This window comes from Amphibalanus amphitrite, unplaced genomic scaffold (assembly GCF_019059575.1).
Source record: "Amphibalanus amphitrite isolate SeventyFive unplaced genomic scaffold, NRLGWU_Aamphi_draft 001956F_arrow, whole genome shotgun sequence".
Classification (NCBI taxonomy): domain Eukaryota; kingdom Metazoa; phylum Arthropoda; class Thecostraca; order Balanomorpha; family Balanidae; genus Amphibalanus; species Amphibalanus amphitrite.
This window is the reverse complement of record NW_024883449.1, coordinates 12,251-84,339: the sequence shown is the minus strand read 5'-3', so window position 1 is coordinate 84,339 and position 72,089 is coordinate 12,251. Positions and strand designations below refer to the sequence as shown.

At 48.3% G+C, this 72,089-nt stretch overlaps 1 protein-coding gene across 2 annotated transcripts; it reads right to left on the bottom strand.

Moving 5' to 3' along the window:
• Positions 1-43,846: 43,846 nt before the first annotated feature.
• On the bottom strand, positions 43,847-70,930 carry LOC122375915 (short-chain dehydrogenase/reductase family 9C member 7-like). Of its 2 annotated transcripts, none has more exons than XM_043355495.1 (9): positions 70,749-70,930; positions 60,234-60,552; positions 59,473-59,685; positions 58,754-58,942; positions 57,324-57,456; positions 56,018-56,129; positions 46,524-46,622; positions 45,546-45,666; positions 43,847-45,146 (listed from the first exon to the last, which is right to left on the bottom strand). In XM_043355495.1, exons 2-9 carry the CDS (start codon positions 60,439-60,441, stop codon positions 44,872-44,874), a joined length of 1,350 nt encoding a protein of 449 aa, XP_043211430.1. In that variant the 5' UTR covers positions 60,442-60,552; positions 70,749-70,930; the 3' UTR covers positions 43,847-44,871. The 2 variants fall into 2 exon arrangements, with proteins under 2 accessions (XP_043211430.1, XP_043211429.1); XM_043355494.1 differs by lacking the exon at positions 70,749-70,930 and adding an exon at positions 63,691-63,875.
• Between the last annotated feature and the right edge of the window lie 1,159 nt (positions 70,931-72,089).

Here is a 72,089-nt window from a genome sequence, read left to right as displayed (position 1 = left end):
AAAAAGTGGAATTTTCCTGCAGGACTGTGTCTGGGTAAACTAGAGCTTCGATTGATACCCATTTTTTACCATAGCACCACTTTTTTGTCCGTAACAAAGGCGATTTTACGGATATATTTACGAGTCTAGGGGGCTTTACGGGCCTTAAAACGTCAGGCAACGGGGACCGTTTTGGGGAAAGTTTCTCGGCTGGTGGTGGGCACCTGGTGCCGATTTTGAACGAAATCGGGGGACCCCCCATGACCCAAAATTTTGATTTTCCCGTAAAAACTTTCCGATGGGGAAAAAAGTGGAATTTTCCTGCAGGACTGTGTCGGGGAAACGAGAGCTTTCGATTGATACCCTTTTACCATAGCACCACTTTTTTGTCCGTACAAAGGCGATTTTACGGATATTTTACGAGTCTAGGGGCTTTACGGGCTAAACGTCAAGCAACGGGGACCGTTTTTGGGGAAAGTTTCTCGGCTGGTGGTGGGGCACCTGTGTGCCGATTTTGAACGAAATCGGGGGGACCCCCCATTGACCCAAAATTTTGATTTTCCCCGTAAAAAGTTTCCTATGGGGAAAAAGTGGAATTTTCCTGCAGGACTGTCGGGTAAACGAGAGCTTTCGATTGATACCATTTTACCATAGCACCACTTTTTTGTCCGTACAAAGGCGATTTTACGATATTACGAGTCTAGGGGGCTTTACGGGCCTTAACGTCAATGCAACGGGGACCGTTTTTGGGGAAAGTTTCTCGGCTGGTGGTGGGGCACCTGGTGTGCCGATTTTGAACGAATCGGGGGGGACCCCCATTGACCCAAAATTTTGATTTTCCCGTACAACTTTCCTATGGGGAAAAAGTGGAATTTTCCTGCAGGACTGTGTCTGGGTAAACGAGAGCTTTCGATTGATACCCATTTTTACCATAGCACCACTTTTTTGTCCGTACAAAGGCGATTTTACGGATATTTTACGAGTCTAGGGGGCTTTACGGGCCTTAAACGTCAATGCAACGGGGACCGTTTGGGGAAAGTTTCTCGGCTGGTGGTGGGGCACCTGTGTGCCGATTTTGAACGAAATAGGGGGGACCCCCATTACCCAAAATTTTGATTTCCCGTAAAAACTTTCCTATGGGAAAAAGTGGAATTTTCCTGCAGGACTGTGTCTGGGTAAACGAGAGCTTTCGATTGATACCCATTTTACCATAGCACCACTTTTTTGTCCGTACAAAGCGATTTTACGGATATTTTACGAGTCTAGGGGCTTTACGGGCCTTAAACGTCAATGCAACGGGGACCGTTTGGGGAAAGTTTCTCGGCTGGTGGGGCACCTGTGTGCCGATTTTGAAACGAAAATCGGGGGGACCCCCCATTGACCCAAAATTTTGATTTTCCGTAAACTTTCCTATGGGAAAAAGTGGAATTTTCCTGCAGGACTGTGTCTGGTAAAGAGCTTTCGATTGATACCCATTTTTACCATAGCACCCACTTTTTTGTCCGTACCAAAGGGATTTTACGGATATTTTACGAGTCTAGGGGGCTTTACGGGCCTTAAACGTCAATGCAACGGGGACCGTTTTGGGGAAAGTTTCTCGGCTGGTGGGGCACTGGTGCCAATTTTGAACGAAATCGGGGGGGACCCCCCATTGACCCAAAATTTTGATTTTCCCGTAAAAACTTTCCTATGGGGAAAAAGTGGAATTTTCCTGCAGGATGTGTCTGGGTAAACGAGAGCTTTCGATTGATACCCATTTTTACCATAGCACCACTTTTTTGTCCGTACAAGGCGATTTTACGGATATTTTACGAGTCTAGGGGGCTTACGGGCCTTAAACGTCAATGCAACGGGGACCGTTTTGGGGAAAGTTTCTCGGCTGGTGGTGGGGCACCTGTGTGCGATTTTGAACGAAATCGGGGGGACCCCCATTGACCCAAAATTTGATTTTCCCGTAAAACTTTCCTATGGGGAAAAAGTGGAATTTTCTGCAGGACTGTGTCTGGGTAAACGAGAGCTTTCGATTGATACCCATTTTTACCATAGCACCACTTTTTTGTCCGTACAAAGGCGATTTTACGGATTTTACGAGTCTAGGGGGCTTTACGGCCTTAAACGTCAATGCAACGGGACCGTTTTGGGGAAAGTTCTCGGCTGGTGGTGGGGCACCTGTGTGCCGATTTTGAACGAAATCGGGGGGACCCCCCATGACCCAAAATTTGATTTTCCCGTAAAAAGTTTCCTATGGGAAAAAGTGAATTTTCCTGCAGGACTGTGTCTGGGTAACGAGAGCTTTCGATTGATACCCATTTTACCATAGCACCACTTTTTTGTCCGTACAAAGGCGATTTTACGGATTTTTACGAGTCTAGGGGGCTTTACGGGCCTTAAACGTCAATGCAACGGGGACCGTTTGGGGAAAGTTTCTCGGCTGGTGGTGGGGCACCTGTGTGCCGTTTGAACGAAATCGGGGGGGACCCCCCATTGACCCAAAATTTTGATTTCCCGTAAAACTTTCCTATGGGAAAAAGTGGAATTTCCTGCAGGACTGTGTCTGGGTAAACGAGCTTTCGATGATACCCATTTTTACCATAGCACCACTTTTTGTCCGTACAAAGCGATTTTACGGATATTTTTACGAGTCTAGGGGTTTACGGGCCTTAAACGTCAATGCAACGGGGACCGTTTTGGGGAAAGTTTCTCGGCGTGGTGGTGGGGCACCTGCTGTGTGCCGATTTGAACGAATCGGGGGGGACCCCCATTGACCCAAATTTTGATTTTCCCGTACAAACTTTCCTATGGGAAAAAGTGGAATTTTCCTGCAGGACTGTGTCTGGTAAAGAGCTTTCGATTGAACCCATTTTTACCATGCACCACTTTTTTGTCCGTACAAAGGCGATTTTACGGATATTTTACGAGTCTAGGGGGCTTTACGGGCCTTAAACGTCAATGCAACGGGGACCGTTTTGGGAAAGTTTCTCGGCTGGTGGTGGGGCACCTGTGTGCCGATTTTGAACGAAATCGGGGGGACCCCCATTGACCCAAAATTTTGATTTTCCCGTAAAACTTTCCTATGGGAAAAAGTGGAATTTTCCTGCAGACTGTGTCGGGTAAACGAGAGCTTCGATTGATACCCATTTTACCATAGCCCACTTTTTTGTCCGTACAAGGCGATTTACGGATATTTTACGAGTCTAGGGCTTTACGGGCCTTAACGTCAATGAACGGGGACCGTTTTGGGGAAAGTTTCTCGGCTGGTGGGGGGCACCTGTGTGCCGATTTTGAACGAAATCGGGGGGGACCCCCCATGACGCCACCCAAAATTTTGATTTTTCCCGTAAAAAGTTTCCTATGGGGAAAAAGTGGAATTTTCCTGCGGACTGTGTCTGGGTAAACGAGAGCTTTCGATTGATACCCATTTTTACCATAGCACCACTTTTTGTCCGTACAAAGGCGATTTACGGATATTTTACGAGTCTAGGGGGCTTTACGGGCCTTAAACGTCAATGCAACGGGGACCGTTTTGGGGAAAGTTTCTCGGTGGTGGTGGGGCACCTGTGTGCCGATTTTGAACGAAATCGGGGGGGACCCCCATTGACCCAAAATTTTGATTTTCCCGTAAAAAGTTTCCTATGGGAAAAAGTGGAATTTTCCTGCAGGACTGGTGTCTAGGGTAAACGAGGGCTTTCGATTGATACCCATTTTTACCATAGCACCACTTTTTTGTCCGTACAAAGGCGATTTTACGGATATTTTACGAGTCTAGGGGGCTTTACGGGCCTTAAACGTCAATGCAACGGGGACCGTTTTGGGGAAAGTTTCTCGGCTGGTGGTGGGGCACCTGTGTGCCGATTTTGAACGAAATCGGGGGGACCCCCATTGACCCAAAATTTTGATTTTCCCGTACAAACTTTCCTATGGGGAAAAGTGGAATTTTCCTGCAGGACTGTGTCTGGGTAAACGAGAGCTTTCGATTGATACCCATTTTTACCATAGCACCACTTTTTTGTCCGTACAAAGGCGATTTTTACGGATATTTTACGAGTCTAGGGGGCTTTACGGGCCTTAAACGTCAATGCAACGGGACCGTTTTGGGGAAAGTTTCTCGGCTGGTGGTGGGGCACCTGTGTGCCGATTTTGAACGAAATCGGGGGGACCCCCCATTGACCCAAAATTTGATTTTCCCGTAAAAACTTTCCTATGGGGAAAAAGTGGAATTTTCCTGCAGGAGTGTCTGGGTAAACGAGAGCTTTCGATTGATACCCATTTTACCATAGCACCATTTTTTGTCCGTACAAGGCGATTTTACGGATATTTTACGAGTCTAGGGGTTACGGGCCTAAACGTCAATGCAACGGGACCGTTTTGGGGAAAGTTTTCTCCGGCTGGTGTGGGGCACCTTGTGCCGATTTTGAACGAAATCGGGGGGGACCCCCCATTGACCCAAAATTTTGATTTTCCCCGTAAAAAGTTTCCTATGGGGAAAAAGTGGAATTTTCCTGCAGGACTGTGTCTGGGTAAACGAGAGCTTTCGATTGATACCCATTTTTACCATAGCACCACTTTTTGTCCGTACAAAGGCGATTTACGGATATTTTACGAGTCTAGGGGGCTTTAGCGGCCTTAAACGTCAATGCAACGGGACCGTTTTGGGGGAAAGTTTCTCGGCTGGTGGTGGGGCACCTGTGTGCCAATTTTGAACGAAATCGGGGGGACCCCCCATTTACCCAAATTTTGATTTTCCGTAAAAACTTTCCTATGGGGAAAAAGTGGACGTTTCCTGCAGGACTGTGTCTGGGGAACGAGAGCTTTCGATTGATACCCATTTTACCATAGCACCACTTTTTTGTCCGTACAAAGGCGATTTTACGGATATTTACGAGTCTAGAGGGCTTTACGGGCCTTAAACGTCATGCACGGGGACCGTTTTGGGGAAAGTTTCTCGGCTGGTGGTGGGGCACCTGTGTGGGCGATTTTGAACGAAATCGGGGGGGACCCCCCATTGACCCAAAATTGTGATTTTCCCGTACAAACTTTCCTATGGGGAAAAAGTGGAATTTTCCTGCAGGACTGTGTCTGGGTAAACAAGAGCTTTCGATTGATACCCATTTTTACCATAGCACCACTTTTTTGTCCGTACAAAGGCGATTTTACGGATATTTTACGAGTCTAGGGGGCTTTACGGGCCTTAAACGTCAATGCAACGGGGACCGTTTTGGGGAAAGTTTCTCGGCTGGTGATGGGGCACCTGTGTGCCGAATTTGAACGAAATCAGGGGGGACCCCCCATTGACCCAAAATTTTGATTTTCCCGTACAAACTTTCCAATGGTGAAAAAGTGAAATTTTCCTGCAGGACTGTTTCTGGGTAGACGAGAGCTTTCGATTGATACCCATTTTTACCATAGCACCACTTTTTTGTCCGTACAAAGGCGATTTTACGGATATTTTACGAGTCTAGGGGGCTTTACGGGCCTTAAACGTCAATGCAACGGGGACCGTTTTGGGGAAAGTTTCTCGGCTGGTGGTGGGGCACCTGTGTGCCGATTTTGAACGAAATCGGGGGGGACCCCCCATTGACCCAAAATTTTTGATTTTCCCGTAAAAAGTTTCCTATGGGAAAAAGTGGAATTTTCCTGCAGGACTGTGTCTGGGTAAACGAGAGCTTTCGATTGATACCCATTTTTACCATAGCACCACTTTTTTGTCCGTACAAAGGCGATTTTACGGATATTTTACGAGTCTAGGGGGCTTTACGGGCCTTAAACGTCAATGCAACGGGGACCGTTTTGGGGAAAGTTTCTCGGCTGGTGGTGGGGCACCTGTGTGCCGATTTTGAACGAAATCGGGGGGGACCCCCCATTGACCCAAAATTTTGATTTTCCCGTAAAAAGTTTCCTATGGGGAAAAAGTGGAATTTTCCTGCAGGACTGTGTCTGGGTAAACGAGAGCTTTCGATTGATACCCATTTTTACCATAGCACCACTTTTTTGTCCGTACAAAGGCGATTTTACGGATATTTTACGAGTCTAGGGGGCTTTACGGGCCTTAAACGTCAATGCAACGGGGACCGTTTTGGGGAAAGTTTCTCGGCTGGTGGTGGGGCACCTGTGTGCCGATTTTCAACGAAATCGGGGGGGACCCCCCATTGACCCAAAATTTTGATTTTCCCGTAAAAAGTTTCCTATGGGAAAAAGTGGAATTTTCCTGCAGGACTGTGTCTAGGTAAACGAGAGCTTTCGATTGATACCCATTTTTACCATAGCACCACTTTTTTGTCCGTACAAAGGCGATTTTACGGATATTTTACGAGTCTAGGGGGCTTTACGGGCCTTAAACGTCAATGCAACGGGGACCGTTTTGGGGAAAGTTTCTCGGCTGGTGGTGGGGCACCTGTGTGCCGATTTTGAACGAAATCGGGGGGGACCCCCCATTGACCCAAAATTTTGATTTTCCCGTAAAAAGTTTCCTATGGGAAAAAGTGGAATTTTCCTGCAGGACTGTGTCTAGGTAAACGAGGGCTTTCGATTGATACCCATTTTTTACCATAGCACCACTTTTTTGTCCGTACAAAGGCGATTTTACGGATATTTTACGAGTCTAGGGGGCTTTACGGGCCTTAAACGTCAATGCAACGGGGACCGTTTTGGGGAAAGTTTCTCGGCTGGTGGTGGGGCACCTGTGTGCCGATTTTGAACGAAATCGGGGGGGACCCCCATTGACCCAAAATTTTGATTTTCCCGTACAAACTTTCCTATGGGGAAAAAGTGGAATTTTCCTGCAGGACTGTGTCTGGGTAAACGAGAGCTTTCGATTGATACCCATTTTTACCATAGCACCACTTTTTTGTCCGTACAAAGGCGATTTTACGGATATTTTACGAGTCTAGGGGGCTTTACGGGCCTTAAACGTCAATGCAACGGGGACCGTTTTGGGGAAAGTTTCTCGGCTGGTGGTGGGGCACCTGTGTGCCGATTTTGAACGAAATCGGGGGGACCCCCCATTGACCCAAAATTTTGATTTTCCCGTAAAAACTTTCCTATGGGGAAAAAGTGGAATTTTCCTGCAGGACTGTGTCTGGGTAAACGAGAGCTTTCGATTGATACCCATTTTTACCATAGCACCACTTTTTTGTCCGTACAAAGGCGATTTTACGGATATTTTACGAGTCTAGGGGGCTTTACGGGCCTTAAACGTCAATGCAACGGGACCGTTTTGGGGAAAGTTTCTCGGCTGGTGGTGGGGCACCTGTGTGCCGATTTTGAACGAAATCGGGGGGGACCCCCCATTGACCCAAAATTTTGATTTTCCCGTAAAAAGTTTCCTATGGGGAAAAAGTGGAATTTTCCTGCAGGACTGTGTCTGGGTAAACGAGAGCTTTCGATTGATACCCATTTTTACCATAGCACCACTTTTTGTCCGTACAAAGGCGATTTTACGGATATTTTACGAGTCTAGGGGGCTTTACGGGCCTTAAACGTCAATGCAACGGGGACCGTTTTGGGGAAAGTTTCTCGGCTGGTGGTGGGGCACCTGTGTGCCAATTTTGAACGAAATCGGGGGGGACCCCCCATTTACCCAAAATTTTGATTTTCCCGTAAAAACTTTCCTATGGGGAAAAAGTGGAAGTTTCCTGCAGGACTGTGTCTGGGGAAACGAGAGCTTTCGATTGATACCCATTTTTACCATAGCACCACTTTTTTGTCCGTACAAAGGCGATTTTACGGATATTTTACGAGTCTAGAGGGCTTTACGGGCCTTAAACGTCAATGCAACGGGGACCGTTTTGGGGAAAGTTTCTCGGCTGGTGGTGGGGCACCTGTGTGGCGATTTTGAACGAAATCGGGGGGGACCCCCCATTGACCCAAAATTGTGATTTTCCCGTACAAACTTTCCTATGGGGAAAAAGTGGAATTTTCCTGCAGGACTGTGTCTGGGTAAACAAGAGCTTTCGATTGATACCCATTTTTACCATAGCACCACTTTTTTGTCCGTACAAAGGCGATTTTACGGATATTTTACGAGTCTAGGGGGCTTTACGGGCCTTAAACGTCAATGCAACGGGGACCGTTTTGGGGAAAGTTTCTCGGCTGGTGATGGGGCACCTGTGTGCCGAATTTGAACGAAATCAGGGGGGACCCCCCATTGACCCAAAATTTTGATTTTCCCGTACAAACTTTCCAATGGTGAAAAAGTGAAATTTTCCTGCAGGACTGTTTCTGGGTAGACGAGAGCTTTCGATTGATACCCATTTTTACCATAGCACCACTTTTTTGTCCGTACAAAGGCGATTTTACGGATATTTTACGAGTCTAGGGGGCTTTACGGGCCTTAAACGTCAATGCAACGGGGACCGTTTTGGGGAAAGTTTCTCGGCTGGTGGTGGGGCACCTGTGTGCCGATTTTGAACGAAATCGGGGGGGACCCCCCATTGACCCAAAATTTTGATTTTCCCGTAAAAAGTTTCCTATGGGAAAAAGTGGAATTTTCCTGCAGGACTGTGTCTGGGTAAACGAGAGCTTTCGATTGATACCCATTTTTACCATAGCACCACTTTTTTGTCCGTACAAAGGCGATTTTACGGATATTTTACGAGTCTAGGGGGCTTTACGGGCCTTAAACGTCAATGCAACGGGGACCGTTTTGGGGAAAGTTTCTCGGCTGGTGGTGGGGCACCTGTGTGCCGATTTTGAACGAAATCGGGGGGGACCCCCCATTGACCCAAAATTTTGATTTTCCCGTAAAAAGTTTCCTATGGGGAAAAAGTGGAATTTTCCTGCAGGACTGTGTCTGGGTAAACGAGAGCTTTCGATTGATACCCATTTTTACCATAGCACCACTTTTTTGTCCGTACAAAGGCGATTTTACGGATATTTTACGAGTCTAGGGGCTTTACGGGCCTTAAACGTCAATGCAACGGGGACCGTTTTGGGGAAAGTTTCTCGGCTGGTGGTGGGGCACCTGTGTGCCGATTTTCAACGAAATCGGGGGGGACCCCCCATTGACCCAAAATTTTGATTTTCCCGTAAAAAGTTTCCTATGGGAAAAAGTGGAATTTTCCTGCAGGACTGTGTCTAGGTAAACGAGAGCTTTCGATTGATACCCATTTTTACCATAGCACCACTTTTTTGTCCGTACAAAGGCGATTTTACGGATATTTTACGAGTCTAGGGGGCTTTACGGGCCTTAAACGTCAATGCAACGGGGACCGTTTTGGGGAAAGTTTCTCGGCTGGTGGTGGGGCACCTGTGTGCCGATTTTGAACGAAATCGGGGGGGACCCCCATTGACCCAAAATTTTGATTTTCCCGTACAAACTTTCCTATGGGGAAAAAGTGGAATTTTCCTGCAGCACTGTGTCTGGGTAAACGAGAGCTTTCGATTGATACCCATTTTTACCATAGCACCACTTTTTTGTCCGTACAAAGGCGATTTTACGGATATTTTACGAGTCTAGGGGGCTTTACGGGCCTTAAACGTCAATGCAACGGGGACCGTTTTGGGGAAAGTTTCTCGGCTGGTGGTGGGGCACCTGTGTGCCGATTTTGAACGAAATCGGGGGGACCCCCCATTGACCCAAAATTTTGATTTTCCCGTAAAAACTTTCCCATGGGGAAAAAGTGGAATTTTCCTGCAGGACTGTGTCTGGGTAAACGAGAGCTTTCGATTGATACCCATTTTTACCATAGCACCACTTTTTTGTCCGTACAAAGGCGATTTTACGGATATTTTACGAGTCTAGGGGGCTTTACGGGCCTTAAACGTCAATGCAACGGGACCGTTTTGGGGAAAGTTTCTCGGCTGGTGGTGGGGCACCTGTGTGCCGATTTTGAACGAAATCGGGGGGGACCCCCCATTGACCCAAAATTTTGATTTTCCCGTAAAAAGTTTCCTATGGGGAAAAAGTGGAATTTTCCTGCAGGACTGTGTCTGGGTAAACGAGAGCTTTCGATTGATACCCATTTTTACCATAGCACCACTTTTTGTCCGTACAAAGGCGATTTTACGGATATTTTACGAGTCTAGGGGGCTTTACGGGCCTTAAACGTCAATGCAACGGGGACCGTTTTGGGGAAAGTTTCTCGGCTGGTGGTGGGGCACCTGTGTGCCAATTTTGAACGAAATCGGGGGGGACCCCCCATTTACCCAAAATTTTGATTTTCCCGTAAAAACTTTCCTATGGGGAAAAAGTGGAAGTTTCCTGCAGGACTGTGTCTGGGGAAACGAGAGCTTTCGATTGATACCCATTTTTACCATAGCACCACTTTTTTGTCCGTACAAAGGCGATTTTACGGATATTTTACGAGTCTAGAGGGCTTTACGGGCCTTAAACGTCAATGCAACGGGGACCGTTTTGGGGAAAGTTTCTCGGCTGGTGGTGGGGCACCTGTGTGGCGATTTTGAACGAAATCGGGGGGGACCCCCCATTGACCCAAAATTGTGATTTTCCCGTACAAACTTTCCTATGGGGAAAAAGTGGAATTTTCCTGCAGGACTGTGTCTGGGTAAACAAGAGCTTTCGATTGATACCCATTTTTACCATAGCACCACTTTTTTGTCCGTACAAAGGCGATTTTACGGATATTTTACGAGTCTAGGGGGCTTTACGGGCCTTAAACGTCAATGCAACGGGGACCGTTTTGGGGAAAGTTTCTCGGCTGGTGATGGGGCACCTGTGTGCCGAATTTGAACGAAATCAGGGGGGACCCCCCATTGACCCAAAATTTTGATTTTCCCGTACAAACTTTCCAATGGTGAAAAAGTGAAATTTTCCTGCAGGACTGTTTCTGGGTAGACGAGAGCTTTCGATTGATACCCATTTTTACCATAGCACCACTTTTTTGTCCGTACAAAGGCGATTTTACGGATATTTTACGAGTCTAGGGGGCTTTACGGGCCTTAAACGTCAATGCAACGGGGACCGTTTTGGGGAAAGTTTCTCGGCTGGTGTGGGGCACCTGTGTGCCGATTTTGAACGAAATCGGGGGACCCCCCATTTACCCAAAATTTTGATTTTCCCGTAAAAACTTTCCTATGGGGAAAAAGTGGAATTTTCCTGCAGGACTGTGTCTGGGTAAACGAGAGTTTTCGATTGATACCCATTTTTACCATAGCACCACTTTTTTGTCCGTACAAAGGCGATTTTACGGATATTTTACGAGTCTAGAGGGCTTTACGGGCCTTAAACGTCAATGCAACGGGGACCGTTTTGGGGAAAGTTTCTCGGCTGGTGGTGGGGCACCTGTGTGCCGATTTTGAACGAAATCGGGGGGGGGACCCCCCATTGACCCAAAATTGTGATTTTCCCGTACAAACTTTCCTATGGGGAAAAAGTGGAATTTTCCTGCAGGACTGTGTCTGGGTAAACAAGAGCTTTCGATTGATACCCATTTTTACCATAGCACCACTTTTTTGTCCGTACAAAGGTGATTTTACGGATATTTTACGAGTCTAGGGGGCTTTACGGGCCTTAAACGTCAATGCAACGGGGACCGTTTTGGGGAAAGTTTCTCGGCTGGTGGTGGGGCACCTGTGTGCCGATTTTGAACGAAATCGGGGGGGACCCCCCATTGACCCAAAATTTTGATTTTCCCGTAAAAAGTTTCCTATGGGGAAAAAGTGGAATTTTCCTGCAGGACTGTGTCTGGGTAAACGAGAGCTTTCGATTGATACCCATTTTTACCATAGCACCACTTTTTTGTCCGTACAAAGGTGATTTTACGGATATTTTACGAGTCTAGGGGCTTTACGGGCCTTAAACGTCAATGCAACGGGGACCGTTTTGGGGAAAGTTTCTCGGCTGGTGGTGGGGCACCTGTGTGCCGATTTTGAACGAAATCGGGGGGACCCCCCCATTGACCCAAAATTTTGATTTTCCCGTAAAAAGTTTCCTATGGGGAAAAAGTGGAATTTTCTTGCAGGACTGTGTCTGGGTAAACGAGAGCTTTTGATTGATACCCATTTTTACCATAGCACCACTTTTTTGTCCGTACAAAGGCGATTTTACGGATATTTTACGAGTCTAGGGGGCTTTACGGGCCTTAAACGTCAATGCAACGGGGACCGTTTTGGGGAAAGTTTCTCGGCTGGTGGTGGGGCACCTGTGTGCCGATTTTGAACGAAATCGGGGGGGACCCCCATTGACCCAAAATTTTGATTTTCCCGTAAAAAGTTTCCTATGGGAAAAAGTGGAATTTTCCTGCAGGACTGTGTCTGGGTAAACGAGAGCTTTCGATTGATACCCATTTTTACCATAGCACCACTTTTTTGTCCGTACAAAGGCGATTTTACGGATATTTTACGAGTCTAGGGGGCTTTACGGGCCTTAAACGTCAATGCAACGGGGACCGTTTTGGGGAAAGTTTCTCGGCTGGTGGTGGGGCACCTGTGTGCCGATTTTGAACGAAATCGGGGGGGACCCCCCATTGACCCAAAATTCTGATTTTCCCGTACAAACTTTCCTATGGGGAAAAAGTGGAATTTTCCTGCAGGACTGTGTCTGGGTAAACGAGAGCTTTCGATTGATACCCATTTTTACCTCTTTGTGACGTCATTTCTAGGGGAAAACGGGTCATAAAGGTTTCCCTCTACCGGGGCCTTTTTTCCCCCTACCGAATCTGTGCTGTGCTGAATCTGTGCTGAATCTGTGCCAACTTCCGTTACATCAATATGACCGCCTGAACGGAGCAGGACGCGATCATTGCATTGCCAATGTGCTGCGTGCTGTATAACGATATTCTGTCGGCCCAGACAGCGCCATCTCGACTCGGGGTATTCCCCATGGGCCCGCGGGCGTCGCCGCTGTGAGGTCACGAAGGTCAGTGACCTGTAGGTAGGAGCAAAGGGGTCATATTTGGTTAGTATCTGGCATTTTGGCTGTTGCTGACTGCTGTTTACCTGGATGTGATCGAAGCGAGACAAATAGCTCTGAAAGGTGACTGAAACTGGTGAAACTGGTTAAAGGTCAGGAGAGATGACTGAAACTGCCACAGGGTTTGACCACGGACAAAACATGTCATTACTTTGCTTATTGTACTTCACAAAACACCTTCGTTGTGTATCTACCCTGCCGTAACTTGTCAACCATCTAATTTTATCCAGTTTTGTAAGCATTCATTTTTTTTTGCCACTACAAATGTAAATGTCATGTTTTACAGTGTCATGCTTGCCTGGTAACATACCTACAAACGCAGCCTCAATTTCGATATAAATGTATCACCTGGATCTCACTCAGTCTAACGCTGCTCCAGTCCTAGTCTTAGCACCAGTCCCAGTTATTTGCTGCACCCCCCTCATCTCCCTTCACCTCCCCCCTCGTCCCCGTCGCCCGGACGTCCTTGTGAAGGTCATCACCGCGGCGGCGCGCCGCCGCGCTGACCCAGTGCCATTTCACTGGAGCGCGCTCAGTGAAGGACAAGTGGGGGGGGGGGGGGGTCGGGGGGTCAGACCCGGAGACGACCAGATCAGAGGGGCCGCCGAGCCAGGGTCAGGGCGGGGTCATTGACCACCGCCGTCCGCCCGCGGCGACTCATGGCGTGCGAGCGGTGAGCTGCGGTTATGGGTGATATCGGGTGGGGGGGGGGGGGGGGGAGTGCTTTATGCAAGGTGCACGTAATTGAGTCACGGTTTATCTACATTTGAATGATCATAAATTTACCCAGAAGCATGCAATCTGCATAATGAAAACTTGCATCGATTGCTTTTTTTTTAGAAGATTTGGAGATCCTTCCGGCATTCAAAGTTCCTCACCGACATACCTACATTGCTTTTCACATATCAATGCTACCTTCCGGTGTGGAGGTTTTCATACACAGAACGCACTTTACATAGACCACAGTGCTGTCTATCAGTAGTCCGTCGCATCAGCTATGTGTCATGGCAATTGACTAGTTAATCGATCTTGCCATGATTGTCCGCATGTCCTTAAGCTTCATTATGTTCGTCGTTCGATAAGTGTCTCTTTAAGCACTAACCTTGCTTAAATAAATATTAGTTGGCGCATCCAAGTGCTTTGTCAATAAAAAGTCAGTGTTGTTTTTATAGAATATATATTACCGAAACGCCGTTTTTCTCCCAAACGAAACCACCAAAAAGTATCATATACCTAAACGAACACGTCTTCCTATCATAACACTTACACCAAACAAATAACAAATGAATATCGGTGCCCCGGCAGCTCCACCCTCGGCCGCCATTTTGTTTTGCATCTGGTTCTGCACTGGCAGCGTGTTGCAGGACGTTACCGACACGCTGAGGGCACTGACCGCCGCCTCTGGTTCGCGCGACCTCCGCAGGGAAGTCTCCTGTCGCCCGCTCTTTTCGCTGCTGACCGACGCGACGGTCGGTCGCTGGGTTGTCCGGTCCCCCCACTGGGATGTCCAGCCGGTCACGATGGCGATGTGATATGCAAATCGACTCGTGACCCGCGAAACAGGCGCCCGCGTTGTCGGCTCTAATTGAACGGGGCATTGCAGGCCAGTGGGTGGTGCCGGGTGATGTGAACGGGGTGGGAGTGGGCTGCGGTTGGTGTAGGTGTATTATGGGCCCATGAGAGTCCTGTCATAGAAGAAGCCTTTCGTTCGGTGAAGATGTTGGCCAGCGATTGAGTTGATCCACCGGATTAAGTTGCCAGGGTGCGACTCGGGGTACAAGTTATGTGCAATGTTTCATGGGTTGGCCATGGTCATGGTTACGGCTTGGGTTACGAGCGGGACGGGTGGTCCAAGAGTCACGCGACAAAATGACCATCGGTCAATGCAAGAATGGTGAGGTGCAATGTAGATTTTCTGACCATCACATGAATCTCACCAAGGTTTCTTTGTTGTTGTGAATGCGAAATGCGAATATTATCATTTATCGGCTGTCCCAAATTATGCTATCAACATGTAGTTCAACTCAACGTGACGATCATGGCGTTCATTTGCCTAGTTTTATTGACCCAACGGTGTTTCAGCTCATACCGTATTGTGTTTTAGGCTATCTTGTTTAGACTCACATGTGGATACTCCTTCGACATGCCATGAATAATTACATATCTGATCAGAATCCAAAGCTCTGTAGAATATTCGAGATATTCGTGTCGGAAGAAACATCTCACCAAGTAGCCCTTCCAATGTAGCACACCGATGACAGTTTTTATTAAGAATTCAAAAACAAACCGCTAGTAAAAAACGAAGTGATTGTAATTCGGTTTCCCACGGAGCGCCATATGGGTCAAAATATATTTGACGTTTTGTCTTACCGTATTTGTTCTAATAACACGGCTTCACATGCCATCACTGCTATCTTATTTTGCATAATATATTTTGCATGTAAACAAGATTTTAAGTTTTCTGTGATTGATAATTCAGAGTAACTTCACTTTCCCATGGTTCCCAAAACATAATTACATATATAAAAATCAAAACGTCTGTACGTATGTATGTATGTATGTATGTAACGCGTCAGTCACGCTTGGCGGGCTATTACTGTGGAACGGTGCGGGCTACGGGGGTGAAATTTTGGACAGAAGTCGGACGCGTGCATCTGTTTGTCGTATTAAATTTTGGTGGGGGTGCGTGCGGCGGTTTGCACGTGGCGGGCGCATCTTTGCGGAATTTTGGGCCGCGGCCGGCGCCGAGCAGACGGCACGCGCCTTAGGCTCAGATTGTTCGCTGCGAAAATGAGGGAAAACTGAGTCGGAGGTCGTTGACCTTTGGCAATGAATACCGGAACAGAGCACCGCCGGCCAGGAGGAGACGCTAAATTTATTCTGGCCATAACTCGGCCGCTACTGGGCCGATTGCAATGAAACTTGGTTTATTACGCTGCGCGTAATGCTGTCCATCTAGTCTATATTATGAATTATAAGTTGTCTGTACGATCTCCATCCGTGTGTCATGACTTATGTGTCTTATTGCGCCTGAAAGGCGCCGCGTATCGACGTGAAATTTGGCATGTCGAATCTGTGGGCGTGGGCGGCCTTTGTATTAAAATTTGGGCGTGATCGGACCAGGGGTGCGCCGTCGGCACGTGCAAAAGGGCGCTCTCATAGGGATAGCATGGTGTCGGCGAGAGCGGCGGTCGGCCGAAAATCGGGCCGACACGGCTCGCTTTCCGGCTTGATATCTCGGCAATGGGTGGACGCAGCGAAAAGCGGTTGCCACCAATAGATAGAGGAGAGATGGGCCTAGCGTATTGACATGGTTTCATAGTATAGCACGCGTCACGTGCAAGGCAATACCTCCGGTTGTGAAAAAATGACCGATTTCGTGCATTGTGACGGGAAAATCGATGCCGCTGGAAAACGGCTTGACGGAATGAAATCGGTGTGGTGCCATTTTGCAGGCAAATGTACGTGTAATCAGAGGATAGCAGATAAAAAGCGATGATCCGTACCATTTCCTTAATAATGAAACATTAATTGGAAAATTTATTTCGCGCGGAGCGCGATGTCCTTTACAACATCGAAACGTATTGAAAACGTTGATCAATCGCTATGAAACTTACATATTCGAAAAGAGCATTCTTTTCTGACCAATATCCACCCAAAATATTATCGAAAAGTCAATAAACTTTGGTGAAAATGACTCAAACATACGACCGTGTTTCGTTAACGTTACAGGTATTTTTCGACAAAATCCGATCGATGGATTATGGCCGGCAGGCCATTCAAATTTTGGTAATAGCTTTCAAAGCATGGGCTGCAATGCACCGCCCGCAAAGGGGAATTCCAAACACTGAAAATAAGCGCCTACCAGTAAACAGCACATTATTGTACTAGGAATAACTCAGCTACTACTGGGCCGATTGCGCTGAAACTTGGACTGTGGGTGGAGGGGACAATAACCTGGCGATGCATCGTCATTTCTGCCAGGTAGGGTGGATCGATTGCACGTGCGCACGTGAGGGGTCCGCTTCTACATCTCAAGAACGGCTGGGCCGATTTCGCTCAAATTTTGTTCACTGTTGGGGACAATTTAGAAAGGTGGCTGGCACAAGTCATCTGGAGTCTCAGCTAGCGCGTGCGCACGTGCAGTGGGCCAGTTTGATATCTCAAGAACGGCTGGGCCAATTGCGCTCAAACTTGGTACGTTACTTTAATCGAGTATGAGAAGGGTAACTATGTGTAAGTTATTAGTAAGGTAGGGTATGGGTAGGTTAGGGTAGGGTGTGTTTGAGTTCGATAAAGACAAACCATGAGAAAGGCTCTAACAACCCGCAACCAGCACCAGCATACCATGCCGTTCAAACAAATATCCAACTCCGACAAAATAAGACAAATAAAAATCACAAGTTCCCACACCCAAACTAATGCCCCCTCAAACGCATCTATCAAACCGCACAGTTATAGCGCAAAACATGCCATCTAGTCTATATTATGAATTATAACATGTCCGTGCGTGTGTCATGCCTTATGTGTCTTATTGCGCCTGAAAGGCGCCGCGTATCGACGTGAAATTTGACATGCCGAATCTGTGGGCGTGGGGGGCCTTTGTATTAAAATTTGGGCGTGATCGGTCTAGGGGTGCGCCGTCAGCACGCGCTCGCGTGCGCCATAGGGTTAACACGGGAAACGGTCAAAACGAACATCGGACGAAAACCGGCCTGCGGCGCCTGCTTCCCGGCTGTATAAGTCAGCAACGGGTGGGCGCAGCGAGAAGCGGTTTGCACCACTCGATAGAGGAGAGATGGAACTAGCGTATTGATATGGTTTCATAGTATAGCACGCGCCACGTGCAAGATAGCACCCCCGGAAGTGAAAAAATGACCGATTTCGTGCATTGTGACGGGAAAATCGATGCCGCTGGAAAACGGTTTGACGGAATGAAATCGGTGTGGTACCATTTTGCAGACAAATGTACGTGTAATGATAGGAAAGCAATTAAAAAGTGATGATCCGTACCATTTCCTTAACAACGAAAAATTAATTTAAAAATTTGATCCGCGCGGAGCGCAATGTCCTTTACAACATCAAAACGTATTGAAAACGCTGATCAATCGCTATGAAACCTACATATTCGGAAAGAGCATTCTTTTCTGACCAATATCCACCCAAAATATTATCGAAAAGTCAATAAACTTTTGTGAAAATGACTCAAGCATGCGACCGTGTTTTGATAACGTTACGCGTATTTTCCCACGAAATCGGATCGGTGGCTTCGGCAGGCAGGCCCAGGCAGGCCATTGAACCTTTGGCAACAAACGGTAGCGGAAGGCACCTCTCGCCAGGGGAATTCACCAGTAAATAAAATAAATTTATTCTTGCAATAACTCAGCCGCTACCGGGCCGATTGTGCTGAATTTTGGGACTGTCAACGGGCACATATCGAACGACACATTACCATATGTAGGGTGCTAAATGACAATTCAGACGACCACGTTGTCTGAAGTCCTTTATCGGTCGCCTCGGCCACGCACACACGCGGTCTTTGACCTACACCAGGCTTGGAGGAACAAAGGAGGGTAGGTGTGACGTCAGCGAACGAGATGACGTCAACAGCTCGGTATCGGGTGCCCCATGGGCCCAAGTACCGCAGTGTGCAGCCGTCGACCGAGGCGCACACATCTGTCAAATCTGTTCCCTCTGTTTACCTCGAGGTGCACCGAAGGTCCAGCCGGTTTCTACAGCTTCGCACCGTTTACCAGTAAGGGTTGCAGGGCACACGCGCATGGCGTGCAATAAGCCCCATCGGCTGTTGGATAGTTTCAGGGAATTTTCCCACGATAGAGACTGGGAGCAGGGAGGGGAAGCCGTTGTCCGCGGGACAGTCAATGCATGACAATTACGCAGGAGCAAGGCGGGTCAGCGTGCTCTCTTCGCCCTAGTGCAACCCAAGCTAATTGATTCAAGTGCACCGGGTCGACGTACGCTACGCCTCGAGCTGTCCCGAGATTGTGGAATGACAGGCCCCTGAACGACCATCGCCTTAATTCAGGCGTCGGTTTGCCGTCACACACTGGCGGATCCAGTTCCGTGGCTTGGGAGGGGCAAACAATATTCAATAACAATGAAATGGTTATTTCCATGCACTGGTTACATTTATGGTAGCATGCACTGTATACATGCAGGGTGCCAGGTTTTATACGCGTAATCTAATGATTTTGCTGGTTGGGCGGGGGAATGCCCTCCTTGCCCTCCCCTGGTTCCGCCACTGGTGTCGCCGCCGTTATCTCACCGTTGTTATCTCTCGCTCGTCGCCGTGGGTCGGCCCACGTGGCCGGTGCGGAGAGCCAGAGGTCCCGTGTTTGGTTTGTCCCGTGCTTTGATTGGCTTCGCCTCGCCGGTCGGCGTGACGTCACCTTGCGGCTGTCCCCATTCCTAGGGGGCGGTATTGGCGTTGCGCCGTTCATGCTCCGCCTCCAGTTGACGTCATAGGTGACGTCGTCTGACCGTGGTCTGACCATGGACCATAGCATGGGCGCTCGGCGTAGCTGTTTGCCAAGGCCCGTGGCGCCGATGATAGCGATGCCGCCGTAGCCGAGTGGTTAGAGTCTCGGTCTGGGTAACGAAATGTGGGTGGTTCGGCTCCCGCCGTTGCGGGTTGTTTCTTTTTTCTCCTGATTGTGTAATGACGTCCTCCTGCCATTCTAGTGCAACTCCGCCAGGGCGATTGCTGTAGCCCGCATACTGGGACCGGTGGTATATTAATGTGTCTTCCCGCCATTAGGCGCGACTCTGCCACGGAAAGCTATCGGCATGCAGAGTAGGACTAGTTTTTGCTCATTTATGTCCTCCCGCCAATCGGGCGCGACTCTGACAGCGTTTGTTTCAGTCAGCGGATTGTGACACTAAAATGATACGCAGGGTGAGACCAATGATATTCCTCTCGCCGCTCGGGCGCGACTCTGCCATGGACACTTGTCAGCCTGCAGAGTGAGACTAGTTTTGTGTCCTATCGCCATGCGGCGCGACTCTGACGTGAGCGTTTGTTTCAGACAGCAGAGTGGGACAAACGACATGACGCGCTGGGTAAAATCAGTGATATTATGATATGTCCTCTCGCCACTCGGGCGCGACTCTGCCATGGACAGTTGTCAGCATGCAGAGTGGGACCAATGATATTTATGGTATGTCCTCTCGCCGTTCGGGCGCGACTCTGCCATGGACAGTTGTCAGCTTGCAGAGTGGGACTCGTTTTGTGTCCTATCGCCCATCGGGCGCGACTCTGACGTGAGTGTTTGTTTCAGCCAGCAGGGTGAGACAAATATGATGCGCAGAGTGGGACCAATGATATTATGGTATGTCCTCTCGCCGCTCGGGCGCGACTCTGCCATGGACAGTTGTCGCATGCAGAGTGGGACTAGTTTTGTGTCCTATCGCCATTCGGGCGCGACTCTGACGCGAGCGTTTGTTTCAGCCAGCAGAGTGGGACAAACGACATGACGCGCAGGGTAAAATCAGTGATATTATGATATGTCCTCTCGCCACTCGGGCGCGACTCTGCCATGGACAGTTGTCAGCATGCAGAGTGGGACCAATGATATTTATGGTATGTCCTCTCGCCGTTCGGGCGCGACTCTGCCATGGACAGTTGTCAGCTTGCAGAGTGGGACTCGTTTTGTGTCCTATCGCCCATCGGGCGCGACTCTGACGTGAGTGTTTGTTTCAGCCAGCAGAGTGGGACAAACGACATGACGCGCAGGGTAAAATCAGTGATATTATGATATGTCCTCTCGCCACTCGGGCGCGACTCTGCCATGGACAGTTGTCAGCATGCAGAGTGGGACCAATGATATTTATGGTATGTCCTCTCGCCGTTCGGGCGCGACTCTGCCATGGACAGTTGTCAGCTTGCAGAGTGGGACTCGTTTTGTGTCCTATCGCCCATCGGGCGCGACTCTGACGTGAGTGTTTGTTTCAGCCAGCAGGGTGAGACAAATATGATGCGCAGAGTGGGACCAATGATATTATGGTATGTCCTCTCGCCGCTCGGGCGCGACTCTGCCATGGACAGTTGTCGTATGCAGAGTGGGACTAGTTTTGTGTCCTATCGCCATTCGGGCGCGACTCTGACGCGAGCGTTTGTTTCAGCCAGCAGAGAACCAATGATATTATGGTATGTCCTCTCGCCGCTCGGGCGCGACTCTGCCATGGACAGTTGTCAGCATGCAGAGTGGGCATAGTTTGTTGTCCTATCGCCAATCGGGCGCGACTCTGACAATGGCGATTGTTTCCGCCAGCAAAGGGAGCTGACTTATGCCTGCGAGAGAAATTGATTATATGTCCTCCCGCCATGTCGGCGCCACTCTGCAACGGGCCTTTATCAGCCCGGAGAGTGGGACTAGAACAACGTTATATGTTACCCCAGGGGCGATGATCCTTGTGTACTTGTAGCATTCCGACTGGTGTTCGCGGGCGCTTTGCTAATGCTACGGACCCGTTTGTTCCAGCACGATGCTCCTGGTGTTCGGTAATAGCTTCGCCTCTTGGGCCAGTCGCCGCTGCGAGCTGCAGGCAGCCGTACAATCGGTCGGCTGACGTGGCGGTCGGTTATCAGACGATCGGTTTCGCGCATGGGCCAGCGGAGCTATCGGGCTCCGGTCAGATCGCATCCTATTGATGATCGGTGGCAATGACCTTACTCAAGTCAGTTTCAGCAAGCAGCTTATAATGCAGCGGTTCATGGAGCTAGTCCTCGGCCTCTGCGCCACAGGGGCGGAGGTTCACGTGTTCCAGGTGCCGCCGCGTTCTTCCTCCCGGCGTGGCTCGGCGTCTGTGACTGCGCACCGGCGGCGGAGGCGTATCGCCAACCTCCTCTTCCGACGGCGCTTTGCGCGGTCAACCGCCGATGAGACGTCTGCGTTTGTCATTTTCAGCGACGGAGGAGTTTATTGGCTCGGATGGCGTCCATTCCTCTGCGGTAGGGTGGCGAGCCCTTACTCACGTTATCAACGCGCTGGCCGTTCTCCCCCCCCCCCCCCCCATAAGGTGCATCTATAGTGTGCTCCACAGTCGTGGCCCGTGGCGCCGCCTGTGCAGTCTGTGTAAGAACCCATACTCATTAAGTCCATGTTTCCCAAGCAATTGGATTAGCCTATCGCTTACCGCAATGTGCACCGCAGTCAGGTTGTGGATAAACTGAGGTTTGGCTGTGAGCTTTGATAAAGATTGTGGATACTCTGAGCTAAGCTGGTGGGAAATGTTTCCAGAGCTATGATATTAGCCTGTCACTGCCGCTATGTGCATTGCAGTCGGATGGTGGATAAACGCCAATGCTCTGACGGAGTGTTCTCTTTTCATTTTCATGCTGCCAACGAGAGATGCCGAAGGCGCGGGCCCCATCCCGCGGTCGAGCCGCCACCGCTGCATCAACGCCGTCGAACGTCGGTGGCTCGGGTCGGCGCAGCCGCGGTGTTCCCGCTGCCGCCGCACAGAGTCAGCCTCAGGTCTGTGTCGACCCGACACAGCTTCGGAACATCATCCAGGACGTGGTGCAGGAGGCGCTGGACGCCTCCGCCGCATCGAGACCCGCGGCCGCTCCGGCGCCGTCCTACAGCCACAGCGTCCCGGCACCCACCGGTTCAGCGCCGTACGACCCACTAGAGTCCCCGGAGAGCAGTCCGCTCGGTAACGCACAAGTGGTCTGCGATGGTACCGAAACGGTATCGGCCGCCCTCCGCCAAAAAATCGTGGAGGACCGCTTTTTGCGAGCACGAGAGCGACGGATAAATGACAATTCAGACGACCACGTTGTCTGAAGTCCTTTATCGGTCGCCTCGGCCACGCACACACGCGGTCTTTGACCTACACCAGGCTTGGAGGAACAAAGGAGGGTAGGTGTGACGTCAGCGAACGAGATGACGTCAACAGCTCGGTATCGGGTGCCCCATGGGCCCAAGTACCGCAGTGTGCAGCCGTCGACCGAGGCGCACACATCTGTCAAATCCCACCGCCAACCCCAGTCACCACCGCGTCACGTGATTGGTGTTGATATCTTTGCCCCTGTATGACCACTTAAAATTGTGTAGTCACAGATAAGTGTTGTGCTGTCCTTCCAGTGTCTATGTGCATACGTTCTTGTCGGACTGTAACGCATATGATGGCATGTGTCACCTCACCAAAAACCGGTCTAGCTGAATACAGTCCCAAAATCACAGTCCGGTTTTTGCGAGCACGAGAGCGACGGATAAATGCTAATGCACGTGCACGCCTGGAAAGGAGCAGTTTCCTATCTCAAGAACGGCTGGGCCAATTTCTCTCAAACTTGGTACACACTACAGAACCCGTAAAATCAATTAAATACCATACAGTTATCGCGCAAACATGGCCATCTAGTAAGGTCTTATTTAAGAACTAAAACCAGAACGGTTTGCGTCTATGTGCTGACGCCGAGGGCACACTGGAGCCGTTCGATCTTTGACGCTATCATTTATCATATATATCATTATCATTTATCATATTGATGTTGCACCAGCCACATCAGTTCAGCCTGACGTCAGCCAGACTGGGACGCTGCGGTTCTGCCCGCGGGTGACGCGGGGCCATGTTTGCATAATCAGACCATCCCCATTCCAGCCGTGTGGTGCTGAACTGTGGCCGGTAAGGGTGCGCCAATGTGCTCCACTGTTTTCTCTTCTTTCAAACAAACGGTTTTGAACTACAGAGTGAATTCTGAATATGTGATTAAGCGCAATAATGGAGAACTAGAAAAGTTGTCTACAGGTCCTGTCAGCGCCACAATAATTTCCGATAGAATTTCAATGAAAATTTTAAAACCTAGTTATGAAGCACTAAGATATAAATCATCCTATTTAAATGTTTTAAACTTTGTATTTTCCTTAAAGAAGTTGCTGAAATGCCTTCATACCCCAAAAGGACTTATATAAAAGGACTTACGTAAAGGACTTGTAGATAACCTGTCTATGACGACTGACACCAACACGTGCGATGTAAAGTTCTAGAAGAGCGCAGGGCGCGACGTCGGCGAGGCCCCGGGTCACCTGTCGGTGCGCTGTCCTCTGTCACCTTGTCGCATACCGTCTGGGTGTCTGAGGTCATCTGAAGTTTCCGCTGACCAGTGGCGGATACAGGATGTGCCGCAGGGGAGGTCAGAGTACGGACTCGCGAAACATCTCAGGAGCCTGCTGATCGAAATCTTTTTCAAACCAACTCTTTCATCTTACAATTTAATAAACCTTCCCGTTAGTCATCCCTGGTCTTGCCCCTGCAACTGTCCTGCTGTGCCCCCCCCCCCCCCTGGAATGCACAACAAACGCGCTGCATCGCTTCTGTCGTCTGGACATTTACAAATCGACTCGGCTGTCCAGTCGAGCGCACCCGCTGAACAGCGGACGCATGTCGTGGCCGCAAATCGATAGATCTACACCTTTTTTCCTTCAGTTTGAAAAAGTTGTAGCACAATTTGAAAAAGATGTAATTCAATTTGAAAAAGTTGTACTTTAATTTGAAATAAGGTAACTTCAATTTGAAAAAGATGAAATTATTTTTGAAATAGTTAAAATACAAATAGAAAAAGATATAATTCATTTTGAAACGTATCGGGCTTGGAAGAGAACACACTACACATAGTGTGCTGTGCCTGCGGATGTGCCTCAGGGCTGAGGGCATGCAATCATGTGCAGACGTACTTCACTGGGTGCCTCGAGGAACGCGACCTCCCGATGAGCGTTTAAGATGTCCCTGCCGCACCACTGCACTGTTTTCAGCTTTGAAATGTGTGCCCGTGGCCGGGTCGCAGCGGGTCCGACTTCTGTCCGCTGGCAGAGTCGATTACCTGCCCATTCATTCCGATCTCTGTGTCATGGCATCAATACAGATACCAAACATTTGCTCGTTTCGTTACGTGGTACCTAATGCATAGGGGCATACAAGTAAGTACTAAGAAGTGTGGTAGCTGGTAAGGAGGGCATTTTTTATATCAAATTAAACAAATTACGAATTAGAAGACGTTAACCGGCTCTCCACCCACCCCTTTACGAGTAATAGTACATTAATCCGCGCCTGGCCGGGGGGGGGGGGTGTTTGAACACCATCCCCTGACGTTTTTCGCAGATATCTCAAAAACGAATGTTTGGTATCTGTATTGATGCCATGACACAGAGATCGGAATGAATGGGCAGGTAATCGACTCTGCCAGCGGACAGAAGTCGGACCCGCTGCGACCCGACCACGGGCACACATTTCAAAGCTGAAAACAGTGCAGTGGTGCGGCAGAGCCGCAGCTAAGCAGGGACATTTTAAACGCCCATCGGGTGGTCGCGTTCCTCGAGGCACCCAGCGAAGTACGTCTGCACATGATTGCATGCCCTGAGGCACATCCGCAGGCACAGCACACTATGTGTAGTGTGTTCTCTTCCGAGCCCGATACGTTTCAAAATGAATTATATCTTTTTCTATTTGTATTTGAACTATTTCAAAAAGAATTTCATCTTTTTCAAATTGAAGTTACCTTATTTCAAATTGAAGTACAACTTTTTCAAATTGAATTACATCTTTTTCAAATTGAGCTAAAACTTTTTCAAACTGAAGGAAAAAAGGTGTAGTGTCGCAGAGGCTGCTTGGCAAGTCATGGCAAGGGAGGGCGACTGGAAAGGCCCACCGCCGTATAGGCAGCCACCGCAGAACCTGCGACCGCAGTACCGCTACTGAAGTAGTCAGATACTCGCCTCTGGCATGACGACTGACAGTACAAATCCACATTTCCCCAATTCCTTCTCATACCCATCCTCATCCGTATCTTGACCCCCAGCCTCTTTTCCATTCTCATCTTCGTCATCATCTAGTTCTAATTATCCCTTATCCTCCATCGTCAGTCGCCCCCCCCCCTCGACCTCGTCACTCGTGAAGTCCACTGAGCCCTCCCCCCTCTTCCCCCTAGCCAGGTCAGTTCATGCTCATCCGGCCAAGGAGGCGAGATTGGCATGTCCGCCGCCCCGGGGCACAGCGCGACTCGAGCTGATGACGTCATCGAGGGGCCTCAAAACAGTGGTCAAGGCTTCCCGAGGTCCCTGCTCCCAGTGCCTGGGTGTAACTGGAACGCTTCAGAGCTGACGCCATGTGAACGGCGCCTTATAGGCTTCCTTAATGAGGAATCAATATGCGAGACGTCGACATGCTTCTACACTTGCTAGTTTTTCGATGTGAGATGTGTTTAGCGTGCTGCTGTTTAGTTAGATGTTTGAAATGGTCGGGCATTTTATTTTTCAGCTTCATAGCATAAGTTCTTCGATGCCTCGATATTTAATGTCATATCAATTTGAACGCTTGAGTACCACATTCAATTAACGCGGACCCACCCTGAAAAACCTGTGTGGTCCATGCGTCGAAAGAACCACGTGCCTCGGAGGCACGCCATGGAACCATCTCTCCTCCGGCGTGCTTTGACGAGGGCGGTATCTCAGCCGCGAGCTGTGGCCACCAATCGACGAACCGTGACCAGGAGATCGTTAATTAATGTCGGCACGGGTGCGTCGAACACTCCCGGCTGCCTCCGAGAGCCCGAACAGTGACTGCTTTCAGGTGGTGAACTGACCAGCGCAGGTGCCATTGTGATGGTGATAAACGCCCATGGGAGGTCGAAATGAATCGAGCACCTGTGCGGAGCCGAGGGAATGACTCGGGCGTTCACTGCTAGTATGGCTGCGCAGTGCGCAGTCAGCAGGCTTGCAGATTGTTGGGAACGAGTTCAAGATATTCGTCAGGGGCCCCACTTTATACTGCGCCGAGCTGATCACATCTTACATCCCATATAGCTTGAAGTCATGTTTATGATTGAGATATTAGAGGTATAAAAAAGCAGTGCTGGATCAAATTCATTGTAGCTGATAGCATTAACGTAAACGGTTTTGTTATCAATTTGAATAAGCTAAGCATCCAGAAAATACGCTCTCAGGAGCGGAAAGTGCGTCTCCGATGCATATTACTATACAAGTATACATGACGTTCTAAGTTATTCAGCTGACGAGTTACGCCTGAAACATCCAATTCATTGTACTAACAACAACACCACTTTAACATTGTCATTGATGTCATAACAACACTATAGAAAAGCGACAACAGGGCACAGACGTCCTATATATATGGCCAACGGCAATTTTCCAAATTTAGGGCCTTGTTATATGTGAAAACACACCCAGCCATGTCTTTTATACGCCACACTCGTACCATTTTCAACTCGTGAACCCTTCGGCTCGCCATTTCTCGTGTCTTTGTCCTGAGGTCCTGTTAACGTTTAGTTAATTGGTCTGGTGATCCTTATCTCTGTTTGAGACTGTGACTTGTGAGGTCGTAAGTATATAATTGTTAGGTTTGGTGTACAGGGTCCCTTCATATACGGGTGGTAGAGGAGCTTTTTAAAAAGGCAGCTAAAAGAATTATGAGGCCCGGTGCAATTCACTTCTTTCTGAGGAATAATTCTCACTTTACAGAATATAGTATCTAAGATCTATGTATATGCGCATTACCAAACGATTCTTAAACGAAAACTAGCTGGCGAATTCAGCAAAAATATTCATGACGATTATTCATCACTAAAAGGCTGATATTCAAGCATGTCTGATGTCACACGCTATCATGATGTGACAGTTACTTCCACAGAATTATCTACTATTCGAGAAAAAGACCTGAAGCCTGTCCTCCCGATACAATGCCTGGTGAGCGTCTCTGCGACAGGTCATGACCTTTGACCCCCGTTGACCTCTGTCACCGGGGTAGCGGTACGTCAGCCCACCCCGCTGAATTCCCCTAACCGCAGGGTCGACGGATATGCACCCCTCCTCAGTCCCCGGCTCATCTGTCGCGCGGGGTTTTCAGCTGTTTGCATACACTGGGTGTGCTCGTGAGGGGAAGCGTGATATCACGACTTGGTCTGCGGTTTTGCGGTGTGACGATGTGTTGGCTCGTGCCTACCAATGTGCATTCCTCAGGGGCGGGTGCGAATGCACAGACTGGCAGTTGGGGATGCCCGGTCCAACGAGATAAAGTTAGACATTTACATAAATATATTTGTTGTTGCGATGTGGTTTCTCTGCTTATTTCTTGAAACAACCTTCAATACAAATAAATAGCAGCAGCTGCATGAAATAGGGACTAGGGACATCAACGCAAAGAGCGTCATTTCTGTAAAAAAAGACTCATGATAAGCGGAGAGTCTTTTTACCACTAACGTGTTGTTAATTCGCAGCTAAATGTAAGTGCGAAGATTAATTGAACCATAGACCTCTGTACACCAGGTCTATGGTGTTATATAATACTGAACGAGGCCGGTGTAAATAAATTTTCAAGACCGAGGTCCTTACTGGATTTTTGAACGAGGCCGAAGGCCGAGTTCAAAAATCAGTAAGGACTGAGGTCTTGAAAATTTATCACCGGCCGAGTTTGGTATGTATTTTACTGTATGCCAACGATAAATTTATTTTCTGGACCGAAGCTCTAAGCCAGCTTAGGAACGAGACCATCCCAAAATGTTGGCTTAAGTGCATTCTGGTAATGCATTTTTGACCGTGGTCAATTTGCTTACACCAGTTATTACCACACCCCTCTGGCTAATGTATTTGAATAGGCCAGGCATACAGTAAACAGAGGTCTATGATTGAACCTTACCCATCTCCTACCCACTCTTGGCGTCTGCACGGCCCATGTGACCCCCTCCCCCTCCCCTGCATGTACCGATCAAACACTGCACTGGGTTACCGGGCGTTGACCTTAAAGATAACCTCTCAAACTGGTCTGTGATGAAGTGTTTCCTGCACGCCATGTTGAAATGATTGATTTTCTCTCGTTTTCGTGGCCATTGGAAATCATTCGCCATTCACGATTCCACATGTTATTTACATAATGCATAGCGAATATTGTTGTTTTTGGTGCGTCAGTATGCAAGTCTCAGTCAAGACGCATGATTATAGCTTGGACAATATTTTTAGTTGATGTAAATAGCCGTGACATTCAATAATGCGTCACGAATCCTTAGCTGCTTGTGAACTCCCATTTGTCATACTGAATGGAAGCGGTCTGAGATTATGCAATGCGGATATGTAAAACAAGTAAATGCAGTAAATCAAGACGTCACCGGCGCTTGTTAAACACACATATGGAATAACATAATGGAATAATATGAATGCTACACTACACTAACGTGAGGCACGCTTGACCCTCGTTCCTCTATAATACGAGTCGCGCACGGTGAAAGTACTGAATGCTCGTTGATCGACCTAACGCTCAATATATGACGCCTATTCACAGAAAGTTATAAGGTAAAAACGATAGCCAGTTTTACGCATGCGATGATCTACCATTGACTATGTAGGTCTTATGTTACTGAGGCTAAAATTAACTCCAAACATTACCGGAAGAGAGCCCAGATGTTTTTGTTGCACATTGCACAATGTTACTGACTCTATACGAACAAACCGAAAGCACAGACGGCTGACGCCTCACATAAAGTCGTGCACCCCATGCTCGTTGGACTCTCCCACTGTCAGACTGACTCGCAGATGGCACATGCATGTGCATAATTACCAAACTGTCGACAGGCAACAAGATGTTTGGACGTTTGCACCTCATATAAATGCAGCATCGAGGAGGGTGGTGCCTTGAATGGGTAAGGTCAACGTCCTGTTATATACGTTTGTTCTTGTTCTCTGCACTGAAACGGTGCATTTGAGGAATTCCACATAAACGTCTACTGGTATGGACTGAACCGCCTTGCTGCCTTGTTTGCTAAATTGTGTCAGCTATTCATTACAAATGCTATCTCGTTTAGCGGTAACGTATGGAGATGGCATCAAGAATGTTGGATGCAAAACCCAGCGAGCAGCATTCTGGCAAGGCGCCAGCTGTCTGACCTGACCCGAGGGAAGCTGACGACCTGCAGGGAAGTGCCCACTGCCAACGGTCACTGGAGGCCACCGAAGATACATACAGGGTAAATGCATCAGGTCATCAGGGGTCAGCGTTTACCGGGCAGTCTCACTGGAGGTCATTGGAGACAGTTGCAGAGCACTCGGCAACTTCTGACGTATCCGTGGCAACAAGGCGAGTTCGAAAAGCCATAGGTATGACTTCGGTCCGTAGACATGTCCATGCATCCATTTTTCGTTTGTTCTTCGGCCTTTACTGCTGTCTGGGTGATCTGCATTAAATCTACCCCTTGCGCCTGGAGTGACTTTGCCAGTTGTTGCGACATATCTTTTAAGCAGCTCGAAATGCGTCCGACCTTGAACTCTATATGACGTCAGAGCCTGTAGTGCCCGCCTGTGGACAGCGGATTGCCACTTCCGCCCCCACCGGCCTGTGACCCGATCCCACTCGTAAAGAAGCCGCGTTACAACATCTCGGCGGTGTGCTCCGCATCAGTGGAGTGAGGGGCGCCGGCGAATTTACGTGACAGCCGGCGATAAACGCCCCCTCGCCGGGCGAACCACGCACGTGCGGACGGCGACCGCCGCCCGGCCGGCCAGTGTGTGACGTCAATGGTCATCAGACGTCACTGGTCATCAGGGTGACGTCACTAACAAAAGGGGGAAGGTGATGAACGTGGTCGAGAGTTTATTTTGTCATTAAGCGTTTTGATAATTGTTTTAGGTACCATACCTAATTAGAGAAATAAGCAACAAGTGAACTAGACTGTTTAAATGCTGTAGAAACAGCTCGGTACATTTCTTTCATTATGATGCGTTTTATTTTTTGAAAGAACCAGGCAATAGGATAAAAAGACGCGTTAAGTCCACATGACAAGTTAACGCAAAAACGTGCAGCTGAAAAACTATAAAAAAGAAGAAAAATTAAGCAAACGAAAGTGTATTTGTCACAGTCATCGACTTGAGACGTGTCGTCGACTCTAGCCAGCCGTCCCAGCCGTCGACCCCTGGTCGGCCGGCCAGTCGACGGCCGGGCTCAAAGCTCCGTCATTTATCTCGCTCAGCCGCGCAGAGGTGTCCTGTGTTTCCTTCTGACGGAGAGGCCCAGCTCGTGACTGTCAGGCTTGAACCAGGGCGCCGTCAGGCGGGACGCACCGTTCTAGGACCAACTAGAGGCTCCAAAGAGAACAGAGGGTACCGTTCTCTCTTTTGTGACATGTCAGCGACTTCACGGTGGGCGAGGGAGGGGGATATAAAGACTGGGGCAGCAAGGACGTGTTTCAAATGGACAGCAATGTGGAGATGACGATGCAAAAAGAAATGACTCCTTGGCATACCTATGTATGTCTCAGCAAATAAGCCATTTTTAGTTTGATGTTTTATGAAACGTCCATGTTATTTGATATTTCTTTATTCAGAAATTTGCAACTTAACTATTTGTAAGTTGGAGAAATATTTGCTTTTAACTAAGCTATCCTTTTATTTTAAACACGCGCATTTGCTATGCCCATCAACAGAAAACATTGTTTCCATGCTACTGAAATCCCGGGATTGTTAAAAAGCGATGACAGAGCATTATCAGGCTCCTACGTAGAACAGCCCCGATTAAAGACAAGTGCGTTCCATCGTTTATCTAGGTGCTGAGAGCTGTGCTCCATATGGTAAAAACACAATGCCGCTGTTGTTTTGAAGGGTAACCAGCCGGTGCAGACTTCCCCTCCTCATTTAGAGCTCGGCGAACTCAAGCTAGCTTAAACTTTATCAGGCGTGTTTCCTTCAAAATAACGGTCGTCAGACAAACATCATCTGCACGCTGTGCACAGGCGCCTGTTTGTGATCTGCCCTCGTTACCCACAACTGCTCGCCAGTGGATCTGTTTCCGCCCCGGTGCCAGGTGTGCTCGGACGCCCGCGGCGGTGCTCCTCAGATCGCTGCTCCGTCCGACACAACTGGTTCAGTCGCATTTCATCAGGCGCCTGCAGACGAGGCATTGCAGGCGGTGCGGATTATTTGTGCAAGAATGCCGAAAAACAGCGAGATATTTACCGGGGCTGATCATTATCTTTACGCTTGTGCAATTGCATATAATCAAGCAAATTATGTTTGTACGACTACCTAGGCTAGATTTCCAAATATGGTGTAAGTGACCCTATGTTTAATGTTTTGAGAATGCATAAAATGAGCATACAAGTTCATCAGCAACAGAAAAGTTAAATATCTTCTTTTTTATAAATTTGGTCCGAACCTTTCGCTAGGAAGGATTCACAAGGACAGAGCCACCGCTAAGCGAAGCTTGTTGCGGTGACCCTGCCCTCTACCCTCCGATCGCGCAATTCCAGTTCTATGGCAGAATTTAGACTTTGGAGTCCAAAGTTTAACGTGCGCACAAAGCCGCGCACGGCCGGTCCCCTCACTGACTTCGCCTGGCTACGGCCTGCCACCAACCGCAACCATACCTGTCAGGATGCCCATAAATGTCAAGCGCCCGTCGCGCTTCGAACCCGGACTGTTGTAACCGGGAACGCGTGCTCTCACCACGAGGAGTCCAACGCTCTACCAACTGAGCTACGGGACCTTATGACTTTATAATTTACGGGACTTTCTGACACCAACGGCTTTCATTCGTACAGCTTTTGGGATCGCATCAAGTTGCATTTGACACCGTTCTTATGCGGTGACTCAGCTAGAAATTAAGAATTTGTACATTCCGAATGGCACCAATAATGGGTAAGGCCCACATTCGGGTTCGTTGTCCCCTAACACTTCCTGATTCCGCTATGCTAGTACGGGAGAGATGGCTCCTCCGCAGCTCTCTGTAGGTGAGACCGGGCGTCCTTGGATCGGTCCGATTGTGTTCGAAACAAGCTGGACTGGGCCACAGCGGAGGCCAAATGATCGGCTCGGTGGGTCAGTAGTGTAGCCAGGAGACCACCTTTTATTAGGTTGTGCCGGTGATCTTTAAACTATGAATTTGAGCGGCCGCGTGAAATGACTCATTCGTTTTGTTTCCGATGCATATTTTGTTTAGGTGCTTGTGTTGCTAAACCCTAAACTGTATTGTATTCTGTCGTAGTAGATTTTTGATAGTTTGCTAGAGGATTGAAGACTCATTCAAGAGTTTCGAATCCATTTCTGAAAACAAAAACAGGTGTGAACATAGGTACGGTGCCCACATTAGTTGACAATTATATCCATACTATTGAAAGCAATATGGTTATCGACAATGATATCCACAGCATTGAAACCAATATGGTTATCGCACCCATAACACGGAACGCTGTCCGTTCAAGCTGTGGTTTATGTTATTTCACATTTCTTTTAAATAAATGCGTGATCTAGGTGTCGTCTATTTCAGATTAATGTCGTTTGTTTGGGCTCCCGCGCATGCACTTACTACTTATACACATTACTCACTTGGCTTCCTTAATGCATAGAACTGAATTTTTAACGGACCGATTCATTAATGCGTCGGTCCACCATTAAAAGGGCGTATTTCCTAGGGTGTTGCCTTTCTCAGCGCATAAAACACTAATCGCTGGTCCATTTATAAATGTTCGACTGAATGACGTTCCCTCTAAGTGCTTTTCGGCCGCTGATAGCCCGACTCTGCCGCCCGTGTCATATCTCAGGTCACTGGCCCCAGAAAAGCTCACGTTTTTTGCCGTCTGTCTTTTAAAGCTCCTGACATTTCATAAAAAATCCATGAGTATAGGCGCCGACTGCGACTGACCATATCCATGATTCCCAATAGCTTCCCGGGCAGTGGGGAGATGAAGACATATCACAAACAGTTAGTCTTCGTTAAATATCACTTATGATGAGATCTGAACCGATCTAACAAGACGTAATTCATCAGCGATCGCCCGCCGAGGCTCCCAGATCGTATTCCCAACGGGCGGAGATCACGCCAGTCGCCTGACCGAGGCATCAGCCGAGAAGTACCTGTCAGAACGCATCGCTAACCATTCAGACCACGTGTGACCGATTTCCAACGACACGCACCGAATATTTGGGGGCCCTCCCGCGCGCGCCCGATTAATTCGGCCGCTGCCTGATACGTCAATCACAGCGCCCGAGAACTGCCCGAGAACTGGGATTACGGCGGTCAGAGACCGACAGACGGAGGCTCTACTGAAGATGCCGACACTGTTTCGGCGTTTGATCGATCTGGGGGATGATAGGCATCCGCGGTAGTATGTTTAGTTGGCCTGTCGGTGTATTTGTTATACATATCACAGGAACTATGTCGAATAGTAGACGGTGATTCCAAAATGAGCTCACACTTTTATATTTTGTTATAGGCCTTGCTTTAAGTGCCTTGGACTATAGGTTTGTTCGAGATGTGGAAAAGGCTAGAATTTATGCTAAACTTCTTGCCAATCCATCGTACACATTTGGCCTGCTCACATTCGACAAAAAAACGTCCGATTTTTGCATTGTATTTCTTATTTGTCCTAATCCGACCACCGTTCACACACCCCAAAGAGGGTTTAAGTGGCGGCTGTCACAGCTGTCACTACAGAAGACCGTTGCAGTTCCCGTCGCGCCCGGTCGTGATTCTCCACGGGTGGCCGTCACAAAGCTCTCCATATCTACCTCTCCGTGCTGTACCGGCCCCGCCCTGCGTCCAGTGACCGCCCCGCCCTGTCTGACCCCGCCCGGTCAGCGGATATATCCCCGCCGCGCCGGCCGGGGTGATCGCCCGACTCTCAGCAACACGGCCGTCATTATTATTCCGTCGCCGGAGTCGGCGCGTCGCCGGCGGCGGCTGCCCTCGATATGGACTGGCGTCGACGCGAGGTGCCCGGTTAGGAGCGGTTCATGAGGCCCACGCGCTCATGAGAGGTCTGTAGGAGGCGGTCTGTTCAGGACTGGCCGCGCCGAGATGGGAGCGGCTGCTGAGGGCGGGCCGCTGCCGAGTCGGCGGAGTACCGCAGGGCACTGGCGTTGGACCTCCACTGTTTGGCCTGGTTTGCGTCGGCAGGTGGCGGCTCGTAAGGTCAACGTGCGGGGGATGGGTTTGCTGCGATACAGAGTCAGTAAATTTCAGAGCGCGGTGTGTGCTTATGTAACTCAGATCAGAGCCAGTGACGGGACGCGTTCTGAAGGATCTGTAATGGCAGAGCACATTGTTTACACTGCACGTGATACAGTTCTCATGTTTCTTGTTAACGTCAATGGATTATTGGAGTTCATTGCCGTACGCATTACCTTTTAACCGTTCTGCACTTGCACACTGTCTATGTTCGTTCATGCAGTTATGCTAATTGACAGTGTAATTGCCTCGCTGAAGGGAGTAATTCATGTGAGTATATAAATCAGCGGCTGGTGCTCATGAACTCGACTGCCTGACACGTGCCTCCGACCCACGTACAGACCGCGGCGGTCAGAGCCATGGGCACCGAGGTGGAACCAAATATGCACGGAGCGTCTCGGGTGTCGGCAATTATTGGTACTACATCATCCGTGTCTGGGCGCTTTGATTACAGATCATTTCGACTGGTGTTGCATAGCCAATAGCATGATACAATAACAATGCCTGTAAAAATTAGCCTATATGGTAGAAGGGTTAACACTAGCCCTCGCCCTGGCAGGGCATTTTTCATAACACGGCCTGGCAGGGGGGGGGGGTCGATGCGACCCCCCCCCTCGCGATTGGCTCCTATGGCACCTAGAAACACCAAATTTGGTAGGTAGGTGGGCTCCTTGGAGTTCTCGCCCCTGTGCAAATTTGGTTGCTCTAGGTCAATTTTTAGGGGGGTTTTGGGGGGTATAAATGTAAAATTTTCGCTAAAAACAGGTCAAAAGTTTTTCGCTTATAACTTTTGATCTAATTAAGATAGAGCAAAAAGAAAAGCACCAGTGAACTCAGCACGTCAAGGCGCGTCGAATGATATACTTTTTAGCTTGCTTAAGTGTACTTAAAGTTTTTCTTAAATTTTAAGTAAACTTAAATTTATAAATTAAGTTCAAGTTAACCAAATTGCATCATATCGCATATCATTCGATTCGGCTGATCACCAGGAACACAATGATACCATTTTTTAAGCTCTAGCGTCATTGTGTGCCAAGTTATTGGCAAAAACGTCATTTGACCTCAGTTGACCTCATTTGACCTGACCCATGTATAAGTACACCAAACAAAGAAGCACCAAGTGACCTGCTGTTTAGTTCTGTGGTTTCAAAGCACAAAAGTGTTGGAATGAAGCGGATATCTCCAGTATTTTCCGAATTTAGTATTTTCCCATAGGTTTAACATTACGACGTAATGACCTCTAACTGACCTCAGGTCAGTGACCTCAAAAAACCCGAACTATATGTTATACAACTCGGTGAACTTAGCACATCCTGAAAGTTTGAAGGAAATCAGTCCAAAACTGTGAGTTGGACAGGTGATAAAAGAAAATTGAAATTTGACCATGACCTTGTACCGGTTTTTCTGACCTGGTGACCTGACCTTAGGTGACTCGGACCTGAAATTTTTAGGTCATATGTAAAAAGGTTGCCCCATAGGCTGTACCAAATTTGGCGGCGCTGCGCGCCGCCGTTTTTACGCTATCTTCGAAAAACCTTAGGGGGGGGGGGTCGCATCGACCCCCCTCCTGCCAGGGCGAGGGCTAGATTGACGTCTGGGAGATGCCCTTTATCCTTTTTCTTTATTATAGACCTTTGTATACTGTACAAAGCCAGAGTATACTGAGGCCTACGTGCCTTTATTGAAAGGTCACAAAGGTACGCATGAAAGTATGAAATCTCTAACACCAAATCGTGGAAAGTGGAATACCTGAAAAGATGGAAATACTTTTCGATAAAGGTGGGTAAACATTTGTTAATGTTCCTTTTGTTTCTTTTGAAGTAGGAACAATTTTCTTAATCTGGCTTAGTTACATTTGTAAGGATGGGATAGTCGACCCGTTTAACAGTACCTATCCTAGCAGGATATTAACGTGACGCGTCCCAAATACGACTTTTCGTGTAGGTATCTCGAGGAATTCTGGCAATATCTCGAAGCATCGATACGATACTGAACAGCCTTCAGCCATCTGCGGCCAAATGGTTAACACTGCATTGGTAGCGGATGCTGAATGGTAAGATCTTGGGGAGCCATATTTCATCGCGCCGCGTGATGTGTAATGATATGCACTGTTTGCAGGGATAAGCCGCACTGATGTCAATGGTCTCACAGGCTCGTCTAATAAATCTTCGGCCGCCAAACCAGGGTGACTGGGGTGACAGCAAAGGCACCATAATGCATTCAAACAATCTAGATATAATTCGGTTTAGATTTGCAGATCTGTGGCTATCGTTCAATGACTCATCAGTGATTCCAGGACCCCAATTGTTCGTTTGTGCTGGGGAAAACGGTAGGCGACAGTTTTCATGCCTGTACTGAAAGCTAGGGATTATACAACACATTTAACGAGAAAGTGGCTCTTCGGCGGCTCTCTAGAAGCAGTTGTGACTTTTGGTGACAATTTGCTATAAATACCTACTCTAAATTTGGAATTACTTGCATGTGGAAGCCAAAACATAATACATATAATCAGCAGGGTAGAGAGAGAAGCACAACCTCGATTGATTTCCAAACACACTCATAAAACGCTAACAACGCCATTCCATGCGCAGATCCGTGTCATAAATTCTCACCAGGTATACCTCTCCAGCCATCCCACACGCTGTATCAGACACGCAGGCCGTCTATAATTTACCCTCCGCACCGCGGGCCGCAGCTCAGGCAGCGGCCGAGCCCAGGCGGCCGCCGCCGGCCGATTCAACGGCCGCGCCGGGCCTCAACCTTGCCCTTCAGCTCATGGCGCGTCCTACTTTGCATCTGAGATCAGCGAGGCGAAGCCGTTTCCCTGAACATGCCGCAGGGACTGCCGGCACTGACGGACCTCATAACATGAAGCTGGTCCGAGTGGGCTGAGGTGTTGGCTCTGTTTTGCATGAAATTCTCTAAGAACAAAACACTCTTTAAGGAGTGCTTGGGAGCTCTTATCGCACTCGACCGATTACTTTACTGAATCTTATCATCCATTCAGCATGGAAAGACGTTTAGAACCTACACGAGCTCCTCGACAGAATTTACGCAGTTGAACTACACGCGGAAGAAATAACAGCGCTCGAACAGTAACGTTTTATTGTGAACGCTACGTGTTCGGGCGACAGAGGGACTCGACGAAGCCATCAGTGCCGAGCTGTAAAACGATCCATCGGTAGTTTTGTGACGCCGGCGATTTATCGATAAGCCAAACGGAAATTAACTTCTCAGCACGCTGTTCCGAGACAGCACACCGGCAATTTGTACGTACGATGATTGTGTCGCTAATCGGAGTAAATAAATCACTCTAGAAATAATACAGCACACAGTCGCTCAGGGCTATAACGGGGCTAGGAGGGAAATACTCTGAAATCAGCTGACTGTCGGCCTTGTCAAGGTCGTTGGACGCAGGGTGCGGGTCGTTGACCTGACTTTTTCGACACGCCGTATTGCGTCTGTCCGTGGGTGCCGGGACGAAGGGAAGATCACAGTGACACCAGAATGGGTGGCCGGACCATCCTCGAATTGAGGCCCGGTGGAGCGGCAGACGGCACCGTTATGGGATTTCTGGACGCCGAGCCCGGGGAGCCGGCGATTATGGGTCCGGTGTGTGTCTTCTGAAGGCCGGTGATTGAGGGGAGGCGACAGCTTAGCCAGAGCAGATCGGAAGAAAGGCGACGGACAGGGCGGTCGAATAGATGGCCATTTTTTAGGATGAAGAAAAATGGTAGCGAGAAGTGGAGGCACCGGCGAATGGAATGAGGAAGGAAGCCTAAAAAAAGAGGTAGGAAGGGAATCCGACGGTGGTGCTAGGAGTAATCTTGGGTGCTAGGTATACCCACTGGAAGTAAAGCCAGCGTCGATCGCAATCCTCAGATGTCGCGCTAAGACATGGGCTGGACCGCACGGTGGGAGAGGCTAGGATAAAAATAAAATTGCTTACTGAGCTGCAACCGATATGTGAAGAACAAAAAGAACCTTATAAGCCTTCAGAGATATTTCAGAGTGCGGCCGACGGGTAACGTCCAGCTATGGGCGTTTGATATTGGATCCAAGTTCATGACCTCATTGGGTATGCATGTGGGTCGTTGTGCGGAGCGGTGCACTCGGCGTCAGTAACCCTCGATACAGAGCCCATCCCGGCCCACGGCTAGGAGTCCTGGCCTACCGTTACCCGGGTCGGTCAGTCCATGGCGCCGGTCTCCTCCCGGTACCATGAGCCGGCACATTGCAGCTAGCCGTGTTTGCATCAGCGTGTGGGCCGGCAGAGGTGTGAGATTGGTCTGATAATCGGCTCACTCGGCGCTCCGGAGGCGCCGCACAGCAGGCGGGGCGGCGACGGGCGGGGGAGGGGCGACGGTGATCAATGGAAGGGAATATTGGTTTGTCTGTCCAGAGGTGATGATGTAAGACGCTGTAAACAAGTTTTTCGAAGTTTACATAGATGATCGAGAAACGATTTTCGCATGGTCAAAAATTACAAGTTTCATGCGTGAGAATGAAACGTATGAGATTTGTGTCTTTATTTTGGCTTAGGAAGCATGGCAAGGAAACATGGCAACTTGTCTGCATGTAGTTTTTACCGAGCCCACACACGCAGCATGTTTTTCATGCCATTCTTGCATGTAAATTGCAAGTTAAATGGGTAAAACCAGCGATTTCACTAATTTTGTCATGAATAGTGAAAGGGCCCATCCCCTCTCGTAGCACCAAGCCTCATCCGGAACACCTGTATGATTGGCTTCGTCACGATGAAACATTTCCATTAGTTCCCGAATATCGGCGTGGGAACCCTCCTCGAATGTTTCAAAGCGTTCTGAAGGCTCTAAAACCAGCAAACGCGGATGACCAGCGCTCGTGGTTTTTATTTATTTATTTATTTGGGGTCAAGGACAACAGGCATACGTGGGCCCATTTAATGTCCAAGCACTCAAAATCAGTCAAATGTTACACACAAACACTGGGACAAAAACATTGCAACTACGATACAATTTTACAATTCTTTTACATATGTTGACACATTGGCCCTAAGTTCCCTTAAAGAGTCATGGAATACATCAGCATCAGTACACTGAAACAAAAACTTATTAACAAACGATGGTGCTCTAACAAAAAGTGACCTTTGTACCGCGTCTACTCTCGCAAATGGAACATGAAAGACACCACGTGCTTGTTCGGTGCTTCTCGTTGCCCTTGGCGCGATAAATAGAGGGAAATGGGCTAAAAGGGCTGCACAATCAGTATGATTTTTATACAATTTGGCAACAAACATAATGTCATATTGTCGACGCCTATTCTCTAGACATGCGACGCCAAATAATCGCAGCAAGTCACTGTAATCAATAGCTGATGGTGAGTCTTGACATCGAGTATAACAATATAGCCAATATAAGAAACGTTGTTGCACCCTTTCGATTCTGTCCAGGTACGTTTTTGCGGCACCTCCCCAAATAACACAACAATACTCGAGAATTGCTCTAACGTTACCATAATATGCTGTTAAAATGGGCTTCCAGCTAAATGAAGTTTCAGAGATAAAGTTTCAGAGATTGGTCGATTTTGAGTGTGAGAGCCTAGCTCGGTAATGTTGCCGGTGGTCATAGGTCATTCTCATTAGGTACATTCGTCATCCAAGGCTAGCGCGCCCGACGCATTTAGACAACCATGGTCCAGCCGTTCCCGGATCACGGATTTCATTGTTGATGTGAATTGTGGAACCGTTTTAGCAGTGCATTGTAGAAGCATAAAAGCATACAGGTCATTGCGACAATTATCGGCCAGTTTGGAGTGTGATGAATTAGGCATTATGTTCATTTGGGAATCGGGATCGATGATCATATAGGTAATTTGATTTTAAGCGTCTGTAGATCCCATCGGTATCAATTTAATCAGCTACGGATTCCTTCGGTATCACTTTAGCCAGCAATAGATCCCAGTGGTATCATTTCCTTTGACCACTGTCCACCACCCATGGCACCCAGGTCAGACTGAGGTCATCCCTGTCGCCGTCCGTCAGCTGAGCTCTGTTCGATCCCCGTGCACCCTTGTTCGTGAGCAGCTGTCGATAGCATCAGCCAGCCAATGGCGTGTCTCCGGCATGCTGATGAGCGCGGACGAGGGAGGTGCTTGTGGTGCCGTCCGTCCGTCCGTCTCCCCGCCCGTCCGCCCGTCCGTCTGGTCCGTCTGGCCCGCCTGCCCGCCTGCCCGCCTGCAAGTCTGGAAAACGGCTGTTTAAGTCTGTGCCGTATAGGGGTGGCCGACCATACTGTGGCTTGATCTTACTTTAGTGTTGATTTGGCCGCTCTAAATTTGTTTTGTTTTGTTGGGTTAGGCCCTTTCGGTCCATTAAGACCATTTCAGAGCCGGGAGGATAATAGGATATAGGGGGAGACATTGGTCTGGGCAGGCACCCTAGTGAGTCGCCGGGGCTGAGCCCGTTCAGAGGACAGGCCAACCAGCCCCAAGGCACTCACTGCACCCGGCTACGGGGTGCGCTCCCTCGGGAGCAGCGGTGCCGCTCCAAGGGAGCAGCCCGTATGAGATAAAGTTGCCTGTCCAGCCCGGAGGGAGGTTGCGGCGTGGAGGAGAAGGATTTCTGTTTCCTGAGGATAGAAGCACGGAACGGAGCCGCTCTAAATTGGGTGATCAACATCACTTTTCACGTTAGCCGGTCCCGTAGCTCAGTTGGTAGAGCGTTGGACTCCGCGTGGTGAGAGCACGCGTTCCCGGTTACAACAGTCCGGGTTCGAAGCGCGACGGGCGCTTGACATTTATGGGCCTCCTGACAGGTATGGTTGCGGTTGGTGGTAGGCCGTAGCCAGGCGAAGTCAGTGAAGAGACCGGCCGTGTGCGGCTATGTGCGCACGTTAAACTTTGGACTCTAAATTCTGCCATAGAACTGGAATTGCGCAATCGGAGGGTAGAGGGCAGGGTCACCGCAACAAGCTTCGCTTAGCGGTGGCTCTGTCCTTATGAATCCTTCCTATCAAAAGGTTCGGACTAAATTTATTTAAAAAAAATCAAATGCCAGACATGTGGCGTGGAAAGTTGCGCTCTTTCGTTCACTTTTCGTTTGTATCATATGGTATCTAATGGTGTTTTTCTCATCTCGTCTCGTTTCCTGTCCTCTTCTCTCCTCGCCCTCCTCTTCCTTCCCTTTTCTCTCATCTCACATATCCTCTCCTCTCCTCTCCGTCCCCTCCTCTTCCTTCCCTCTGTCACCCCTCGTGTACCCTCCCACCTAATCCATCCCCGCGACACGGTGTTGCCATTAACACCCACTCCCCACCCACCCGGCCCCCTGCAGTGGCCAGCTCATGGCTCCAGTCGGCCCGCCCGGCTGAACTCTGCACCAGAAGCCGCGGACGATGGACGGCATCCATTGTGATTCATAAGCAGCGCCGGGGCTAATGGGAGGTCACTCACCGACCACCACCGGTCGATATAGGCGGCTCACAGCCAGGTGGTGGGGCAACGAATAAATCGATCAGTTTTGGTCGTCTTATAGACGGTAATTTACGTCGGGTGGTAGACATGACAAAGTTGGAAATACTGTCTTCATGCAAAAGTGTTTCATGGATTCTTGAACGTATTTGGTTTGGGAAGAACTCACGATCATTTGAGATCGTCCGAAGCTTTGCGTGTGTTCGAAAACAGATAGCATGAGAGATGAATGCGGGAACTCCTGTGTTAGACTTATACAAAGATCTCATCACAAATCATACAGTGTCACGTGTATGGTGGTCTACATTTATAATCGTTACAGGCACTTCAAAGCTTAGCGCTCATTTTAGAAAAGCTGACACGGAAAAGAAATGTAATAGCTGAAGTGGACAGCTGATCAGATGGATGGTCATATGTATCATACAAGAGAACATGCTGTAGAGCCGTTGTTATTGAGTAGGCATATCTTGACGCAGCGGTACGTTAACAGACGTGTACATACAGCCTATCATTTGTGACAGGGCTCTACAGATCCAGATGATCTTTTCTTAAACGTTCCATTTTCTGCAGGTTGGTATTTATGCGGTATAATGATGAACGATCGATTTAAAGATCATATAACCCACTCTGCAGGTTTGCCCAAAAAATATCACTAGCCACCAGGCATCTAAGAATTATCGATACGGAGTGTGTCCCTTGATATTCATGACGTGTGACAAAACAGCACAAAGGGCGCTGGATTGACGGATGGTGACGCTGGCGACAGAATACGTGGAAAGACGCGACTGGTGGGCGCCACAAGAGCACGCCGAGAGCCGACCTAAAACAGCGGCACTGACCGGGTTAAAACGGACCGTTACACTTTCGTCCCTGCGTCTCCTCCCTCAGTCCTGCCGGTCCCTACATAGACCCGCGCCCTGGGTTTGTATAAATTGTGACCCAAAGACCCACATCTCCCGACCGGTTCCATGGCTCGGGCTCTGTTTTGGAGATGGCAGGATTAGGACGACGGCCGTTTAATGAACAGGAATTAATAGTGCCGCGGCTCATCACTGTGTCATCGGGGATTTCACCCGGGTTTTAAAGGGCGGATACTGGATTTGTGCTATCCGATAGTCCTTGAATTTCTGGAATGATACCAGGTGATGAGGTTAATGAACAGGAAGACACATTCTGACCGTTTTAGGCCTCGTGTTTCTGGTGAATTCAGGCTGGTTTCAAAACTGCTCTGGAGAATGATTGGGTGTGTTTTTAAGGCTACATTCTGTCTGTGTTTTTACCGAAGAATGTTCGGCTGATTTTGATAACGAAAGGTTTAAAAGGATTAATTTAGGGATTAGGCTATAATTTTAAAAAAGTTGATCCTCTGGACTTCAATATCGGGTTACGTTTTATTTAACTGCATCAACTGTTATTTTTTAATGAAGCTTATAGGAAGATTTTGGAAAGCGCAATCAGCAATGGTAACTGCTTTCGCCCTTACCCTCCACGATGGGACACGCTGAAAAAAAGATAGGTCTGGTGTCATATGATAATGATTCACTTTTGTAGTAAACTATCAGCTATGTTGTCTTGTACGGACGATGATAAGGGTATGTTCTGTTTATTTTACAACCGGAACATCAACGCATTCATGACGCTCACATTAACTCACAACTGCAGACACAAATTTCAAAGACACACAAATACACAAAATGCTCACACGCACACACCACGGGACCCCCCTCGGGAGCCCGAGACTGATGTCAGCTCTCCGTAACAAACAAACAATAACACTCACAAACAAACAATTACGCCCACAAACAAACAAAACACCAGCGAGCCCAAACAAACAATGGGGACGGGCTACTGCCGAATGGAAGCCACGACAGTGCAATAGTGCATACATAAACTATATCTATCAGCGTTTGGACTAAATGTCACGTTTCATTAGGCACTAACGTTTCTAAACCCCTGAAGTACGGATGTACCGCTCGCTGCAACAGGACCTTAGGAGCAATGCATCCACAAAAACACATATCTAACATATTAACACATGCTTGTGTGTGTGTGTGTGTGTATAGATATACACATGAAGAACGTGCCCTCAGAATCAATTGAATAGGCAGCTACATATTGTACCTACAAATACATAACATTCATATAGACACGATTAGCACCCCTTTATAAGGCCACTGTCCAATTCATATTGATATAGCCATGGAAGTTTGGCACCAGCGATAACAATGTATTTACACTTGAAATACTTTGTGACGTGATCCGAATAAATGTTGCTGTTCTAGGTAATCGCGAGCTGAATCGTAGGTAATTCAGGACATGAAAATCTTTTATACGCATGCCTTACTTTATAACTTCGAGATTTGCATAAAGCTTAACATTTGAACGTCATGTGCCTACCCGATTTTCAGTAGATGATATAACTATTAACTAAAACTTTCATATTATTTCGACGCCTTCAGTTTCCCTGATATTATTTCCCGTACCTAACGCGACACCCTCAATCCGCATTTGACAACCGTCACTCCTTATGACTGCTCAGTGCTCACCTAAACCCTCCACCAGCTGCCTGCACGCTCCAGTCTCTTTCCCCTCAGCTATCTCCTCTCGCTCTCCTACTCGGTTTTCTTATCAGTCGCCGAAGTTCCCTCATCTTCCTCCTTCAGCGACTGTGTGGCGGTGGACGAGACATTCGGCACTACAGCGACATCTATACCGGCGCCACTAGCGCCACCTGCTCCCCCGAAGAACGGCTTCCCGGGCGCTGCCGTAGGCGTCAGCGGAGCCTTCTCAAACATTGGCACCGAGAGGTAGCGCTTGAGGAAGGGCTTCTGCTTGGTCTTCGGGTCCGTGTAGGGGTTCTTCAGACGCCACTCGCGCTGCTTGATCACTGAGGGGGAGAGGGGCAATGAACGTCAAGGTGCTATAGTCAGCGGCCGCAGGGCTTCTGTCGTCTTTCTACATAAAGTAAGCGAGCCAAAGTGACGTATTCGGATTTGAAAACTTAAAGTAGTGACAAGTAAAAGCGGATTGGCTTTGGCAACAAGTTCTATTAAGTTCCATCAGTCATCTCTTATTTCCTTAGACCATTTACAAGTCAACTCTTCAAGAGTGAGTGTGGCGACTGGCGAGTCCCTTCCGACAGTTCACTAGCATTTCTTTTGACACACGAACAAGAACGTATCAGCCATTGCCGTTTACTCAATCGAAGCGACTCTCAAAATCGCTCCTTCGGCACATCCCAGTTGGACTCTAAGTAGTACCTCCGCCCTCCGCCAGATGTCCGTACCTGCGGCCGGCGGCGTGGGAGGGCAGGTCCGCTTCTGCAGCATCGAGTCCACGACAGTGGTCGGCAGGGCCTGCATGATGGTGGAGCGCAGCGTCCCCGCCACACTGGGCACGTAGCGACACTGAAGGACGGGGGACGTGAGACTGATATGCAGTAAACTGGGGAACGTCAGTCGTTACAAGACATGCGAGGGGCAACAAAACGTCTATCCCCCATAATAATAAACCTTTACACAATTCATACGTTTTGTGAAATTATCTTCCAATTAAGTCGCTCTGAACGCTGATTTTGTATTTGATTTGTGTGGTGATTTTTGTATGCACGACGGCGAGTACATGACACTTGCATTTCGTTCTATGTTTATGTGCAGCGTTGACTGCGTCGTGGCAGATCTGCACCTAATGTCGCTGCTGCTAACCTACATATTACACTTTGCCTGCCCTGGCCCGCCGCAGACTGGTGTTTGATTCATCTGTGATTGAATCAATTGGATTGAATCAAACAAAATTTGTTGAATCAAAAAGGTTTGATTCACCGTCAGCATTGTTTGATTCACAAGCCATTATTGAATCAAACGCAATGGTAATCAGGGTTGATTGAATCAAAAAAATTAATGATTCATGAACTTAGAAATAAATTGAAGTGGACGAACATAGTTCATTATCAACAAATATTAACACTACTGCCATTACATGACAACAAAAAGAACACAACAAATACAATACTATCCCTAATATTTTGTATATTTTATTTTTTAATTGAATAAAAAAAAGAATCATTCAAAAAAATTCTGGCTGAATCAAACGTGAATCATTCCTTTTATTGTTTTTAGATTCTCTGAATCAAAAGGAATCGATTCACCAAATTTTTTGAAGGAATCAAACGGTAATTGAAACAAACAAAAATCAAATGAATAAATGATTGAATCGATCCAAAAAAGGTGAACCAAAAACCAGTCTGGCCCACCGAGTCACTTACCCGCGGCTCTGTGCCGACGACGGCGTCCAAAATGTCGTCCACCACCTCGTAAATTTTGCTGGCCGGTCGGGCGTTCTTCAGTTCAGAAAGGAACTTTACCTGAGCGAGAGAACATCGTTGGTTAACAGCAATGAACAACAGGTTCACTATAACGTTTTTAGCCATCCGCTAGAACAATGCGCCACTAACGATCGTGCTTTATAGTCAGGGGAAGGAGGCCCAATTTTGGGCCGAATAACGCAAAATTGGGTACAGCTTAGCAAAGGGTGGTTTCTGGGACAAAAATGACCGCTGAACCCGAATCTGACCGGTGCGCACCTCTAACTAATGTTGCACCACTTCCAGAGCACGTGCAACTGCGTGGTTATCTTTTTTGGAGAATGGTACCTTTTTAATGAATTGCAGTGTAACGTCGTTGATATTTGAGATATTGTTTTGAGATTTTGTCCCTGTGCTAAAAACACGTGGCGCAATTGAAAGCTGAAGTTTTGCAATGTTCGGGCAGCCGATGATGTCACCGTGACGTCATTTACCTATAAATGAGTTGAAAAAGTCGTCTTGTCCTTAAAGCATTTAACTTTATTCCCGTCGTATGCGAATCAGAGAAGGGAAAATAATCAAACATGATCTATGAACATTTCTGAGTCGGACCATGCTAAAATCGTTTTTGCAGAGGTACATGTGAGTCACGTTGAGAACGTGACAGTCCAAAGCACCACCTGACAGATTTGGTCAAACTGGATGAAGTAGTACAGCAGATTGATAAATCACGTGAAACAGGATATTTTTATATCATTTTTACCGTGTTCTGGCGCTGCGACGGCATTTAAATCAAAATGCTGTTAGCGTTGAATTGACTAAATATCGCTCCTTTGGTCTTATTTATAGTTCAAATTGTATATTTATTTATTTATTTCAAGTAAATATCCATTCCTATGAATAACGGAAAGTCAGCGTGGGTTCAGCCTAGTCGTTACGCGCGTTTGGCAAGCGATAAAAAATGATCCAGAATTGTGCCTGTCATGAAGACTGAGAAAGAAAATAAACAGCTGTGGTTTATCAAAAAGGGCAAAAAACACCTTTGTAAGAAAGTGAAATATCTTGGATAACTGAGGAAAACAATCTAAGATCGAAGCGAGACCACACGATAGACGATGCAGGAACAAAACAGTGCCTACAAAAATGGCCTCCAACTGCTCAGCCGAGGCCCGGCAGCGCACGAATCGGCAATGACACAGGGCATCTGGGCTCTCCTGGACTCTGTCGCGGCCAGGGGCAGAGCTATTAGTCTCCAGTGGATCCCGGGCCACGCGGGGGTCGAGGGTAATGAAGAAGCGGACCGCCTAGAAAACATCGCGGCGACACCAGGCGACCAGCGTCGGATCCCAGTTGACCTGGCCTGTGCGCGCATCGCCCTCAGACACTGAGCCGGCCTGCTCACCCTCGATCGCTTCAAGCACCACCCACATCTGGAGAACACCCCTGGCCACGACGACCTCGACCGATGGGGACAGACCACTGTCTCGCAGATCCGCAGCGGCTGCTCAACCCTGGTCCGGGCCACACTCTTCAGGATTGGCCTGGCCACCAGCCCTCTCTGCGGACAGTGCGGCGAAGAGGACACGGTCGCACACCTGCTATGCGAGTGCCCGGCCGCGCAAGAACGCGAACCCGGCTCTGGGGGCCGCTCCCTACCCTCTAGGATGTGCTCTCGGGGCCGGCTAAATGCGTCACGGAGTTCCTCGACCGAGTGGGGCGAACCACGCCACCTGTGGACCAGCCCCGGTCTGCCGCGCCCTAGGGCACGGCCGGCAGTGCGCGGAAGAAGAAGGGAGAGCAGGCTGACGCATCGGAACAGGTGCATCTATCCGAGTCCTGCGTCGAGAACGACCAGTCGCTCTGCTCCGTCGACCTGGCCGGCGACTTCACGTACCGGCTGGTTGGCGTCATACAACTTAACGGCGGTGCCAAGCATTCGGGATACTACCTATGTGCGTATACCGTGTACTGTACAGAATGGGACGGAACATATTGTATCATTACGACGAGAACGAGACGCGTCCGCTGGATGGACGAGGCAGACGTCCTGGGCGAAGGCCACCGCCCAGGGTGCACAGTCACCGTGCCGGCGGCCGGCAGCCGAACGCCTCCTGATAGTAGCCGTGGTACATTATATGTGTGTTCGCCTGTGCGTGTGTGTGTATGTTTACGAGAAGAGATAAATACAACCAACCAGAATTAAATTCTCTCCGGTTAGTTTTTACGTGTTCTTCAATGCTCGGGTATGTGACGTCTAAGAACATGAATAACCACAAGACATTGATAAGAACTTGGGACATAACAAATGTGAAACTCTCAGTGACGAAATTTACGCCCACCTTATTAGGTACGTATGCCAACGTAATAAACTAAAACTACGCCTGTTAAGCACACATCTAATTCTAAAATCTCGCAAGCATACTGTATGCCTTACGAATGCTTTGCAGCGCCAATACATATATGAACGACTTCTATACCTACCTTTGAATTTTGTCATGTGACGTCCTGAAAACGTCATCAGCATTTTTTCAGCTATAGCTTTTGATCAAACCACATAAGAACAATGAAAGCATTTTTCATGCGATCATCTTGTTAATCCAAAGAGGCTGGTAAACTACATGACCATTTCCAGTCAGGTCATAACCTTCACTAGCGTGATAATCGACCTGAGCTCATGAACTGCGGTAAAATATAATCTTAACCAATCGAAGCCAATTTGCATACCATTCGATGCGTCTCGGTGAGAGAATCACAACGATGGTAAAATGGACGACATGCAAGCATTGTATCAAAAGTTATTGCACAAAAACTATTTAGGGTAAAGACGCACACTCCGCGGATTTCGCCCCCTGTAGGCCAAAATGGCACCTCCATCCAGACGATTTTTACTTTTTGCAACGGGGAGATATTTTCTGAGCATGCGCTCAATGCATTTTGAACCCGCCAATGAGCGTATCCTGTGAATAAAGTTAAATGTTTTGTTGTCACACCTCATTTTCTCGTCATTTTACGAATAAATGACGTCACAGTGACGTCATAGATTGTCTGCGATATGCGTTAACTAGGATTATCATTTATGCAATAAATTTTGACTATAATATTAAAGTTTTGGAATACAACACAACTACACGACTAATTTTATTCTAAAATATATAAAAAGGGTACCATTCTTCAAAAAAGAAGAACCACGCAGTTGCACGTGCTCTGGAAGTGGTGCAACATTAGTTAGAGGTGCGCACCGGTCATATTCGGGTTCAGCGGCCATTTTTGTCCCAGAAACCACCCTTTGCTAAGCTCTACCCAATTTTGCGTTATTCGGCCCAAAATTGGGCCTCCTTCCCCTGACTATTACTGTGACGGCGAGCGAAGTCCACAAATCTTAAAATTTGTTATTAAGTTACCACTCGCTTTGGCATCTGTCCCATTCCCACATGCATGCTATTCTCCTCTCCTCCCCCCCCTAAAGATCTCGCAAGGGTGAAAGTGCAGGTACAATTGCGATATCAATAAGAATATTCAGCTGCACTGTAAACGTAAACGGTACACAGATGCTGTGCCGCATTGCGCGCAAGTCTTGCGGTGCAGTCTACCTTCCGTTCGGAACGTAAAATTATCTGCTGCCGCCAGCACAACAGAAGACGTTAGTATTTAGTCAAGTAGTTTCGGCAGGAGACAGGGTCGCTTATCCTCGACCTGAGTGTTTTTGGGACACCTTATCTTGAGTGTCCTTTTATAACTAGCCATGATTCATTTTAATTTCTGCCTTCTTGTTCTTGGCATTTGACACGAAACCTCGATTCCGGAAAATAACGGAGCCGATGAACTAACTGATTTCATAGATTTCATCCTTGGAGAAGAGAAGGGAGAATCAAAGTCGAAGTAAAAAAAAAATATTATGTCCTTAAACACCGATCTTTTTTGCGTTATCTGCCTCCGTCATATTTATCCATTTAGCCTTATTTTGCATCGAAACTGGTCAAACGTGGCGTTAAGTTGTCAAAGTGCTGTATTTCATGCATTCATGGACACAAAATCAAATCACAAAATTATTTATTCAAAAAGTATAAACGCAGATCAAAGTCAAAGCTACACAACAGCAGGTTGTGTCCCGGTCCGAACGAATCCTGCCGGTAAAGTTTCCAATCAACCGGGGATCACTGATCAGCAGCCTGGTGAATGGTGAAGTACGAATTCCCAGACCTGCGCTCAGTCTCCGTGCGTTCACAGCCCCTCGGTCGGTCTGATCTTCATGGCAGTGGCGTTCAGCGAGAAGTCGCTCCTCCAGGCGGACCATTGTACACCCTCGGTACTCCGGAGCCTGACAGGTACCGCCCGTTGAGGCTGGCGTTGGTGGAGTACTGTTACCACCCGGCGCCCTCCCGGTCGAACGCGCAGTTCCCCTCCCAGGAGTCGCTGTCCCTGTCGTATGTGAAGAACTTTATAGCGTTGTTGTATAGTAGGTTAGACTGTCTCCGGCGAACCCGCGTTCTCAGCGTAGTCGGTAAGGTCCAGTCGGTAGCCGTCGGCCTCGGACGCGATGGTGAACTATTGGGTAGGTGGCGTACGCCGTCTGTTCATCCCAATCCCAGAGGTCGACCCGCAGCTCGTGCTCTCGATCCTGTTGGTTGGGAGGTCAGCTGCCAGAGGTAGTGAAGTCCCCACCAGACCTCACCATCAAAACTTCCCAGGCCCCACTTGTAGACCTCCCAGCCCTGGAAGAAGTTTTGCCTCGAGGTAATATCATTATCGGCTCTTCTTTGAAAGAGCCGACCCCTCGCTGTCGCCCATGTCGCAGTAGGCCGGGTTTGGAGGTCATTCATGATCCTGTAGACACCGCTAGCGTAAAACCACCCACATATGAGGCGGTACTAACGAGCTAGACCGATCACAATTTCAGGTGGAGACGACTGCCCCTCTCCGACCACCGGGGACGTCCTTCTGCATCACCATGGAGTTGCCGGCGCGTCTCCCAGTGGTGGTCTGCGTTCTCTGGCTGCTGATATGCGCCGCTGGGTCGGCCGCCGAGCTGACCTCTGAACTGACCTCTGAGCGGGTGGGTCAGTCCGGGTCGGTTCAGCGGCAGACCCTGCGCCGCACGTCAGCAGCGAGAGGACGCAGACCACCTCTCGGAGCCGCGGCGGCAGCTCCATGGTGATGCAGGAGGAGGTCCTCGGTGCTCTGAGAGGAGCAGTCGTCTCCACTGAGGGTGCCGTCGGCCCGCGGCCCGCTTTATACGGCCGCACAGGTGGGTGGCTCTCACCCACGCCCTGATAAACGTGTGAACGGTGGCAGTTGTTGCAACGTGTTATCTGTCAGTGCACGAGACGCGCGCCGCCACTGTTTGCCGTTGGTAAATATGGGCCGCAAATTCGGTAGCCAAATCATCGCTTTATTTTGGTACAGGTTTGGCCATTTCACTTCCGGACTGAAATGGCGTTTCCAATGAAATTTTCTAAGCAAGAATGTTAAAACGAAACAGTTTTGTCGTAGCGTGCGAATGTATCCCACTTCTTCGTTTTCACTTCCAATGATTGGACTAAGATTGGTCGTGCCATGCCGTGCCCATCACTTACAGCCAGTCACTTACAGCTTCCTCTCGTATTTTTTTTTTCATTCGTCTCGCGGGTGTTTAACAAGGATGAACCCTCACATATTTCTTAAAACTTTAGTCTCTTATTTAACAAAAAGGAAAGCAACCAAAACAGATACGCTCCATTACGGTGGCAACAGATGTTTGACCGTCCATTGTATTTTATACGCACGTTTGATTAACACGCGCAGTGGAAGGGTTGCGAGTACTACGCCCAGTGGAAGGGGGGGGGGGCGGATGTCGCCCCCCCCTAAGATCTCAGCACCCACTGAAGCTAGAAAGACGAAATTTGGAGGGTAGGTGGGGGCCATGGGGAACTCTGTTGTGTGTGAATTTCATGACCCTAGGTCAATATCTTCAAGGTCAAATGAGGTCAAATGTGGTCAAATCGGCCATATTAGCGACTTTTTTGCGTTTACACGCCGATAACTCAAAAAGTTACCGGCCGATTTTTTAAAATCTTTCACTATACGAAAGAGCAAACATTTGTGAGTATGTATGGTGAATTTCTAGATAATCCAACAATAAATATGGCAGTTAAAAGCCTGCTAAGGGTAGGATGTCGCCGGCTGAAGCGGCATCGGCCGACGCGGGAAACGCGGCAATCACAATTTTGTGTTTACACACTCATAACTCAAGTTGTTACCGGCCGATTTTCAAAATTCTTTGACCATATGATTGCCTGTACATTTCTCAGTCTTCTCACCAAATTTGACGCGAATCTAATATAATCAGCGGTAAGGAGCGCGATGTAAAGACGGAACCGTCCCGCCCCGGCACAGTCTACAATTCAGGCGGCGCGTAACGGCTAGCGCCGGCCGCCGCGCCGCCGCGCCGCCGCGGCGGCAGGATGTTTGACTTTACACCGCCATTACTAGAAAAGTTGTGAACCGATTTTCTTACTTCTTGCACGGGAAGATCCGCAATTCAATTCTGGACAGGTAGCCAAAATTTCACATTGATATTATGCTTGCGGCGCGAGTTATTGGCGAAAAACAGGAGGGGTGGGCGAAATCCGCCCCCCCCTTCCACTGCGCGTGTTAACCTGCGCCGTGCTGGTGGCCCGTGTTTTCCGTGTCGTGCTAGGGGGGGGGGGGGGGTTCACGCCCCCCGTCTAACTCGGCTCCTGGGCCACGTAGCGACACGCGGTAAGCGGCAATCGCAAGAGCGTCAAAAATAAGGTCAGACACACTTCAGTTACCTTTTAGGTCAGGTCAAAGGTCAGGTCACGAGAGGTCATCGAAGGTCAAATGTAGTCAATTTCAACAATTTTGGAAACTGACAACGGCTAACTCGGGAACCAATAGAGCTACAGCGCCGCGGAAAAGCGCATTCAATAGCCCTTTTACAGACCTTTCTGGTCATTGTTTCAGATTTGACCTCAGGTCAACGGTTTAGACTCCGCAGGGCAAAAGGTAAAAAATAGCCGTTTTCATGAAAAACGTTTTCGGTAATAACTTTTGACTCAAGAGAGCCACGACATTACTTTTCCCAGCATCGTGCTCCTCTTGTCGAGACGCGTCGAATGAACTATATGCTGACCTTGAACGGTCATTTTGAAAATTTGACCTTACGTCAAGGTCATGACCTGACCGGGAAAGGTCATGTTGCATATCAGTCGATCCGTATCGTCGATCTGAACACATATGACGTGTTTTCACCGCTCTAGCACGTCTCTATCAAAAGTTATAGCCAAAAAACTGCTGTTGACCGTTCATTACCTGAGATGACCTTAGGGGCACACAGAGGGGTCACTGGTGAATTTTTCCGATTCAGTGTGTCATGTTTACATGTGAGCCGATGTTTGAGAGTGTTTTGAACAACATTCGTCCAAAAGAGGCGCATTTCAGTTTTCTCCCATTGACTTTTAATGGAGAGGTCGCAAAATTGGCCTGACCTTAGGTCGCAGATATCAAAAATCCGAGATATATATTTGATACATATTTTTGTCTTATCAATTGCTGAAAGTTTCAATGCGCTCGTTCAATCGGTGTAGCTATAGCGACTAGCGAGCCTTTGAACTTTTTCTGAGGTGAGGTCACATGACGCGACCTGGTGACCTGACCTTAAACCCCCGGGGTCTGAAATTTTGACATCTGTGGAAAAGATGTATCAAAAGTAGAGCACTTCACGGATAGGCTTTTCAGGATCCGGCCCGGCCCATATCCGGCAAGTCATATCCATTATCCGTGTTTCTTTGAATTTCAAAATCCGGCCCGCCCATGGCCCGTATCTCAGCCATACATCCAAAAAATATCCATAATAATCCGTTTCATTACAAACCGGTTGTGAGACTATCAGCATATCGCCATAAGATCCAAACGTTGGACACTAGGAAGCTATCAAATTGTAATAACAGCAATCTTAGCCATTGCAAAATACATTTTGTGGTAAAAGCTGCATTGCTAAGGATAGGGGTAACACATTGACATGGACCTCAGCATTTCACAAGGTTGGCTATCATTAGAATTGTTAAGAATCTACTGTGGTCTATAAAAGGAAGAGTACTTATTCATATAGCAAAACCACAATCAATTAGTAAGTCAAATGGTAGGTAATAATAAGTATAATACAATGAATAAATAAAGTTTCATGACATTGGCAACATTCTATATGGGAAAAGGCAGAATCAAAACACCTCAAAACCAAAACACATTGTTTGGAAACTAGCCTTGGAATGTGGTCTGACACACTCTACAAAGAATTTGACACTGAAAACCCAGCTGAAAAGGTAGGTATTAAATAGCCTTGAGCCTGACTTTGGTCCTAAAATGAAAGGAAGATAAGTTAAACCGGCATTTTGTCGTATCAACAAGACGACACAACACAATACACAGACAAAATTGACGATAGTGGCGCAAAAAAAAGCAAGCAAGGATTGATTTTTTTTAAGATCCGCTCTCTCTTTATGAAATAGGCGAGCTGATGACGTAATATTGATTCGTTTACCCTTTAAGTTGAATTTCTGATCAGAAAATATTTTTTGGCGTCATTTACACTGAAAATTTTGATAACATCAGAATTTAATATCGTCTTGGATCGTTTTTATTTCTAAAAAAAATCATCCACGAGGCATTGCGCCAAGTTTAAAGCTTTTTTTTGCAGCGTTTTATTCAGCTGGTTAAAAGCATCTGTTATTGCGCATGTGTTTCTAACCTTGCGCAGTGTTTGTTGCTTGTTGCTGTCTGGAAGATTGAAAAATTCGAGAACGCATTACCGTTTTTATACATATTATATGGGGACTGTTCTCAGGACAAGTGAGTTATTAACACATTTTTTACATGATTCGTATCTTATTCAGGAACCAGCGAGCCATGGTGGATATGATGCCATGGTGGTTGTTCTTGCTTCCTCGGTTAGGAACATGGCTGAGTCTGCAGATTTTATGTTGTGACCATCTATATTTAAAAATTTGGTTGGTGCTGCCATATACCTTACAGACTATCATGGCTCACAAAGGTATGCTTATAAATCTCATGTAAATCAATTAATACTTCTGCTGCAGTGCCTAACAAGTTAAGTTACCTAATTCTTAACATGAATATTGAATGCTTCAATTTTATCCGTTCTGATCCGTGTTCAACATTCAATTCCCAAATCCGGCCCGCCCAGATCCGTTCTATTTTTCCAAATTTGGGATCCAATCCTATCCGGTCCACGGATTTATCCGTGGATAACGGATTTATCCGGCCCATGAAGTGCTCTAATCAAAAGGTATACCACGTTTTTGAGATATTCGCGAAAAACCTGAGGGGAAGGGGCGTAAAACGCCCCCTCCCCCTATCCCAGCACGGCGCGGGTTAAAGTTAATAAACAAAAGTCCATACATTGCATGTATAGAAGTTAGCCTGTACGGTGCATTTACCTTGAACTCGTCCCGGTACCGTTCTCCGTAGGTGGATCGAACCTCCTCCCCTGCCGCCTCCCAGTCCTTCTTCACAGTGCCCTCGAGCACCTCCTCAGAGAGAATCGGCGTGCTATGGGACACAGAGATAACGTGTGATTCACAGTCCTTCTTCACAGTGCCTTCGAGCACCTCCTCAGAGAGAATCGGCGTGCTATGGGGGACACAGAGGAAACGTGTGATTCACCCCACTCCTCCTCAGAGAGAATCGGCGTGCTGGGGACACAGAGGAAAAGTGTGATTCACAGTCCTTCTTCACAGTGCCTTCGAGCACCTCTTCAGAGAGAATCGGCGTGCTATGGGGGACATAGAGGAAACGTGTGATTTACAGTCCTTCACACTGCTCCTCCTCAGAGAGAATCGGCGACCGGCGTGCTGGGGACACAGAGATAATGTGTGATGCACAGTCCTTTAAAGTACATCTTGGAGAGAATCGGCGTGCTGATACCGAGGGTAGGGGAAAGAGAGAGAGAGAGAGAGAGAGAGAGAGAGAGAGAGAGAGAGAGAGAGAGAGAGAGAGAGAGAGAGAGAGAGAGAGAGAGAGAGAGAGAGAGAGAGAGAGAGAGAGAGAGAGAGAGACGAGATGACGTTTGTCCTCTCCTCTTTGGTCCATCATAAATAAAATGATAACCCCATTGTAACTATAAAACGTAACCGAAAATATCAACCCAGGATCAATCTGTGATTATACGAAATGTGACATGGCATCACCGTTCTTATAAGTCTATCTCTGCAATGGTTTACGAATCCAAGCCACTGTCTAGGAGAGCGGAAAACAAAACGAAGTACACAACCCACCTCTGGTAACTCTCAGGTCTGTTTATAGCAAAAAGACTCGCGATTAGTGGATCTCGTTAGCACTGCCCTCCGTCCAAACACCCGGGCACGCCAAAAGACACACAGTTTGGAGGCCGGATAAACCCGAGATGTGAGAGGCGTTATGACGTAATTTGGCAGAACTCCCCGGCCAAGGAAACCAAAGTATACATCGGCAGGCCCCACAGAACATGACGAGAAGTCTACGGAAATGAAGTAGTTTGGAGCACACAGCACGTCCGCGTGTGAGCTTTATAAAAAAAATGCAAATTTGTATCCAGGATGACATATTAGTGAATATCAATCAGAAATATCTAGGTGGATTGCGGATATGTTCCGGAGTCCACGATGTGAGTTTCGTATCGTTACGTGCCAGCTACGATTACGTACCGATGGGCGCCTGGTTTTAAGATGTGAGTTACGTACCGTTACGTGCTAGGCTGCTACGTACCGATAAGTTCCAGGCTCCACAGTGTGCACGGTGACGCCGAATTTGGCCATCTCGCGCCGAAGTGCGTCGGCGAATGAAATGGTGGCGTGCTTGGAGACCGAGTACGCCGACAGGCCAGGGATTGTGTAGCGACCTGCGAGAGGTTACAGGCAGGCCACAGGTCAGATAAAAAGGGGAGGTCACATGAAAGATCACAGGGCAGGCCACATAACAGAGCACAGGACAGATCACAGGTCAGTTCACAGGTCAGGTCACAGGTCAGGTCACAAGACAGGTTAACGTCGAAACACCGGTCGGGTAGGAGGAAGGGTATCGGTTGGGTATTAGGTCAGGCACATAGTTATAAAATGGGCGTTAGACCAACAGTCAGGCTGCAGATCGTGTTACAGGTCAGGTCAAATATCAGTTTGCTGGCCTCAGTTCACAGGTCAGGTCATCTGCCGTGTCACGTCAATGTCACACTGATAGCCTGAGGGGTCAGAGGGCAGGCTACAGCCGGGCTCCTCAGGTCCGGTTGTAGTCTCTGAGCGGGCGGCAGCCGGGTATGCAGATCACCTGGCTACCCGGGTCATCAGGGCATACCTGGACGTCCGTTACCTCTGTAAACATTATTGACAGTGATCACCCGTGCCAAGACACAAAACATATCCAAGGTCGCCTTTTTCTCCAGACCCTGTCACGCTCTCCAGACCTCCTTAATCACGCTGCTCACAGCTGTGTCACCGTATGAGTCATTCACCAACAGTCTGTCCCGTGCACACTGCACAACGTCAACACCCAGAGACGGCGTGCACTGCCCCCGGTGCACCGTCTTCCCCGCTGCAGCCTTCACTAACGTCAACACTGGGGAACCGCTGGGGGCACGGGACAGACGAGCCTGTTCAAAGATCAGGCGGTGAAGGGTAGGGGTAAACATAGGGATCTAGGTTACGAGTTCGTGGGGGTTGAGTCGTAGGGTAGTTGCTGATACGAGATTGGGTTACAGAGAGTGGATTGGTTCGTTCTCGGTCACGTTCGGATATCATGTGGTATATTTGGGAGCTGCAGCGCAGTTTGTGATCAGGATGATGTTGGAGTTCGGTACAAAAAGCCACACCGGCTCGTCATTTCCGGTTTTCCTCGGGTAAACGTGGGCCATATCATCTAATTACTAACGATACCTTGTGTTTTTCACATGATCATTTTTAATCGTATGCGGAAACAATAAGGGAAAAACGTCACGATAGTCACCTAAACAGAAAAAAATCAAAAACTCAGTACAGTTCACAAACGCAAGTCAACACCAACAAGCGAAAAAATGACAAACAACTACAGTCTACAACCAGAAACAAAACCAACTTCCCGCTCAAAGGCTACCCTCCATGCCCCTGACCCAGTGACCTTGAGCTCTCCCCTGTGACCTCCTCTCCCCTGTGACCCCGTCCACTGACCTGCCAAACTGGCGACTATGACCACCCGTCCGCCCTGTCCGTGGGATCGCACCAGCGGCAGGAACGCCTTGGTCACCCGGATGGCGCCCAGGCAGTTGACTTCAAACAGTCGCCGGTACATCTCCAGGGGGCACCACTCCACCTCCGACATCGTGAACACGCCGGCGTTGTTGACAATGGCGTGCAGCTCTGCAGGTCACCAGAGGTCAGTGGAGGTCACAAGAGGTCAGTAGAGGGCACCAGAGGTAAGCTAAGATCATCAGAGGTCAAATGGAGTCACTAGAGGTCAATAGAGGCCAGAAGTCAGGTCACCAGATGTCATCACAGGTCATCAGCAGTTCTTTGAGGTTAAGAGAGGTCATCAGAGGCCAGTAGAGATCAGCGAGGTCAGTAGAGGTCAGATCGGTCGGTAGAGGTCATTCTGAGTCTTCAGCAGAGGCGAAGAAAAGTTGGAGAAGTCAGCGGGGTCAGCAGAAAAGCAAGGACCCACCCAGCATTATAGCGACGAAAATAAATTTCTTAAACGCAGAGAAGTCCGCAAAATCGGCAGAAGGCATAAGGATCAGAGATAAGCAGTAGCCCGTGAGGCTCCCTAGATGTCGATGGAGGCTAATGGAACTTGGAAGCCGACTGAAGACATACTCGTATAAGTCAATGAAGGCGATAAGAGGTCAGTGACATGAACAGAGGAATGGAAAGAAGAGTAAACCCAGACTCACTGTCCTCTTTGAGCAGCGCTCTGACGAGCAGCACTGCCGAGTCGACCTGCGACTGGCTGGTGACGTCACAGGGCACCACAGTCAGCTGCCGGGAGCAGTCGTGCTGCAGCGTCCGCGCGCCCTCCCCCTCGGGGAACAGGCAGCCGGCAAACACCCGTAGACCGAGCGCGTCCAGCCGGCGGGCCACCGAGTTACCGAACCCCGTGTCACAGCCTGGCGGTCACAGATGGGTTAAGATACAGAGTTACCGAAACCCGTGTCACAGCCTACCGGTCATAGGTGGGTTACACAGTTACCGAAACCCGTGTCACAGCCTGGCGGTCATAGATGAGTCACACAGTTACCGAACCCGTGTCACAGCCTGGCGGTCATAGACGGGTTAGAGTTACCGAAACCCGTGTCACAACCTGCCGGTCACAGACAGAACAGTCAGAGTTGGGTGAAAGTACAACAAGTATGAGCCAGGCTCTGAAGGGTAAATTTTGTCTTCTATTGCAAGAGAACGGATTGCAGTTGACGTAGATGAATGCATCGAACACAATCGACCTAAAAGGCGCTAGACGTTAGACGAAGATTGGCGCTAAACGTTAAGATGTTAAAAGTCATGTCATACGGTTAAAGGAACGGGCATCTGCCATCTTGTAAAAACTGACATGGACTAGGCTCCAGAGGGGAGCTGCTAAATATAATGTTTCTCGAGGAAACAGTGAAAACTAGACCTCAGAAGTCAGAATAAAATTTAAACTTTCTTAGACGCTTACCTGTTATAAAAACGGCTTTTCCTTGTAGATCGGACATCACTTCTCGCGGCATAAAGTGCCGCAGGGTATCCATGGCAACGGAGGTGAGTATGAGCGCCGTCACTACGACAGCGACCTCCTGAATCCAGCCGGTGAGGGCCGTGAGACGCAGCAGGCCGTATATGGCGGACAGCACGCCGACATACAGCGCCACCTTTAACGAGGTCATGGCTGCGGTGGGCGGTCACAGAGGACAGCACCTTCTCAACGGCGGGCGGCCGCCGCGGTCGACTACAGATGGCAGCAGTGGGGAATGATATCCTCTGGTCCTTGCAAAGGCCTGAAAAGAAGACGCACCGCCAGTTAGACAGCGCAGATGACCGCGGTGTTTTTCGGCAGCATTTTGTCAACTTATAGCTTACCAAGAGCAAAAAGACCAACGCCGAAATATAGGTACATACCTATTTATGACACTTATTTTTGTGTTTAAGAGCGAGCGATTGTGTAGGTACTGTAAATGTATTGGGAGTGGATTGGTCACTGAACAGCCACCATAACCGCCTTACCGTTCCCTGCTTCTATCCTCAGGATGCTGAAATCCTTCTCCTCCACACCGCCACCCCTTTCCGGGCTGGACAGGCAACTTTATCTCATGCGGGCTGCTCCCTTGGAGCGGCACCGCTGCTCCCGAGGGAGCGCACCCCGTAGCCGGGTGCAGTGAGTGCCTTGGGGCTGGGTGGCCTGTCTTCGGACGGGTTCAGCCCCGGCGACTCACTAGGGTGTCTGCCCAGACCAATGTCTCCCCCTATATCCTATCATCCTCCCGGCTCTGAAATGGTCTTAACCCGCGCCCTGCTGGGGGGGGGGGGTGTTTGAACACCCCCCCTTGTGGTTTTTCGCGAATATCTCAAAAACGGCGGCGCGGAGCGCCGCCGTTTTTGGTACACCTTATCATACATCAATTATACACATGTTGTGAGAATTTCAGACCAAGGTCATTCAAGGTCAGGTCACCAGGTCACTTGAAGTGACCTCACCTCATAAAAAGTTTCAATGTCTGTCATAGCTACACCGAGTGACCGATCGCTTTGAAACTTTCAGCGATTGCTAAGAGCAATAGCATGTACAAAATGTATATCTCAGAATTTTGATATCGATGACCTAAGGTCAGGTCAGTTTTGCGACCTCCCCATTATAAGTCAATGGGAGAAAATTGAAATGCGCCTCTTTTGGACGAAAGACATTATAAACACTCCCAAACACTGAATTACAAGTGGTTTAGACACACTGAACATGAAAATGGTGTCCGTGACCCCTGTTTATGCCCTGAGGTCATCTTAGGTCACGAATGGTATCTAACAGTTTTTCGCAAATAACTTTTGATAGAGGCATGCTAGAGCGATGAAAACGCCTTAGATGTGTTCAGCTCGACGATACGGATCGACTGATATGCAACATGACCCTTTCCGGTCAGGTCATGACCTTGACCTGAGGTCAAATTTTCAAGTTGACCTTTCAAGGTCAAGTTATAGTTCATTCGATGCGTCTTGACGAGAGGAACACGATGCCGGTAAAAGTAAGCTCGTACAAGGCTTGGGTCAAAAGTTATTGCAGAAAAACTGTTTCCGAAAAAATCGGCTATTTTTGCAGTTTTTGCCCCCTGCAGGCAAAACCGTTGACGTTAGGTCAAATCTGAGAGGATTACTCAGAAAGGGCGTTAATAGGGCTATCGAATGCGCTTTTCCGCGGCGCTGTAGCTCTATTGGTTCCCGAGTTATGCGTTGGCTTCTTGGAAATTGTCGACATTCGACCTGGAAATCGGCGAAATTTTGCCTTCAATGACCTCTGGTGACCTGACCTTTGACCTGACCAAAAAATTGACCGAAGTGATTTCCTCATTATTTTTGACGCTCTTTCGAACGCCGCCTTCCGCGTATCGCTACGTGGCCCAGGAGCCGAGTTAGAAGGGGGGGTGTTCAAACACCCCCCCCCCAGCAGGGCGTGGAAATCCAGGACCCCCAGCAGGGCGCGGGTTAATGGACCGAAAGGGCCTAACCTAACAAAACAAACAAACAAACAGATAACCGCCTCGACTGAGGACAAGTCTAAACAGCGAAACACTCGGGTTCGTTCCTCACGAACTACCGCAATGATAAATGTTCAGACGTAAGTACTGACTGAAGTAGAAACAGGATACTTCTGAGGTCGGCGCAGAGTCGCGAGTGAGATAACACTCGCGGATAGCGTCAATTCAGCTCGGTGAAGTGGTTCCCAGATAGGTTCCGCATGAACACTGTATGAAACGCGTCCGAATTGTAAGAATATAAGAAGTACGAACCAAAGGCGACGGACGGATCGTCAAAAATATTGGTACTATATCGTTCATATCCATATACAGTATACAAAATGCAGACATTCAAATATAACCGTGCGCTTAATGGATAAAAACATATGGGGATGGATACTTGTTAGCGCGCATATGTGCATCTGCACGCATGCATTATTAGGGGCTGTATATAATTGTACCCCGATCGAACAGAACTCTGATTCGGGCTCGGCTTTTTAGCTTGACCTTACATCGGCTTTTTTAAGAATGCTTCTTATGCCTACTCATAAGGGTCTTTTTACGTACCTTATTCGTAAAGAAGATATGGTGACTCATGCAATTAGGAAGTATTTGAACTCAAAATCAAGCCGAAGACACTTATAGCACTGCATCAACATGATGATTGGAGTATTCCAGTGCTATCTACTAGTACATATATAAATTGTGTTGTCGGTCCGACTCGGCATCATTCCTCAAAAGGTGCCTGGTGGTGGAGACATATTAAGAAATTCATTTTCTTGAAGGGCCCGCAGACTCGTATGACCCAAATGTCTCCGCACGTGTACTGGTCGGTAAATTCAATTATGGTGATTTGTGTCACAAATAAGGGCACTCCTCGACCTCGACCAATGTCTGTACCCGCATAACTTCCACGTTACCCAATAGTCAATACCGCTATGACTCTAAGGCCAGTTAGTGGGTCCGTTTTCAACACATTGTTGCGTTGGGCATTGGCGACCATCCTAAAGCTTTTACATCTTACCGATGTTTCGGATGTTTCTCCTCCGAATCTTATGATCCGTAAAATATAACCTGGATCAGCACCCTAGAATTTCTGCTGATGCAGTGACAATGATCACCGCCAAAGCTCCGAGCACACATGCCTCGGCTCTCAGGAAGCAGCACGACCGCCCACTCCACTCAACCCTGTTGGCTGTTGAGTTGGAAAGCGCTCGTCACTGCCCCTTCCCCCACCCCACCCCCCAACCTCTTCCGCTTACATTCCTCTCACAGAGGAGCGTCATGAAACGACAAATCAAACAGCCTTGAAACGTCCAACAAGGTGATGCAGGGAAATTGGTTTATTGATAAAGAGCGCCTACACATTTAGCATTGACTTTGAACAGCTGAGAGTCGCCAGAAGGTACTCACCCTTACTGACGAATAATCACGGAGCCCTAAAGAAGAAATTGGGTTAACGTCACTTACAGACGCCTGTGTTCATTTGTGAATGAAGTAGCATTTTTCAGGTATGCATGTGTAGGAACAGGTAAAACGGATCAGAGAGGATCGAAGCGAACCGTCTCGTTGAACACCCGTTTAGCACTGATTTCTTTAATGGGGTCAATAGGGGTCAAATGCGGTTACACAGCAACGGCACGTGGCCTTGCGACATTAAAACTTCCATCGAAAGCTCTATCGAGGTCCCCCTTATTCATTTTTCTTTGTTGTTGTTTTAGGGCTTTGAACTTCGCATATCTAGCTCCTAGGACGATTAAAAAATGTTCTTCTCCCTCCGACAAGCATTCGCGTTAAAGGTAATGGATTATGTTATTTGAAAATGACATACGGGTCAGCAATGACCAATTCGAGCACGAGTCCGAGCTAGCAGTCGCCTCTGAAATTCATATTCACGGCTTTAAACTAATTTTGTTATTTTTGATGTCCACAAGCCCGCAGTAGCTCCGAACTCCGCCATAATTAATTGGACCGAAGGTCATTTCGCCGCCGCCTGACCATTAGCCCATCAGACACCCAGCTCATTGGCGTCGAATGATCTGCGAGTGGCTGGCGATCAAACCCATCAGAACCTGTTCAGTTCACCGAGGACACTCATTCCACGGACCTACCATAACGACAGTAAACATTTTATTGGCACCGTGACCCTGGGTTCGTGTTCCCAGTGCACCGTCATTTACCGACGAGTTTCTGCACATTCTGGACCGAGACAGACCACGTGAACCCGCCTTTAGTGAACCAAACACCCACCAACCGACGGCTGTGAAAACAGCCGGTACGAACACAGCCGTATGACTGATCCGAGTGTGGCTTAGGTAGAGTAGGCCGAACGCCCGAGTACTGTCCGAACTCGTGCACATAACTATCTGAGCACTGAATGCCGTTACTGATGGCACCGAATAACCGGGTCGAAATCGTAATTGGCTAATGGCCTTTGGAAGACAATTGGATTAAACGCGCCCAGTTATTGCCATTAAAAACAGATTTGTAAACACTGAGAAATTTAGGGAGAGAATCGTAACCAACGATGTCGGCTCTTCTTTCTTAACCTGCGCCCCGTAGGTAGGGCTATCGGCGGACCCTACCACCCGTAGGGGGGGGGGGGGCGTTTCGGCCCCCCTAAGATCTCGGAAATTTACCGGCCGATTTTCACAATTCAAACGGCGTTCGATAGCCCCTCCGAGGAACTACCTTGTGACCAAATTTCATTGACCTAGGTCAAACCGATGACGTCACAGGTCAGGTCAAAGGTCGGATTTTCACCGTTCACAGGCATTTCAAGAAATGTGTTGTGAAATCGAGTAAATTGGTAATTTATTGAAAACCATCGATGGTACATTGTTCGTCAAACACATACTTTGCTATCGGAGGTTACTGATACCAGGTCAGATCACAGCGAGGTCAGGTCACCGGGGGTCACAATATGAAAGTGTCGTGTGATACATGTTTTATGGTCCATTTTACATGACAAATGCGATTATGTGGGTTAGGCAGCCTTTGGGGCCAGCCTAGGTCACGTTTTGGTGAAGGTCAGGTCAAGGTCAGGTCAAATTAGGTCAAATTTCAAAGTTGATATGTTTGCATAAAATGGGTATCGATTCGATGCAGCTCGTCACGGGGAGTCTAATGATGGTCTTTGTTTTTCTCTACGAGGTCTAGAATTGCCAAAAATTGAGTTTGAAAATTTGACGTCATCATTTTTGAAGTTTTTTCGCTATAACTTGGCCAAAAAAACGAGGTATGGATCTGAAATTTGGTATGTAGATATTTCTGATGACGATGACGGTAGGTACTATCACATGTATTCCGGTTTTTTCGAAACTCAAAAAACTTTTTGGATTTTTGGCTAATATATAAAAAATGCTTTTTTGATTTGTGGGGTCAAACCTCAAAAATTTCCAAAATCCGAGATGGCAGTTTTGTAGCCCTGTCAATTTTTCACCTTTTATGTTTGATCATTTTTCTGTATCTTTAAAGCTGTAGGCCTGACAGGTCTTCTCGCGAAGGTCTTTTTTCGGTCGAAAATGACAAAACATTACGTCATTCTGACGTCATTTGTGGCCAACCTATCATAGCCTCTGGAAAATTTGGTCACAATGTGTAAAATTGATGGCCGGAGGGGTCCTGAAAGTTTGGTGGCGATATCTCCAGCCGTTTAGGAGATATCGACGGAAAAGGACAGGGGCCCTACGGGGCGCGGGTTAATCATTGCATTGCCTTGCTGTGGAGCACATGTCGGTCCTCCTATCGCACATTGTGCATATCATAGGACCATTTCCAGTACCTAAACGAGGGTAGTAGACGGATCCCGTGTATAAGGCGTGGGCAATCCCGTGTAAGGTCAGACGGCGTGGGCACTGCAGGCAGCTCTGCACGCTGTGAGAAAACTATATGCACGAGAGCGACGTAATGTGCAGCGTTGCAGAGGTGAAGGCGGTGAAGCAACAGATAAACAGAAATTGAAGCGCAGATAGACTGGTGCGGTACACGGGAGGAGAAACGACGGCTATCCGTTCACCTTGCGTATTCACGAAATGCGTATGCCTAATGACTATTATGCACAATGCGTTTAATTATAAAATTATCATTTCGTGGCATGGCATGCCGATATGCAGGGGTGTAGCTTACAGTTACAGATGAGCAGGACCGCGAACTTTGATGAGGCACTATGTGAAAACGTCATCCCTTTTTAGGCAGCTTCAACCGAATACACTCACTAAGCCACTGAGCTACAGACAATGTGGAAACAATAAAAGCTGAAGCTCTTAAAGGTAGTGTGCCACCTTTGAAAGATTTCCCATTTTATTTTTCCTAGGATAAGAAGCTTCTGTTTTTACCTAATATCGCAAAAAAAAAATCAAAAAATGGGCCTGGAATAGTGCCTTTTTCGCCTAAAAGTTTATCGGTTTTTCGATATGTATAACAACTGTAGTGGGCTCACCTGCAAACAGGCGTCGCCAACAATCGCGAATGCGGCGCACATGTGACAATAAGCAAAGGTCATTATAGTGTTACGACGTACGGGAATGAGTTATCAGCTGTCTAATCGTAGACAACACAATGTCGAGCCTTAAACTGTAAGCCTGTATTGGTATTGTTTCTTTTATTTGGCTATCGAACATTATTTATGGTTTGAAATATGATTTTATGTAAAATAATTGATATGAAAAAGCCGTCTCATAAGTTATGACCCCATTTCACCACACGCAAGTGGCAGAAATGACAATGATCAGCTGACGCATTTTTCTTGGCCGAAGTCAGAGCGCGCAGCCCGACGCACCACCACCGCACCACAAAGTATGAGCAGAAGCCGCGCCCAAAGCCAGGGCCCCGGTAACGTGAGGTAGCCGAGTCGGGGCAGCGTGCGCTGACCCAAGCCGGGGCCGCAGCTTTGGGCGCGGTCTACCGCATCCCCGCGGGCAGCCCCGGGCTATCACATGACACCGGGAGGACGCGCGGCTCCGGCTTGGGTCAGCGCACGCTGCCCTGACTCGGCTACCTCACGTTACCGGGGCCCTGGCTTTGGGCGCGGTCTACCGCACCACCTAACAGGCGTGTTCGAAACCGCAGGAGCTGATGATGAACGGGTTTATCGAAACTTGATTGGCTGAGCATATCGGTAATAGCGATTTCAGTGTGTGCATTTATTGTTCATAGTGGTGTGAAATGTGGTTGGGGTACGACCGACAACCCGTCGGGGCGAATTTCGCACTGGGGTACTCAAAACTTGAAGAATTTAAGACGTTTCCATGAGTTTTGAAGGTATGGATAAGTTCTAAAAATCCGGTTCTCCTTATCTGGGCCATTAACTCCATACGGTCCAGGAAAGCTGGCACACTACCTTTAACCCTCGCCCTGGCAGGGCATTTTTCATAACACGGCCTGGCAGGGGGGGGGGGGGTCGATGCGACCCCCCCCCCTCGCGATTGGCTCCTATGGCACCTAGAAACACCAAATTTGGTAGGTAGGTCGGCCCCCTGGAGTTCTCGCTCCTGTGCAAATTTGGTTGCTCTAGGTCAATATTTAGGGGGGTTTTGGGGGGTATAAATGTAAAAATTTCGCTAAAAACAGGTCAAAAGTTTTTCGCTTATAACTTTTGATCTAATTAAGATAGAGCAAAACGAAAAGCACCAGTGAACTCAGCACGTCAAGGCGCGTCGAATGATATACGTTTTAGCTTGCTTAAGTGTACTTAAAGTTTTTCTTAAATTTTAAGTAAACTTAAATTAATAAATTAAGTTCAAGTTAACCAAATTGCGTCATGTCGCATATCATTCGATTCGGCTGATCACTAGGAACACCATGATACCATTTTTTAAGCTCTAGCGTCATTATGTGCCAAGTTATTGGCAAAAACGTCATTTGACCTCAGTTGACCTCATTTGACCTGACCCATGGATAAGTACACCAAACAAAGAAGTACCAAGTGACCTGCTGTTAAGCACTGTGGTTTCAAAGCACAAAAGTGATAGAACGAAGCGGGTATCTCCAGTATTTTCCGAATTTAGTATTTTCCCATAGGCTTAACATTACGACGTAATGACCTCTAACTGACCTCAGGTCAGTGACCTCAAAAAAACCCGAACTATATGTTATACAACTCGGTGAACTTAGCACATCCTGAAAGTTTGAAGGAAATCAGTCCAAAACTGTGAGTTGGACAGGTGCAAAAAGAAAATTGAAATTTGACCATGACCTTGTACCGGTTTTTCTGACCTGGTGACCTGACCCAAGGTCACCCGGACCTGCAATTTTCAGGTCATATGTAAAAAGGTTGCCCCATAGGCTGTGCCAAATTTGGCGGCGCTGCGCGCCGCCGTTTTTACGCTATCTTCGAAAAACCTTAGGGGGGGGGTCGCATCGACCCCCCCCTGCCAGGGCGAGGGTTAAGGGACCAAACTACCACGAACTACAATATGCGGCACCAGCATTCAGTGCCTCCGACCGCCCTCATTCGAGATAGCGTAGCTCCCCGAGCACTCCTCCCGTACGCGTATCACGCACTATCCAAGGTCAAGCGGCGTGGCCAGACCAGTCACGTGACACGTCTGAGTGGGAGGGGAGGGGGAGGGGTACATTTACATTGCCATATGTCCCAGTCATGGAGCCAAGGCCATGCGTTCTCTCGTGTATGCCGAGGAGGCAAACGCAGCGCCTTCAATACACCGAGTGGGGACTTGGAGAATGACTTTACGTTCGAGGGATGTGAGGCAGCTTTCGGTAGCAGAAGGGGAGCTTTTGATGAAGTGCTGCGATGCTGAATATTGAACGGTATGCACCAAACATTCAAGGTAAGAAAACTGCCATAAACCATTTGTATGAGGACCAGCCGGGAGGCACTGCACTGCCCGTCAAAAGTTTTAATGCTACATTTAGGTGGATTTAGTCACAATTCATGAGCTGTTTGTCACGGTCCTTCTGAACTAATGGTCAGCCTGCACTTGTAATCCGTAAAGTAGGTGAGGGACGGCAGCAGCAAAATAATACAACGACTAGTAGAAATGTTTAACGAAGTGAAATATATGGATCGCCGAGCGAGACACAGACCCCTGATACGATACGGCACACAGACGTCTAAATTGATGGATAATTCAGACGATAGGTATTATTATAACCGTTTTCACGACGGGCTATCCGGCGAGTGCACCTGAATTGACCAAATCTGCACCTAATCTCTTTTACAGCAAATATTTTTATTTTACGAATTTATTTCAGTGTTTTAATCGATCATGCTCTCTGATAACATGACAAAGCAGGCATATAAGCAATTAGTGCAACCTTAGCTGATAGCTGCTAAGAGACACGCTGAACCTGATTTGACCAAATCTGCACCTGATCTGTACCAGATGTGCACCAAATGTGTACCAGATGGCCGTCGTGAACAGTGGCGGATCCGGGGGGGGGGGGGGGGCAAAATGGGCATTTGCGACTACCGAAGATGCATAATGCGTAGACCTTCTACACTCACATGGGCCAACCTTCCACTAAATGGGTGCCCGGTACACGCAAACACGCAGTAATATCACCGTGATAGCCTTATCCAAATCCGCGGCTGGTTTTACGTCATCTGATACCATCAGTCAATACGGCGCTGATAGTGATGTCGGTGATAATCACTGTATGCCTCGCTAATTGGCTCAAATTGGGATGTGTGACGTTCGGAGTGGCGACGGCATGCCGGTCAGGTAGGCGTGTTGGACGGTAGTGATCAATTTGGGATAGGTTGACTGTTTAGTCGTAAACGCTGGGCATTTTGGGAAATTTTTGAAACACATTTATTGGATCGGCTTGAACCCCTAAACGTACATAGGTGAATCCAGAACACCTTCTCGGACGCTGCCGGGGGGAATTTCCCTGAAATAAGTTTCTTCAAAATTCAAATTCGAAAAAAAGCTCCTCGTATTTCATTCCTTGTGAACTGTTGTACAGTTTAAAACAAACTTTTCGCAAATGAAGCACCAAAGCGCTCGCGTTCATTTATCGGAGCCCGTGACATCAGCTTGACTGTAAGCATTGTCATACGTTAACTGACGGTGGCGAGAGACCAATGTTGGTGCAGTCGATCAAAACTGGTCGGCAGTTTGAGGGCCGTAACTCCTCTATAAAAACACACAAACCGTCGTGAAGAACGACAGAACGAATGGAGAATAACCACTGAGAAAAGGGAAAGCACGGGATTCGGCAGCTCCTTTAGCGCAGATTGAGTTGTCAGTATGTGTGCATGTTAGCATATGTTAAAATTGGCGATGTTGCCGATGTTGGAGCCGAGCAATCAAGGTGTTCCTTTTCCACCGTGCTTATCCCACAGGACATTCTTATTCAGAACTCTTGAAACTGGAAAAACTCAAAAGCGGTAGCGAAGCAGGTATTAAAGCACCTAAATAAATAGGACGTTAGACATCTTCATCTATCGTACAATTACACATCGACAGCCCCCCAGGCCCAAGTAACTCTCGCCACATGTCACTTACCGTGTTATTCCGCCTTTGGCCGCCCACTGCACCGTTCACGATCTGTTGGTCCACCGTATGCGTCCACCACTGACACACTGCCGTGGTACGCCGTAGGTCCCGCGGCTCCTTACGGGCCCCGCTGGCCAGACACAGCCCGCCCGACTGCCAGGGCGGCCGGCCCGAGTTCGCGGCCCCTCCCCCTCCCCCGACCGTCAGCTGACTGGGGGGGGGGGGGGGGCGGGGTCCGCAGAGAGTCAGGTAAGGAGAGATAGGCGCACGGGCGGATGTAGCAACAGGAAGTAGGGAGGCGGAGATAGGGACAAATGGGAGGTGTAGGTATGCCTCAAAACTCGAGTGAATAAATCATGCATGCCGGCTGATACGGTAAACCAAATACGGGAAAACCCAATCACTTCCCTTTGATTGATGTAGATGTAGGTATAAGGAAAAACCCCTATCGCGGGGAGGGGGGCATGAGCGCGATAAACGGTGATTTATAAAACTCACAAATGTCAAGATAGGGGAGGAACGGCAATGCTTGCAATAGAGAATCTGGAATCATCATCTTCGCAGTGGGTCAGGTTTTTCGTTTGCCCCAAACCAGAACATTGGAATGGGGAGCTGACAGGTCTCACTGGTCCTTTATTCCTATTAACGATTTGTTGTTCGGCAATAGCGCTTGCTGAAATAAATGATGTAAAATTTAAAATATTCACCATGTAGCGGTCGCACGAATGACAAGGATACATACTAACTCTCCCAGGATTCAGCTGAGTCCAAGCCTCGCCTTCGCCTTTCTCTGTGTAACCGCTGACCACGTTCGACAATATAAAGGCGTCTGGTTTCTCGCTACCACTCAACCTGCATCATATTCGAACCAGAGCTCCGGTATGTTCCGCTCGTGGTTAGTGGCACATGTGAATCGGATCCCGGAAACGTCCACAAGTCATGTAGGGTTCCAAGGTTCGAAAGCTGGAGTCTAAATGCGCAGATAGGCTGGAGAGTGGAGGTTCTAACTCTGTTGAGTAGAGTGAGCCGTAACGTAAGGTAACATCGTCGGGCCGTCCGACGTTCCGAGGCCATTGCTTGAAATTACTGTCATAAATCCACGGATCATCGCCCTAATCTCATGAATTCACTCCACTGACCGGCTCAATTGCAGACGTACAAAGCCATGGAGTCTTCTACCTATTCTCCCAGTCTGATCGGCGACCCTACCGCAGCATTCACCAGAGAAGAATTAGCAGACCAAGGTTCAGCTGATTGAGGTGAGGAATGGAACATTAATGCCGAAGAAACGTTTATGATCTAAATTCGGGCCGTGATTTAGATAGGTATTACTCCCAAAGCCACGCTGCC

Coding starts and splice junctions, on each gene's coding strand:
- LOC122375915 (XM_043355495.1), bottom strand. CDS start 60,441: ATGACCTCGTTAAAGGTGGCGCTGTATGTCGGCGTGCTGTCCGCCATA. Junction 59,686..60,233: donor AAAAGCCGTTTTTATAACAG/GTAAGCGTCTAA, acceptor TGTGACCGCCAG/GCTGTGACACGGGGTTCGGT. Junction 56,130..57,323: donor GTGGAGCCTGGAACTTATCG/GTACGTAGCAGC, acceptor TGTGTCCCATAG/CACGCCGATTCTCTCTGAGG.